The 65,915-nt window shown below is 49.9% G+C and overlaps 3 protein-coding genes and 1 long non-coding RNA gene across 4 annotated transcripts in view; 1 reads left to right on the forward strand and 3 right to left on the reverse strand.

The window, feature by feature from the left end:
* TMEM121B (transmembrane protein 121B) overlaps positions 1 to 402 on the reverse strand; it is a 1,223-nt gene extending 821 nt beyond the window's left edge. Inside the window, exon 1 of the mRNA XM_041484347.1 lies at positions 220 to 402. Coding sequence (XP_041340281.1) covers positions 220 to 402 — 183 coding nt within the window. The remainder of the gene's footprint in view (positions 1 to 219) is intronic.
* A 4,832-nt stretch (positions 403 to 5,234) lies between these two features.
* HDHD5 (haloacid dehalogenase like hydrolase domain containing 5) lies at positions 5,235 to 13,072 on the reverse strand. Its single transcript, XM_041484380.1, has 8 exons — positions 12,936 to 13,072; positions 12,653 to 12,853; positions 12,342 to 12,454; positions 11,616 to 11,709; positions 11,123 to 11,156; positions 10,581 to 10,755; positions 10,093 to 10,281; positions 5,235 to 9,483 (listed from the first exon to the last, which is right to left on the reverse strand). Exons 1-8 carry the CDS (start codon positions 13,014 to 13,016, stop codon positions 9,126 to 9,128), a joined length of 1,245 nt encoding a protein of 414 aa, XP_041340314.1. The 5' UTR covers positions 13,017 to 13,072; the 3' UTR covers positions 5,235 to 9,125.
* Positions 13,073 to 17,600: 4,528 nt separating this feature from the next.
* ADA2 (adenosine deaminase 2) lies at positions 17,601 to 39,014 on the reverse strand. Its single transcript, XM_041484401.1, has 10 exons — positions 38,843 to 39,014; positions 37,556 to 37,881; positions 34,500 to 34,725; positions 27,872 to 28,082; positions 24,981 to 25,108; positions 23,848 to 23,938; positions 23,440 to 23,548; positions 22,363 to 22,520; positions 21,340 to 21,542; positions 17,601 to 20,691 (listed from the first exon to the last, which is right to left on the reverse strand). The coding sequence occupies exons 2-10, from the start codon at positions 37,866 to 37,868 to the stop codon at positions 20,583 to 20,585; spliced, it is 1,548 nt and encodes a 515-aa protein (XP_041340335.1). The 5' UTR covers positions 37,869 to 37,881; positions 38,843 to 39,014; the 3' UTR covers positions 17,601 to 20,582.
* LOC121362694 lies at positions 26,657 to 29,943 on the forward strand. Its single transcript, XR_005956554.1, has 3 exons — positions 26,657 to 26,987; positions 27,085 to 27,158; positions 29,660 to 29,943. It is a non-coding gene; the product is annotated as an uncharacterized LOC121362694 (long non-coding RNA).
* Positions 39,015 to 65,915: the final 26,901 nt, after the last annotated feature.

Genomic DNA, 65,915 nt, shown 5'->3' on the forward strand with positions numbered 1-65,915 from the left:
CCCGTACAGCTCCGCCGCCGTCATGCTGCGGCCCGGGCTGCCGCCGCCGCCGCCGCTGCTGATGCTGCTGCTGCTGCTGGGGAGCGGCGAGGCGGCGGCGGGCAGCGGGGTGGCGGGCGGCGGCACCAGGGGCTTGCTGATGCTGCTGCTGTCCTCCTCCTCTTCTTCCTCCTCCTCCTCTTCCTCGGCGCTGCTGTGAGGGCTGCGAGGGCGGCGGGCCCGCTCTGAGCCCGAGCTCGACCCCGAGCCCCGCCGGCTGCCGCCGCTGCTGGAGCCCCTCTGGAAGAGGGGCTGCCGGTCGGCGGCGTGCGGCGGCAGCGGCGGCGGCGGCGGCGGCGGCGGCGGCTGGAAGGAGCCCGAGGAGGAGGAGACCGAGCGCTGGTTGGAGGCAGCGCGGTGCATGGTCCTCCCCGGCCCCCGAGCCGGCGTGGGGCTGGGGGAGAGGCTGCGCTGCCGGGGGAGGGGAGGAGGGGGGCGAGAACGGGAGGGTGAGGAAGGCGCCCCCGCCCTGTCCCCGGGGATGCTCCCCTTCCGCATCCCGGGGAGCGTCCTGCCTCCTGCCCCGAGGGAGCCCCGCGAGTGGGGCGAGCCGCGCCCGGGCCGGTAGCCCACGGACGTGCCACAGCACCGCGGCAGCCGCTCCGTAACATCGAAGTGCTTCAGTCTCCCCTGGCCTCTCCAGGCTGGCCAAGACAAAGAGCAGTTGGCCTGGCACGGAGCCTACAGTGAAGCGCTCATTTGTGGCTCATCTGTGCTGCTGGACATTCATCTGCCCCTACATTTGGTCTGGTGTGTTTGTTCATCAAAGAAAGTGTCTTTTATCCCACCAATTTTCTGAGTTGAGGCAATCCACGTGCTGAGGGCCCTGCCCAGTTTGCCATGATGGGACAGAGCCTTTGAATTGATATGAATAGCTCTGGAGTTCTTCTTCTGAAAGCAGCAATCGAGACTTTTATTGGCCCACTATTAATGGCCTCGAATTGAGCTTAATAGCTGTTTGCATCTGTTTATCACCAGCTCTAATGGCTTGGCATGCTCCAGAGTGCCTTGGTGCTCAGCATCACCAGTTCCTCATCTGTACCTGTGCCCACCAGTGATGAGCCAGGTGCTGTCTGACAGTGATGTGGAGCACATCAAATAAACTGTCTCCACAAATGTCTGCATTAACTACACTTTGCCATAAAGATCCAAAATAGCTTCACGTTTTCAGCATGTTGCTGAATCAACACATGGCAATGAGCAAATGCTGCTTAGTGCTGGGAAAGGACAGCCAGGACAGCAGTGACAACCATCTAATACATGTTGCAGGCTCCCTGAGGAGCCCTGCTGTCCCTGGCTGCTCTTGGCTACAAGGAGAAAGCAGTCTGGGGTATAAGGAGAATTCATGCTTAAACTTGAAGCAAAGAGATAACTGAGTAAGGGAAAGGGAGAACTTGGGGTGGATGGACACAAAGATTTCTTTGGGCACACAGCAACAATCAGGAGTACAAGCAGGGGAAGAGAAACAGTCACAGCAAAAGCATTGCTGTCAGTGGAGACTGGAGCGAGGGGGAGCAGATAAATTCATTTTCTAAAAGCATGGTCAGAACAGAGGGCAAAAGAGAAGGTAACTGGAGGCTATGCAAGCTTTAATTTGGGCAGCATGGGAGTGAAATGGTACCACATCTAGGGACTGCAGCAAGCAGCTGTTCCCATCGTCCCCATACAGGTTGCTACCCTGCTCCTAAGTCCAAGCTGCTGCATCCCTGCTGCCACACCCTACTTGGCTGGGCTGCAGCTCAGAGAGGGGACATCTCTTCTGCACAAAGACGTCACTGAAGGCTCTGTGGTCGGGGTCTGTTTGATAGGAAGCAGGAGGCTGGGGTACATGGCCAAGGAGGACGATTGCTCTGTCTGGTGCTCTTTCATGTTCCTTGGCAGGTGTTGGGAGCTGCCCAGCTCAGGACAGCTCAGAGTGGTGTGAACGACACCAGCTGTGCTTCCTCATTTGGTTTCCACAGAAAGGATGGGCTGGATGGCAGTGTAAGTCTGTGTGGCCCATGGCAGAGGGTAAAATCACATTTTATGCTCTGCATCCTGGCTTTTATCCAAGGTGGGTGGGCTCCTTCACCTGACTCTTCTCAGGTAAGCCATGATTCATGTGTGGTCAGCCCTCAGCATAAGTGAAATTGGTCTTGCTCTTGCCACATTCTGCTGCAAGGGGAGTTTTCCACTTCTACAAGAGGATGTGGAGTGAAAACCAAGCATCCATCTGGGCTGCTCAGGGCACCAGCCCTCATGCAGAGAGGGCTGCTCCTGCCCTGCCTGGGCAGCAGACAGTGACAGCTTTGCCTCGTTGGCTGTCATGCTCTGGGTTTCCTGAGCAATGCAATTCCCTGTGTGCCATAGGCTGGACATGCTCACTGAGCTGCCCTGGCAACCTGCCACAGGCACTCACACCTCTGCTTTTGATCCAGGCACTCGTTTCACAAAGAATCCTCATTCCCCAAAGCTTTGGGTGGCTGGCTGGTGTCCCACCTGCTGGGGTGAAGGGAATTGGGTGGGAATCCCTGGGCTTTGGGAGGGGGTGGGCTGTCACCACAGCTGGTGTGCAGGCCTGGGAGATGAGCTCTGACCCTGCCACCAGGTGATGTGGGGAGCTGGGAATTGAGGGAGCTGGGAGGGAACTGGGTGCTCAGGGGGCCTGCTGGGCTGAGGTTGTGTGAGCACGGCAAGAGCAGGCTCCTGGAAATGCTTCTCCAGACACCACAGGATAACTGCTGGGGCTGTGAAGGTTCCTGCATCCAAGGTAAGTAGGTGGGAACAGGGAGGACCTGTGGGAAGGGGCCACAGCAAGGGGAGCTATGAAAAGGAATGGGAGAATACCAGGTAGGAGGGTGGAAGCTCGAGGGCTTCCTTGGGCTGAGCATGGGCTCCAGCAGTGCAAACACAATAAAAAGAGGTGAGGATAAGAAAGGAGCTTATTTGTAGGAAAGGAAGCAGAAATTGTGCCTCTGCTTTAAAATGGGAATGAGGGGAAAAATGACTTCTACACGAGAAAGCACTGGAGAGCTTTTTGTAGCACACTGTAGGATGAGATATGACAAGATGATGCTTCCCATCTGATCCAGTTATTGAATACAATGTGCAGTCCTTGGATGTGTTAGTGCTTAACCATTGCTGTTAAAACATTAAAAAGCTAAACTATAAATAGATTCTACTCTTTAGTAGCTCCCAAGCTATGTTTTTGGCTTTTTTATGTATTGATGTGTATGCACAGATATGTGTGTGTATGCATATATTTAAAGACAAACAGCAGACAGAGTTTTGTGTAATAGTCATACTGAATATCTAAAATGCTACCATTTTTAGTTTACACTGCAAGTGGAAGCAAGTGTGCCCTCAAAAATACCCCTGCTGGGGGAAGGCAAAACTTTCTTGAGGGCTGAACTTGGGAGGAAACAAAATAATGACTCAATTTCTTGGGGGAAGGGGAAAAAAAAGAAAAGAAAAACAGGGCAGATATATGCCTGAAAGACCAGAAACTAGATACCTAATTATACCCTGCAGTAAGCTGTCAGAAACTGGCAGCAGTGGGAGGGAAAGAGGCAAAGCTGATCTCAGGGAGTTCGAGCATAATCTGCTCCAACCATACTTAAAATGCCTTTTGTGTGGGAAAGGAAGCTTCTGGGATTCTCTGACACACACTTTGTGCTGCACTTATCTAACCCATTCAAATGGCCAGGGCTGAAGTGACAGATAAGTGTAAAAAAGTTTCACCTGGCCAGCACCAAAATTCAACGATGCCTTGGCTTCCGAAGGCAGCCTTTGTAACTGAACTGCTGATCCCGTGTTATGGCTCAGGGAATGCAGATCCTCTTCAAAAGGATATTGAACTGTTAACAGACTATTGCTTGTAATTACATTTCGGTTCAAAGAGCTTTCAATGACAGCAGAAAGTGCCAAGACATTTCTTTTCATGCTTGTAGCAGGGTAAGAGCTTGGAGAGTGGATTTGGGTTTGCTTTTGGTATTTTCTTTGCTCAGTCTTAGCATTGAGCATCTATTGATCTGACTTGGAGGAGAAAGGGAAAGCTCTTCATAGTTTAGATGACTGAAAAGTAGGTGTGTTATAGTGAAGGAAGAGAAGTGTTTCCTTGATGGAGGTTTGGTTCCTAGAGAACACATCATTGCCCTGCTGGTGCAGGGTTTTAAACTGCTGTAGGCTGGATCTATGAAGGTCTGTAAGTGCATAGTGTTCATCAAATTAACTGCAGCAGTTAAAAAAACCCATAAAGATTTGTGCTTTTATAACTGGGGTTAGGAAGGGCTGGCAATGGAAGGGTTTGGACAGGCCCCTAAAGGTACCAGGGCAAGCAGGGACCAAGCACTTCCCAAGGGCTACCCTGGCAGGCATTTCTCACAGCATTCCCATGGGAGCAAACTCCTCCAGGACCCTCAGTCCTTTTGTTCAAGTTGGTCCCTCTCCAGTGTTTAACTCTGCACCTTAGGCTGGGTAAGGATTTCTATGGGACTCAAACTTCCAGCTCAGCCTCTCCTACAAGGGACACCTTAACCCCAGGCTGCTCTGACAGTAGCGATTAAAAGCATGCACCTGGGAGTTTCAGCTTGTGATCTCTCCCTGCTTAACTAAACCCTGATTAGCCCCATCTCGGGTGAGTGCTCCAACTACCAGAGTGCTGGATAAAAGGAGGAGGCTGATTAACACTTTTTATGATTATTTGTTAGAGGTTGGGGCTGTAGGTGACTTCTCTAGGATGTAGAATATAATTCAACTCCTCTGTCTGCTAGGATTAGGAATCCTTGTCCAGTCCCTCCAAAACTGCTTTACTGATTGTTGCTCTCAACATCAAGTTCTCAGGACTCTGCATCACACTTGTTTTGCTTCCTGTGAGCTGTGAACTTTGTAGATGGGAAACTTTCTGATAAAATATAAAAACAGTGCAAGTGGATTGGCTGTTTCTAGATCATTAAAGATGATGGTTTCACCCAGCAGGATCTTGAATTTTCCATTGAAATCAGGGGAAGCTTTTGGTTCTGGTCTGAAAGTTTGCCAGTTAATTGCTGAAGGGGTATCTTTCAGGGTGGTTCCCCCTCAAGAAAATGTGGTAATAGCTTGAAGAACATGAAAAAAGAAAGAAAAAGCAAACAGAATTTGCCCTAATAATCTTACAGGGCAAAGATGTGAAAGAGAGCAGGATAATACCAACTAAATGTACACACAGGAAGTTAAAATTAATTTCAAAGAAAACATATTTTATTATTTTACATATGTGGTTGAACAAAGCAGCAACTCTGTAACTGCATTGAAATTAATATGAAATCTAAAATAATCACAGTTTGTAATTTCTCTGAATGATATATAATCACTCTTCTACAGTGCACATGACACAATCTGAAACATTACCATTTCTTGGAGGGGGAAAGACATGGCAGGATTAGGACTGGAAGGAAGGGGTCAGCAGTGTTATCTGATGCCCTGAATGCCAGGTTAGCAGTTGCATGCATCCTGTGGAATAAAGGAATTGACTTCTCTGGCCACCATGTTATTGCATGCCATAAAAGCTCTTGGCTTCAGATCCAAAACAAGGTCTATCCCTTGGTTCCTTCCTGCTAGCTTCAGTTGCAAGCTCCCTTCTGGCTTGACAAAAACCTGTTCATCTTTGGAAGATGGAGTTGTTAGGATCAGGTCTTTGCCCTGTTTGTTGTACAGGCAGTGCACCATGTAAGTATCAAGGTATTGGATCAGCAGTGGTGATCTCTCCTGCTTGGTCCCACAATCTGCACAGAAGGATGACAGCTCCAAAGGACAGAAATACTGCTTTGGAGACACCTCTTCTGAGCAACACATGAGACAAAGGAAGTTTCCTTCCAGCCACGCTGGAAGCTAATTCCAGGAAGCTGCAGTTCCAAGGAAAAAGGATTTCACTGAATTCTGGCAACAACAGATGTCCATAAATGAACTGGACATAAGCTACAAGTACAACACTCTAGCACAACTCATGCAACAGAGGAGACCTGCCAAGCAATGTCATTAACAGAAACCTTTCAGAATCAAGCCAGTGTCCAACAGCAGCTGGAGAAGCCAGATTTCCTACTTCATCCAGTGGGTCCATGCAATTCCCAGCAGGGACTTGGACAAAGTGCACTGTTTCAAGGATCTAAGAAGGGGAAGAGGGGAAAGGTCTTTGCATTGCTCAGACCAAGGGCAGCCCATCTGGCTAACTAATTAGTGCAGAGAGCAGCAAAGCAGAGTTTTTTATGCAACCTTACTTGGTATTAATTAGGCAAAGGGTACAAGATATTTCTAGATTCCTTCTCCTCCCTTCTGTTCAATTTCAACTAGCAAGCAAAGCATTTTTTTAAAATTCCTTATCACTGAAGGTCCTCCTACACATTTTTAAGACTCACAGAACACTGTGAGTGTGGAAAAAAAAAACCTAATCCAGAGCTAAAAGCACATTTGGCATCTGAAGCAGATTCACATCAGTCAGCTCACCTCCACTGCTATTCCAAAGATGGAGATGCCTGGCTCCCTCTCTGTGCAAATGCAAACAAATGCAAACCTTGGAAGAGGTGCCACAGTTCTCAGGGCACAGTGTTCAGCAGCACCTTTTCTCTGAGTAACTGGCACCACACTCCTAACAAGCAACAAGACAGAGCTCTGCCAAAGGCTGGCTGCAGATGGACAGAGCTCAGCCTTTCTGCAGTCAGCACTCACCATGCTGAAGGTGTGGCTCGTTCTTCCTGCCAGCCACCAGCTCCCCGAGGTCTGTCCATCAGGAGCATTCCAAGGAATCCCACGACAGCTCCCACCCAAGTCAGCAAGCACTGCAAGCAAAGGGAGTGCTCCTCTTTCTGCAGTGGATGGCACCTCTGAAAAACAAGGCTGAGGGACACTGGAGCCACCCTATGAATAAATGGGGTTTGGGCTCCAGTTTCAGGCCTTGCACGCTGGGGGCACAGCACAGCTGTGACTGTGGGGAGGTGCTGCAGCCAAAGGACCTTCCCTGTGTTATTTCCCAAGTCCTTCCCTGTGCCTGCTCTTCTGGGAACTGGAGACAAGCCCTTGTTTTGTGCAACGAGATGAAATGGTAATTTCCTTCTCTCTGCAGCGAAAGGAAAAGGATTCAAATCCGTGTTCCTCCCATTACAGCTGCTTTTAGAAGCAGCCAAGCAGTTCTTGCCCTGATGAGACAAAGGAGAAGAACCCCAAGTAATGGTAAGAGAGGAAGAAACTGCTTCCAATTGTGGATTTCACTGAGGGAAACACATGCAAAGAGGTATTTTTCTGCTCCTATTCAAGAAGGGCAGGATAGAGAAACAGAGAATGAACTCTTCTACCTGGATAAGTGAAAGAGCATCTGATCTGCTTCACACACAGAGCCTGGCACAACTTAAGAACAGAGCCTAAGCTGCAGTGACCTTCCTAGGAAGATACTTCAGTATTGAGAGGATGGAGAGCTGCTGGAGCAGAATTTCAGTGCACATGGATGCTGAGATTTGAATCAAGAACTCAAACTTCCGTGCAGAACATCTAGTTTGCACCCTGTGTATGGAGCTGCCTAGAAAAGCAGGAAGGAGGAAAGAAGAGGCAGAGCAGACCTGTTTCTGATACTTCAGTGTGATGTGAGCTGACTGTAGTTAGGAAAATCAACTCAGTTGTGTTCGCTCCAAGGCTTTTCAGCATATACACAGGCTGATTTGTGCTTCTAAAATCACAGTGCTCCTCTGGAATTAAGACACTCCTCGCTAAGCCAAATCTTTCACATTAATTTCTCATGCAAACCTTGCTTATCTTCTTTGGAATGTCTATGGAGACACAAGTCTTATCTTTCTCTGGATAGAAGAGCTAGGAGAACAGAGGCAATAGAAGGTGCATGTTGTTAGGGAAAAGTTCCTGGGCAGGCAAAGCTCAGCTGCTAATTCATGTCAGGGGGACTCTACCTGCTTGCTAAAGAAAGAGGAGGGACCAGAGGTCAGACTGTATGGGGTATCCCTGAGCTGCAAACCACATGAAGGATGAGAGGAACAAAGGAACTGGAAGACACAGACATTTGTATTCTAAAAGATCAGTTCTGGGAGTCTGGGGCTCTGGTACTATCCTGGCTTGACTGATCTTCTCTTTGAATCTTTGCATGCAAGGAAGGAGCAAAGGTGGACTGTGACTCTTTTTGTTTGGCCCTTGTTCCAAAGAAGGGCCCTCTTGGAAGCTGTGCCAGCTGGAGCAGGTGGATGTTCCCGGCAACAGTTGGGATCAGAGTGGGTGCCAAAAAAGCCTCTTGCTGCAGCACTGAGTTCTGGGCAAAGACAACTCTGCCAATTCAAACTCTGTTGGTGGTTTCCTCTGCTGCTGAGCACAGGCTGCTGGCTCCCTGGTGGGATGTGAAAAGGCAGGGGTGTTCACAGAATGCTAAATAGGGGGGAGGGAACAATATAACTTTCACCTCAGCCCTGCAGCAAGTTGCTCTGGCTACTGAAGCTTCCTTTGAGGGGCTCTGCCTCTCCACAGCTGCCAGATGACTGCAAAACAGAACTTTGTTTCGGGCTGACAGTGATGCAGTGGCAAATCCCCAGGCAAAGAGAATTTGTTAAAGTCTGTAGGCACTTACTCTTCACGAGGAGAATGTTAAGACTTAAAGCCTTCTCTTGGCATGGTGCCACCGCAGCCCAGCTTCTGGTGTGCAAGAGTCACAGCCTGGACAAACAGCACATTCTGCAAATGGCTGATGCTGGCTCCTTGTGTGGGGAAGAGCTTTGCCCTCAAACACCCCACAAAGAGGAGGGTGGGCTCCCCTGATCTTTGCACACAAAGTGTGAAAAGAAGGACCTGTGAGAGCTGAACAAAACTGGGATTGCTGGGACAAGCCTACTGCCTATACCCTGTTTCCATTATGGCTCAATTATGGCTGGCAGCAATGCACAGTCACAGTTGAAAGTCTGTGGGCAGCTGTCAGGATGGCAGATGAGTATCAATAAAATTAAGGGCTTTTTAGTGCTGCAACAGGGAGTTTTCTTAAATGTTAGCTAGATTAGAAAATCACCCCAGGTCCCTCCCCATTCTTCCCCTCTTTCCAGTACATAAAATCCCTCACAGCAGATCTTTAGGCACACCTGTCTTAACCCCTAGCTCCAGTTTTCTTTTTTAAAAGCAAGTTGCACAGCATCATCCACATCCTCCACTATGTGAGATGCCTCCAGCAGGCTGGGGTCGAAGCTGAAGTCCCGATGTCCATGGAACACTGTCTCCACTGTTTTCTTGGGAACGGCACCGTTGTGGCGGTAGACCCCGGTGCAGACCAGAATCGACTCGCAGCTCTGCACTGAGTTGTTGCAGTCATTCCTCAACTCCAGGGAAACCTCAGCCTGGGGACTGGCTGCCTGTGGGCTCCTCTTCAGCCCAGCCTGGACCTGGTTCTGCTGAGCTGACTTGAGGTAGTTGTTGTAGAGGTTTGCCCCATAGACGTCAGACATAGGATTATCCCTGGATAAGGGCACAGTGTGGAACAGAAAGGAGAAATAAGCCCATGAGAATAGGCTCAGAAATGACAAAAAAGCCCTCTGGCACTGGGGGACTGAGATTAAGACAGCACTGAAGGAGGAAGGGGTGTGAGATAGTTGCTAACACCAAGAGGAGCAGCTGGAGTGGGCCAGTGAGTCCACCCACCAGTGAGTCCTGCCCAGGACATGTGCACCTTTCAAAGGGGAAACAGCACATCCCAAGCACCCAGAGCAGTTTCAGCCTTGACTGGATTATATCCCCTACATTCCCAAAGTGTTTGGCCAAACTGAGCTAACAGTACTACATCTGGGTCTCTTAACTTTGCCTTTAATTGAGTCACTTTATGTGCACTGTGCATTCTACAGCTTTGCTGTGCAGGGTACAAAAAGCCAGCAAGCCTCTGTTCCAGGATGCGAGGCTCCAGAGATACCATGGGGATTTTGGTATTAACTTTAGCAATATCCAGAGGGGGAAGAAAACCCAGCAAGTAAGCAAAAAAACCCCAAATAACAAACAAAAAAACCCCACCACCACTAAAGAGCAGTCAGTTTGCAACTCCCTAAGGAAACCAGCAGGAAAAAAATCTCTTACCCAACTGCATAGAGGCGTCGGATGGGAGCCTTCCAGCCCTGCTTCTCTGCCTGCTGTTGGATCAAGTACTGGGCATAGCGGTAGGTGACGGGGCTGGGTTTGCCAATCAAGGCCTCATACTTCAGCTCCTTGCCTGTCACCTTCTTGTAGATGCTCTCCAAGCAGAGGAGGAAAGTGCCATGGCCAAACCTGCCCCAGAAAGGAGATCATCAGCACCCCCAGTGACACTGAAGCAGCAAGCACTCCTTGGTTATTGCCTGTTTTGGATACAGCACCCACACACACCTCCACACACAGTGGTGTGGCTTTTGCTTCTCCCCAGGTTTTAGTCTTTATTTCTCATGCAGCTTTCATGTCTCTGCTGCTAATTACATCGTACAATCAAGCTCTCAAAGCATTCAAATGCTAAAAAAAACACAGCAGGAAAAGACCATCTGCACGAGAGGAGTATGAAATTGGCCAAACCAAATACCACACGTGCTTTTCACCTGGGCATCTTGGCTTCAGCCATCCACAGGAGGTCCATGTTGCAGGCAAGGATAGGCAGATGAGGGTATGGTACATCCTGCCGCTCTGCCCCAGGGTTCCCATTGCTCAGGAGTACATCAGCAATGAGTTGCAGGCTCGTCTCCCACCTCACTGGCTCACCAAACAGAACCACCCCTGCAAGATTTTGAGAGCTGTTTGGAAACTCATGGCGTCCAAAAGCCACCCGCTAACAAAACCCCTCCTGTGCTGGGCTGCCCTGGCAAGTGCAGCTACCAGTGGAACGTGGCTGGTGCCAGGGCTCCAGTCTGCACATCTCTGCACCATGTGCCCCCCCGGTTCCAGATACTGGCACACAGCACAGGGAAAAGTTGCTTTTATCCAGCTTTTTCCAGCAGCGAGGCTGCCTCCTGGCTGTACCCTCTGAATGTGCTGCCCATGGACAGCAGTGAGCTGACAGCACATCATTAGCTCCCATCCCAGCTGGCCTGCCTTGCTCTTAGCTCTGCTTGCTGCTCACATGTAAACACAGGCCACTGCTTACCTTCTATAGTGGGGAAGCCAGTGGTGGGAGGAGGCTGCCAGAAAAAAAAAGGAAGGCTGGATTAGTAATGCAAAACCTAATGCCATCTCTACAACTAAAAATGCCTCCTTTGAACCTGCCAAGGCAGTTCCATAATAAGGCAGGACAAAGCCACCTGGAATCCTGAAGGAGTATTTCTCCCCCCTCCCCCATCCCCGATGGGATTTCACAGATCTTGTGCTCCTGTCTCAGAGCTGGAGACGTCAACCAAAACATCTTACCCCTCACTGCAAGGAACAGCAATGGAAGGCAGGCATGGCATGAGAAGGGAGAGGGGAGAGTCACTGCCCTTCCTGCAGGAGCCAACACTGGGGAGAGCAGGGGGGCTGCTTGCTCAGTGTCAGTGCCAGGCTCCTGCTGAGGGACCTCACTGACAGCTGCCCTGTCCCTTTGCTGTGTGCTGTGACCACCTCTGCACCAGATCACCCCTTCTGCTGATGCTTCAGGAGATTACCAGTTCTTTCAGCCTCCGGCTCAGGTCCACCATGTCTAACAGGGGATATGCCTTCCTCAGAGCCTCTATGGTGACCACGTGCTTGAACCCCAGGCTAGTTCAGACCATCAAGGAATGTTGTGGAGACTGGTTTGTTTGGGTTGTTTTTTTTTTTAAGTGACAGTTTTGCTTTAAGTTCTTCTTTACTTGCAGAAGCACCTATAGGATTAAGGAATGCAAGTCCTAGTAACAGAGCAGTGTGGTAAAGCATAACCTCATGGCTTTCAGCCAGACAAAGACACCTTCCACTAGACCAGGCTGCTCAAAGCCCCATCATATTTCAGTTCCTTCAACTGCTGTCAGATTCTAAGGAAAACCTTATCCATGGGACAGTTGGGAGTGATCTCTAACGGGCTTTGCCACGGAAGAATGGGAAGAGCACAACTTTATCTCAAAAATGAGGCATCTAAAGCTGACGGAGTCCTCGTGGTCACATCCCACCAACAGATCAGCAATCACAGGAGAAGTCATGAACGCGAGAAGCCAAACACTGAACAGGGCAGGCAGGGAGTGACCAACACAGAGATCAACAGCACCTGAGCCTGTCCATAAGGACGCTGCCCCATAAGGTAAGCCCGGTGACCTTTGCGTCTCCTTGTGCTTCAGGAGCTGAGCAAGCGAGTGCCAGGGGCAGGGCTAGGGCAGGAGCAGCAGGACGCACAGAGCACCACGAGGCACAAAGGATACTTGTGGGCGTTCTCCTCCAGGGGCCCCTGCCCGGCCACCAGCATGCACCTCTGGTGGAACTGGCTGAAGAGCTGCAGGGGGCTGTGGGACAGGATCACCTGCTCCGGAGACACCTGCGGGACGGAGGAGAGGCCGGCTGGGACCCGCAGCTTGGATTTCGCGCCCTTCTCCCGGCGCTCGGGGGGCATGGCTGCCAGCTGCCGCTCTGCAGCCCCTCAGGCCGAGGCCAGGCCGGGCCCTCGCGGTGCCTCCCTGCCCGGGACCGCTCGGGCTCCCTCCGGCCGCTGCTCCCGCTGCCCCGTCACCATTACCTGCAGCCCCAGCGCCTGGGACAGCTCTCGGGCCTTGGCCGACCGCAGGCAGTTCCCGGCGTTGGTCAGGAACACGACGGGCACCCGCATTCGCCCGCCGCCGTCCGTCAGCCTCTGGAAGGCGCGGCGGGCGGCGGGCACGGGCTGGCTGCCCCGCACCAGCACGCCGTCCACATCGAACAGGAACCCGAAGGCCGGCGGCTGCAAGGCGAGCGGAGGGCACGGTCAGCCGGGAGCCTCCCCGCCCGCCCCGCGCCCGCCCCGCGCCCCTCCGCGCACGCACCCGGCTGCAGAGCCCGCGGGCGGGCGGCCCCGGGGCGCGCAGCAGCGCCCGGCCGGCCCGCAGCGAGCCGCGCAGCGCCATCCGCCCCGCCGACCTCGGGCACGCCGCCGCGCCCGGACTACGGCTCCCGTCCGCCCCTGCGGCCTCGGGCACGCCGCTGCTCCCGGCCTACCGCTCCCGAGAGCGGCCCGCGGCCTGCCAGCCCGCCCACAGCGCGGCTCCGGGCGGTGGAGCGGGCAGCGAGCCGTGCTGCCCCTGCCCACGGCGGGCTGTGGGGAGAGCTGGAGAGAGGAGCGGCTGTTGGAAGCGGCAGCGGGGCTGGCGGGACCCGCACGGAAAGGGCCACAAGCAGCCCTGCCACGGCAGAGGTGTGCAAGATCGCCGGCGAGGAGAGATTTGGGCAGGAGGGAGCGAAAGGCTTTGACCCCCTATCTGAATCAATCACAACGGGTTTATCTCAGCCCTTCGCAAAGTCAAAGAACGGGAGACTCTCGATCTGTGAGCGGAGCTGCTCCAGGGCTTCGTGATAAGGGGCCGGTTGTGGGCCCCTCCCTACAAGAAGTTGAGGTGTGGAGCAACTCCAGAGAAGGGTCTGGGGTGCTGTGAGGGGTACTGAGGGAGCTGGGGCTGGAACAGAGGCTCAGGAGAGACCTCGTGGCTCTCTACAACGCCCTGACAGAGGGTGCAGCCAGGCGGGGGTCGGGCTCTGCTCCCGGGGAACAGCGACAGGACGAGAGCACACAGGCTCAAGGTGTGCCAGGCTGGAGGTCAGGAAGAATTTCTTCACTGAAAGTGTGGTCAGGTATGGGAACAGACTGCCCAGGGAGGTGGTGGAATCAGCATCCCTGGAGGTGTTCAAGAAATGACTGGAAGGTGGTGGTCGGTCAGTTTGGACTTGATGGCCTTGCAGGTCTTTTCCAACCTTAAGAATTCTGTGAGTTGCTGCCTTGCCTTGCTCAGCCTTTTCTATGCAAACTTTTCCCTGCAGATAAATAAGGTTTTCTGAAACTCTGGTCGCTTTTTTTACTCTTTGACAGACTGCATCCCTCTTTCCTGCAGCCTGAAACAGAAATCTTGGTGCTGAATTCAGCTGAGGCCCTTCCAAACCTGGGGAAAGTAAAAGGTTCATTTCACATCCATGGAGATGAAACAATGTTTGTTTGCTTTCTGACTGGGCTTAGGATCGCCTGAGTCGCTCGACAGGGCAGGTTTAACATGTATGACTTTAGGCATCAATTACACAGTGTAATTGTTTGTTTTTACGCTTCCATTGCCATGAACACCAACCTTAATTTGTTTTTGACCCACTTTAACACCCAGAGCCCTATTTGCAGAGCTATTAAAGCACTGGCAATTCAGAGGTATACATTTGTACAGATGGTTATTCCTCCTTAAGTGCTTTTTGCCTTAACTGAATTACCTACTGTTTATTTTTTGTAATTTACTCAATTTGCCAGGATCACTTTAATTTCTCAGAAGTGTTTGCAGTTCATCCTGCTCTGGCAAAATTTATGCTGGCCTTGGAGACATTACTGAAAATATTTAGCTCCGTGAAGAACTGGGCTTCAAACCTTCTTCCATCAGCACACTACAGCTACTCCAAAGTGTGTCTTCTCAACTGTGTACAAACCAGAGGCTCCCAACCCTCGCCTTCCCTGTCAGTGAAAAATAGTCAGAGAGGCAAAGACTTTCTGAAATTAATGACAAACACAGGAGCCTTGTCTCGAGTGCTTCTCACCCGTCCACCAAGGCAGTCCCTCCTGGCAGAGTGAAAATGTGATTGATTTGCTGTGATTTCTGCTTAGGGTATTTGCTAACGTGGATTTATGGCCTTTTAATGATACAGCCACTTGCAAGTTGGATGGGTTGGGTTGTTTTGCTTGCTGGTTTCGGTGCCTCTAGACTGAACTGCATTCAGGGGGTCTCTCAGTCCCTTTTAAGTGTAGGGATACTTTTGCCCCTTTCTTCCTGTTCCCAAGGCATAAAAAAGAGCTGGGAGAGACATTCAGCCTGTTCCCTATCGCAGATAAGATTTCATTGTTAAAAAGCAACAACAACAAAAAAAAAATTTCAGTGTATTAAATATCCAGGAGTGAAGCGTTTTGAGTATGGGGGTTTTGGGAGAGAGGGTTTTGTGGGTGGAGGTTTTGGGGATGGGGTTTGGGGGGTGGGGTTTTTGGGTGTGGGTTTTTTTGGGGAGGATTTTATCCCCCCGATGCGGGTTGTTATCCCGGCGCATCCCCGCGGGAGGCGCTCCTGCTCCACGGCACGGGAACCCGCAGCGCTCACCTGCGCCCCGGCCCGGGGGGCTCCGGGCACGGGGATGCGGGAGGGGACGTGGGTCTGGCCGGAGGCAGGGAAGGGAACGCCTTGTTCTGCTCCCAAGGGGACTCTGGGGGTACCCGCCCTTGGAGAGGTGTCCCCAAAGTGTGCGTGTGCTTTGCCCCTGCGGGCTGCCAGCGCTGCCGTGTTTATTTTTCCAAGGAAGGCTGTCCAACAGGCTGGAGCGCTTATTTTTAAAGCGACACGGGGACTTTGCCAGCGGGCGGGGACAGGCTGATCCTGGGACCGACAGCGGCAGGGCTGAGCCCCAGCCCTCCCAGCACCCGCAGGCGGGCTTTAGCCCATCATCCCTGTGCTGAATGCTCGTTGTGTCTTTTTCCTTCCAAGCGATGGGAATATCTCTGTGTCTGCTTGGAGCTTCCCATTCCGCATGCTGTACAGGGACGGACCTCGTGATTTCCTCCGCAGGCACATCTGGTAACAGCCGTACCCCAAATACCCCTAGGGATCGTCTGTCTGCCCTTCTCACACCACCCACAGGAGACTGCCTCTTCTTCCCCTGTCCACACCGTGCTTGGATGTCTCCCACCCCCTTTCACAGCTCACTATAAAGACAAACAAAACAGGCAGTCGCCCACAGCCTTCTCCCGTGGGTCCCTGTGTAAACTTTGCAGCTCTGTTTTCCCTGGACTCACAGCGCTGTCATCACCGCCCCCCCGCCCCGCCTTTCCTGACCTTCTCACAGCCCCCTCGAATATAGCCGTACCTTCCATCTCTTTCCTTACTGCAGAGGCTCTAATGGCCTGAACCAACCCTCCCCCCACAGTTTATCTCTCCTCTTCCCATGCTGCAGCCTGCTCGTGGAATGATGGACAAGCTAAAGGTTGAGAAAATACAGTAAAATGCCTTTCTTATCCTGTAATGACCAAGGGGGAGGACACAACCTGATAAAAATGACAAACCAGGAGAATTGAGAGCCAGACCCTTCACCTGCCTGTCCCTCAGTGCACAGAAAACACTTGATAGACCTGCTGTGATTGCAACTGCTGCAAGCCTGGAAAGAAAGGAATTAACGACTGAGCCAATTAGAGCTACAGGTTTCTGACCAAAGAAATGTCCTTCTGCTACCTGTGAAGAGGCTAATTCAGAGACTTACACAGGAAGAAAACCTGAAGCAGGCTGATCATTTGGAGCTGGTAGAAATGCATCTGCAGCCCTGTGTTTTATGGCCAGAGGGCTTTGCTTAGCATCTGGCACCTGCATAGTCCCAGAGCAGTGATGGAGGCTCACAGGACAGATAGATCTAGCTGCTTGCTTGGGCCTATCTCTGTTTTCAACCACTCACTTTGCTCCTCTGTTTTTATTGGCATGACTTTTGACAGCAACCACTAGTGCTGGATCAGCCATTTCCTGGCAGTGAGTGACCAGGAGGCAAACATTTCATCCTCTAAATTGCCCCAAAGGCAGTCTAAGATGCTCTGCAGCAAACACTTGTGCTGCAAACAAAGCCCCATCCACCTCCCATTTAAACAAATTGAACCTGAAGAGGCCACAGGGAGTGACAGATGGGGGAGATAACAGGCTTTAAGTATTGCTATGGCTTCTTGAAGTAATTGTAATAGAAACTTCCATGGATTTTCTACTCTTCTTCCTTGCTCCTTAGTCTGGATGGAGACTGAAGCAGGCTCTTTTTGCTTCTTTATGTTTGCTCTACTCAGCCTCCCACCACCCTTGTGGCTGCCTCCTCCTCTTTCATCTCAGATATTGAAATTCTCTCAAGCTGGCACTTTCTTCCCATGCCCACCAGCAGTACTTTGGGCAAAGAGTCTCACGTTGTACCCTGTAGTCACCTGGTGCTCCACAAGGCAATTATTTGAAAAGAATTCACTTTCTTTGAAAAGAATGGGCCGATCATTTAGTCTTCTCCTCTATTCCCTTCCTAAAATCATGTTAAAAGGAGGTTAAATGATCTTCAGTCGTTCCTTTACTTTCCTGTGCTGTAACCACCACAGCAATGGTTCAAAACTGTAGTGGTAGGAGAAGCAGCACGAGCAAATCCTGTCTGTTAGGTGGTCTCTGTCTCAAAACACAGCCCTGAGCTGGATGCAGCTATTGTGGGGCTCGGGGTAGGAGGAAGAGGGGACCTGTGTCGTGTCTTGGCCAGATAACTCAGGCTTAACACTGTGTTAGCTCTCCAGATCAAACTGCCCTTTGCAGCATGCTGAGAAGGCATTTCAGGCTCCCTGATCCCTGCAGGGTGAGTGATGTGAGACATCCCCATCAAATTTGGGTATCCTCTTTTCTTTTCTTTTCAACAGGGAGAAAAAAAAAAAAAAAAAAAAAAAAGCACCACCAACAAAAAAGGAAAAATAACCTCCATGGTTAAGACAGGTTTGAAAATTTAATTATAGACTATGTTCTGAAAGAGACAAGCAAGAGAGCATTATATGTGATGTATTTGCCAACAAATGTGAGCAGGGAGCCAAGGTACTGGGCAAAAGGGAGTAGACTGGCAGCAAAACCCTTGGAATTTTGCTACTAAAAGCAAGTCTCAGTGAAGCCCTGCAGCCACATTTACCCAAAGCTTGAATGGAACGGAATCAATTGATCTTTTATTACTGCTGTGGTCCAGCCTAAATTCCTCCTGTTTTGCACACCTGGAGTTAGAGAGGCGAGGATGCAGCCTGGGCTTCTCAATTTGCACCTTTCTCCCAATTAAGACACGCTCTAAGGAAGAGCAGATTCCCAGCGTAAGGCAGGCTGGCCCTCCCTCTGTCACACATTTTTGAGGGCTGCATCAGACCTGTGCTATTTTAAAGCCCTGTGATTTTTGCAGAAACCTGATTCTGCTTTAATCCTGAGCAGCAGCACACACTGGTGGCTCCAGGCACTTGGCCCCATCACAGCACAGCTGTGAAGGAGGTAAATGGCCATGTGCACAGCAGGCTTTTCCTAGGAAAGCAAGAACAAAGTGGATACAACAGGTGAACTGGTTCCAGCAAGCACTTGGCAAATGGAAGATGTAGCCCTGTAACTCCTGCAGGTAATGAGGAGAAAGGAGGACTACAGGTAAGCAAAAAGTGGTTCAGGACCTCAAGAGACCACATACAGGAAGAGCTGAAAGCTTTCTGCTTTCAGGAAGGGGCATGGGTCAACCTGTGTGTGGAGGAGCCCTGCTCCTCCCACAGTGGCTCTGTAATGATTAGCTTCACCTTGGCAGCAAAGAGGCTTATTTAAGGGAGAATCAACTCATGGCAAATAAAGATCTTCGTCCATCCACATATAGCAAAGCTGAAAGATCAGGTGCTGAGAGGGACAGGGCTTTGGGTTGCTGCTCAGCTGCCATTCTGCTTGTTTGCAGTGGTTCTCCTCAGCAGCATTACAGGTAAAGCACTTCCCAAGTCAGCATTTATAACCTGGCCATGACCAAAGCCTACCCTGGGGACTTTAGTCTGAGCTCTGTATGCAACACCCACGCAGGAGGAGGGAGGGTGGCTCTGCTCTGGCTACTCCTCCAGTATAAAACTCCTTCCCAGGACCAAATCTGTATCAAGGCCCAGGAGAGGTCAGTCTGCAAAGAAAGCATCAGGATGCTTCAGAGGAAAATATTGGGGGTGTGGGCAGAGAGAGCTGGCGTAGAGGTAGCTGTGGCTGAAAAGGGTTGGGGGTGTAAGGCACTTAACCCCCCCAGCTAGTGAGGGGTGTGACTGGGTTCTCACATTTTCATTTCTGTGGTGTGTGTTGCTGCCTTCTGCAATGCACACACCTGTGGTTTGCTGGGATTTCATTTGTGTTCTGTGATGGGGTTGTGTGGTTTAGATGGTTTTTATTTTCTCTGGGATGAAGTTGTAGCCTGTGAACTGTGGGCAATTTAACACAGGGCACACAGGCTGTGCAGCTTGATCCACTTCTGTAATAAGTGTGTTTGCCTCCTGCTAAGGTGTTCCAGCCAAGGTCAGTGGAAATAAACACTATAGCCAAGCTGCTTGAGACAATTAACAGAAAGCATAAAGAGAGCCAATTGGCCCAGGCTGGTCAGATTAGGAACAGCCTTTGCAAGTCTGTAGTTCAGAGGAGGGAGATGTCTTTCAGTAGGAATCTTTGTGAATTCTCCCTTGACTGATGCAAAGCAGCATGATTGTACTGAAGTCAGGGAATGATGCTCTTTGATCCTGGTTGTATGCTTGGCACATGTGTGCTGAAGCATTTTTCTGAATTTATTTAGCAACCTGATTAAGATTTCTTTTTTCAGGTTTTTTTTTTTGTTGTTGTTTTTTTGTTTTTTTTGTTCTCCTGATGTTGCACAGATGCTAAGACAGGGAATCAGCTTGTCAAGAGACTATTTCTTGTGTAGGTTTTTTTGGATTTTTTTTTGACAAGGAGCTGGAAACCACAGAGGTCCAAACGAGCCCTGTGGATATCCACAGCAGTTCTCTACCAAGGTGAAAATCTGTCTGACAGGCTGAATAAGGCCACATTTGCACGATGAGTACAGCAACAAAGGCTGGTAGTGGAACTCCCTGAAACCAAAAGGTGTTTCCTATAAATGTCTGTGTTAACACAGCCTTGTGCAGGGAGATAGTTTTAGTCAAGCTGGGTCTGGGAAGCCAGGATGTTTTGGACTTAACCTGAAATGTGTTTTGTCTTCCTTTTGACCAGAGGACAGGAAAAGACTTTGTAGTAAAAAAACTGCTGGCAACTGAGGCACCTCTCTTCTGGCTTTATGATCACTGTGCAACCAGGCTTAAATGTTCTGGGAGCAAGTTCCACCAGCTTGTTTCCAGCCATGGTAGGTCCTGAAATAGCAGACATCAGACCTATGACTGGTTCTTCGACCTAGCAGTGCTATTTTGGCAGCAGGCCCAGGGTTAAACATAACAAGAGTCATTTTCAGTCCTTGCTCTCTTGAAGGTCAGTGGCCCAAATGGTTGGATGTTTGTCTTAGCTGTTTCCGGACAAGGTCTGCATTTTGTAATGATAAGGCAAAATTCAGAGATCCTCGTGTTGGCAATCTCCTGCTGACTCTAATTGGAAAGCATGTTTTTCCTGAATTAGGATGTCGGGATTTGGTCATTGGCAATTTTTAATTGTTTTGACTCTTTTGAGAGCAGGGTGATTTCTTTTGGTTGCTCTAAAGGCTCACTGCTGCCCTTTTACCTCCAGCCCATGAGTTTCACAGGATAGTGCAGCTCCTTCTTAGCTTTAAGCCCCTTAAGCCTGGCTTAGCAGAGTCGCCCGCTGCCAGGTGAGACTTTGACGTCCATTCATCTGCTCAGGTCACATGGAAGAAGCATTCTCCCTCTTAGCAATCAGTCTGGCTCACTCTAGCTTGCCAAATGCCTTCTGAGATGAGCCTTGTCCTCTCTACAGCTCCCTTAGAAAGCTATCAGAGAGGTCAGCCACAAATTGGTCCCATTTTTTCTGCCAGAGCTCTTTGGCCTTGGCTTTCTCATCGGGTAGCATGGCACTGTATCTGTGAGGAGGAGGAAAGTCAGTGTCAGGCAGGAGACAAGGGGGCAGCTATTTCAAGAGCAGCACTGAAATGAAAAGGCAGGAGGCAGCAAGAGATTAACCCTTGCAGGACATGCCTGCAGCACACAGAGTGACATGGTGTAAAACAAGCAGGAGCCAAGGAAAGTGCAGGAAGACCCTGGGCTTCACATCCAAACTATTTTTGGACATTCAGAACTGTCCAGTTAATAGAAAAAGGGGTTAAACACACCCAAATGCAATGCTAATTGTTTTCCCATGTTTCCCAGATGAGTCATGGCAAACACTGCAGCAAGTCAAATTTTGGCAGAAATAGACAAGTGATACAAAGACATACAATTTCTCCCAAACCCAGAACCAGGTGGTGGAGGCAAGTTCACAAAGAATGGAAAAGGAGGAATACTCTGGGGCATTGGAGTCAGAGAAAGGCACTTGAGAACACAGGCAGAGGAGTCTCTGGGCTGCCTGTGTCCTGCCTTTGGATAAGACACACAGAGGAGATTTTGGACTGACAGAAGCCGAGCTCCTGTGGCAGAGGAGACTCTGGGGCCAAAACCCAAATGCAAGCAAGGGGGGAGAGCTGGTAGTCTCCTTATGATTGCTATGACAAGGTAAGAGGTGATGAACTTACTTTATGGAGTTGAGTGCAAGCTGTTTTAGGGTCCTCAGGTCAGCATTCATCCCTCCAATGGCCATGAATACCTCATAGAAGTCGTAAGAGACTCCCTTTGCCCCAAAGATGGGGGGATCGTCGGGGCTGATCACAATGGGGTGCCCTTCAGCCATGAGGTCAGCTGCAGGGTGACTCCTCAAGTCAGCCACCAGCATCAGGACCTGGGTGGGGAAGAGTGGGAGACAGCACCTCAGCAGGTTATTGCTGCAGCTGTGTCACACTGACACCTGCCAGGGCTGCCTGTGACAGCAGGTGGGGGTCAGGTAGGGACAGGCTCCAGAGGACTGTTCAGAATGTTTTCTGCCCTGAACTGCTGCAGGAGGAAGCAGCTTGTCTCCACTGACTGTACAAGGAGATTAATTTCTTATATAAATCACCTTTAATCAAGTCCAGTGGGGTTAATAACTTGTGCTTATTTAGAACAATTTGACTGTGAGCAATTCAGGAACAGTTTTTTGGTTACACATTTGCTGTGGTGCTTAGCTTGAGGCGTCTGGAGTTCAGGGCTCTCTCCCTTAAGGCTCACACCAGTAAATCTCCACCCAAAGTATCCTTTTTGCTGCACCCAGGGAACAATGGCACCACTCTAATGTGCTGCAAAAGAGTTCCCACTGGTTACGAATTCTGCAAAACCAAGGACTTCCAGTTACAATCCCTGCTTCTCAGTCTCTGGCCCTCCTGGTTTTGAAGTATTTTCAATTATGTTTCTTAAGGCCCCTCTGTGTCTCTGGGCCTCATCTCCACTAGGGAGGACTGCCTTCCCGGGTTCCTCTGGATAGGAAGTTAAATTATTTTTTTGCTGACTGGCACTACGTGCCTTATATATATTCACAGTGTACATCTGCATAGCAAACTGCAGTGTAAGGTGCTGCAAAGGAAACTAAGCCAGCCTGTGTGCATCAAAACTTGTAGGTGCCCCCCAGCTGACCCTCACAGCCATGGTGAACCCCTTTACAGCGACCCAGCCACATAACAACATACCTGGTTGGAGATGGGACAGACTTCTACAGGAATATCCCTCTTCAGAGACAAATTTTTGGCTACTGGGTGTTTGATGAGAGCAAGTCCATGGCCAATCCTGCTGGTATTCAGTAGCAATGCATCCAGCACATTATTGTCTACAGAGGTGCCCTGCCAATCTGAGCAGAGACAGACAAGAGTCACTGCAGTGCTGTGAGGAAATAAAGCTTCTCAGACTGCAAGATGATTGTGTTAATAGATGTCCCAGTTGTGAGGTGAGAGGGTTGCTCATGCTCAGAGTTTACACTTGCGTTTTCAGTGAAACAGGGACCTAAATCTGCCCAGGATATTGCCCAGCATAGAGATACCCACTCATTTCACCTGGCTTTAGATGTTTACAGTATTGCTCTTGCAGCTGAGTTAATTATGCTGGACTCCATTACTTATCAATGGAGAGAAGCAATTACTGGGGAGTAGCCTGTGCATTAGAATGAGGTGTATTGTGGCTTAGAAGGGCTTGCTCCTGCCTGTGGCTATAAAGGGAGCCCAGGGTAACCAGACTTTTTTTGTTGATGTCAACATGCAACACACAAGGCACAAGTTAGACAGACTCTCCTGGTTAGGATAAATCCCACCAATGCAGGCTGAATAATATATTGCCAATAATAATACATTGCCCCAGCAATGCAGGGTACATCAGTTACTTTGATGAGCCTGCTCAGTTAAGACTCAAGTCTGACTCAAACATTATTTCACCTTAAATTGTAAAATGATGGTTGGAGGACCCTGCTGCAGTTGTGAGTGGGAAGTGAGTGCTGCTCCAAGGGGGAAATGGCTACCAGCAATAACTCCTACACCAGCTCAAAGATGCTGAGCAATGTGACATCTGCAGTCCAAAGCAGGGAGAGTTCATGTGGGAATGCCACAGCCCCAAGCTGATATGGGGAGAAGCACAGGGGAAACTGGTTATGTGCACGTGTGTGCACACACATCCTCTTGATACAGCCAGCAAGCAAGCCAGGCTTGCTGCTTCTGCTCTTTGCAAGATTTCAGTCTTGCCTCTGCAAGCAGTAACAAGCCTTGAGTCCTCGTGCTCACCAGTCTCCCCAGCATGGAAAAAGTACGGCAAGTTGACCCCCATGGAATATGGGATGGTCAGGGCATCCTTCAGGTCCCATAAAGAATGACCTTTGTCCTCATCACCAACCTGGGGAAAGCAGAAAGGTATTTTTGAGCATGCTTGGGAAGATGGTGGGACTTACAGCTCTGTATAAATGAGGTGCCAGCTGTGCTGAAATTACAATGCTGTGGGGTAGGGAGCTGATTCTTTCAGGGGATTTTGTCAATTACCCTGAACAAAATCCTTAGCTGGAGGATTTGCAATTCATTAATACTGATTTCAGTACAGCAGCAGAGGTTCTGGCTCTGGTATACAACATATGCCACGGTATATATGTGGTTATATCAGCAGGGGTCAATGTGAAGCCCCAGAAGAAACACAGTTACCAGGTCGAAGCCTGCCAGGGTGTCTGGGAAGCGGGCTCTGAGTGCCATGGCAGTGATGATGGCTTCTTTAATCTGGGAGACATTCAGCATCCTAGAGAGCAAGAGAGAGAAAGCGCTGCAGGAGCTGACTCCCATGGGCCTGCCTTCTCAGGGTTTGAGTTGTGAAATGGGGCCCCCAGGGGTATTTCCAAAATGCACGCTGCTCTTGAATCTGACAACCAGCTTCAGGTCTCTAGAGGAACAGCAGTAGAAGATTGATATTATGAAACGAAACCCATGAATGACCAGGAAATGCCTGGCTAGACCCTGCTGTCACTTGAGTTGAGGCATGCTTGTCTAACTCACTGGCTTACCCATTTACCAAGCAGAGAAGGGAACATAACAATGTGGAGAGAAAATGTTTACTTTTTTTTCTTTCCTCCCGGCTGTTTTGTTGGGAGGTGAGGCAGTAACTGCATTTCAAGAGAGTTTTACATTCAGGTTTCCTCCAGCCCTATCAGACTTAAACTTCTCGGTGCATTTTGCAGACTGCGTCCATACTCAAGCTGGCCAGAGAGGCAAGCCAGCTCTGAACTGGAGAGGGCATTGTGCCAAAGCAGAGCGAGTCAGTGCTGCTGAGAGGTCTGCTCTGCCTGCTGAGGATCACCTCACATGACTTCATGGCATGTGGCTGCCTTGGAGGGCAGCCTTGTGTGAACATACCGTACACAGGCTGCGGGGAGCGGCATGTGCCGGGTGCCACGGGCACCTCTGCCACACCAAGTGCCCATACTCGGGCACTGCTGTCACTGCTCCAGTGTCTGCAGGGCAGGGGAGTGCATCCAGGCTCGGGGGGAGAGCAGGCACGGCTTGGACATGCACACAGGCAGCCCTGCCCGGGTTCATTCCCACTCCCAGGGCTCACGGACGCTCTTCTGGCGCTCGCCTCGCACGTAGGCAGACTCATGTGGATGAATTCTCACCCTCAGCCTTTCACACGTGCCAGGGAATGTCTCAGGAGTCAGCACCCCAGCTCTAATGATGCACATGGACATTGCAAACCAACTTTAGCACTCCAGCCCAGCATTGCCTCTCCCAGCCCTCTGCCCACCTCCGACACGGCACAGCCGCTCTCAGCCCTGCTCAGCCTCTACCTGTGCGCTGCAAATATAACCTTGGCTCCAACAAAGTCTGGGTGCTCCTTCACAAACTGCCTGGTCACTTCCCGGTAGGCTGCCACAGACCATGATTTATTGTGCTTGGTGCCATCCAGTTCATACACCTGCAGCGTGAAAAGCACGTGACAAGCAGTAGTTAGAAGAGGTGTTTTACTGGAAGGTGGGAGAAATGTAGTGACAAAAACCTTGGGAGAAGCAGAGTGCTGTGGTCCTGAGAGCAGGGCAGGAAAACAAAAGCGGTAAAATCTGTGCAGAACATTTCCTTCTTCAAGCCTTTACCAGCTGGCAAGAACCAAGGAGTGGGTTTCCCCCCTCCTATGTGATACAAGTTTCTCCGTGTTCAGACGTGGCAAGCAAACGCCCTTGAGAACCCCGAAGAGACCGTGACCTCTTACTCCTGTGTGTATCCAGCACTGCAGTGTTTTGTCCAGCTGTCTGCAGCTCAGACATGCTCTGTGCCTTGCAGTGGCAATCTGTCAGCCGAGGCAGCCCCAAGGCACGCGATGGCTGAGCTCCATAAGCTGCCAGCTGAGCTGGGCTCCTGCTCCCCTCTGCCAGAGGTTTGCTTCATGACCTTGAGTCAGTCATTTAGTCTTGCCATGCTTTCCCAGGTCCCTGGCTGCAAACTGGGAAAAATAATCCTTTTGCTCTGTCTCATCAACTTGCTCTGGAGGTTCCTCTCTGCCAGGGCTGTTCTCAGGGCTTTTGACCTGATTTCAGCAGGGATGGAGACCCTGAATTGATACTAACCCACAAAGGCCCTGCCTGCAGTCGCTCACAGACAGCAGCTGAAACCACTCCATTAGTTCTCCTCTCGCCCTTCTCACCATCCTTTTCTCTGTCACCTTTCTCCTCCAGCCTTCAACTACTCCACTTCACCCCCTAACTTCCTCTCTGGTGCTGTCCCTTGCAGGGATGCCCCTGCAAAGCCCCACACCCCGTCACAATCCAGTGTCCCCCTTGCAGGCACCAGCAGCTGTGGGGCAGCTGCAGACGCTAAGAGGGAATTTTCCCCAGCTGCAGCCCATGGGAATGTGAGACTTTACACAGCTGAATCTGCAAACACAGCTGGGCTTAGGGGGCTTTTCCACAGTGTTTGCTGTTTCACACTAAATCCCAGTTTCATTTACTTTACCTCGGGGCCGCTTCTGGCAGGCTTTGCTGCAAGGAGAGCTTTTGCAGCCTCAGCGCTGCTGTGGAGCCTTGTGGAGGATCTCCAGCCACACGAGCATCTTGCTGTTCCAGTCACACCCTGCTCACCTTGACTTTCCCCATGAAGCATTTCCCTGCCCTCTCACCCCAGCTTCAGCCTGGCTGTCCCTTCACTGCCTGCTCTGCCCTCCATCCCGGCGTGGCCACGGCTCCTGGAATTCCCTGAAATGGTACCCGGGCTGCAGGCAGCCTGCCTGGAGCCTGCAGCATTGGAGCTCACAGCCCTGGAGCCCACAGCATTGGAGCTCACAGCCCTGGAGCCCACAGCATTGGAGCTCACAGCCCTGGAGCTCACAGCATTGGAGCTCACAGCCCTGGAGCTCACAGCACTGAGCTCACAGCATTGGAGCTCACAGCCCTGGAGCTCACAGCCCTGGAGCTCACAGCCCTGGAGCTCACAGCACTGGAGCTCACAGCTCACAGCTGCTGGCTGCGGGCAAGCCCCAGGGCTCTGCAGGCTCCCACGGCTGCTGCCAGCATCAGGAGCTGGATGGGAAGCAAACCTTCCCTGCCAAGCCTCTCTTCAAAAGGACTTAGAACCATGTCTAAGGGCTGATGGTAAAGGCAGGGTATTTTCCAGTCAGGCCCACGCACTTGTATCATGGCAGATACTCTTGGCCTGGAAACCTGTGTGGCCTGGGGGGACACCAGAGCTCGCACTGCCTCACAGCACCGGCATTTTGACATTGCTGTTATTTTCTCTTTCCAGGTTCCCCAAAGAGAGGTGGTGGCTGAATTCAGAGCAACTGGCTTATGGCAACCCTCAGCAAAGTAAGACTCATGTTAACTTTGTGAACTTCTTCACATCCTTTTTTTTGTTTTTTTGTTTTTTTTTTTTTCCCTTCGCAATACTTTCTTCTGCTCTCAGGCAGGATAGACTGACAGAACTCCCACCCCAATGGAGTCCTGCATGGAGCTGGGCTGGAGAATTGCACGGGAAAGGTGTGTCTGCAGTGACAAAATTGTCACTGGGAAAGTGGGAACACTTAGGGTGGTGTGGTCTGCTGGTGCTTGGGGAGGCATTTGGGCAGAGTGGGCTTGGAGATCAGACCAGCTCTGGGTGAAAGGCCTGAACCATTTCCAGATTTTGGTGTTAATAGCATTGAAAGGAGCAGTTAATACTTCATACACATAGCTAAAATTTTGGGTTGTCTGCAAATTGTGGGAGGCTGTGTTTTGCCAATTGATTGACTCACCTATTCAGAGTAATCATTCTGAAATAAGCTCAGGATTTAAAATAACGTAACTATTCCAGAATAAGTCTCTATCCAAGAGAGAAAATTTGTTCAGAGTAGCTGCCACAGAACAGGTGATTCTGGTGCAGACAAAACTGAGCTACATCTTCCCAATGAGCAAGATTTTGACCCAGCTCTCAGTCTGACTGTACAATGTAGTTTTGTGCCTATGTCACAGAAGGTGACATTAAGAGCAAAGAATTTCTCATTCTTAGCCATTAAGAACAAAGAATCTCTCAGTTTCAAGCCCTTGACTATGCAAATCTCCAAGACAGATGTTTGAATATGATCAAGGCTTTCCAGCATCCTTAGAAGGGCAGGTATGCAAACATCCAAAAACTAAATTCAAGATAGGGCTTGAGAAAAGCTATGGAGAAATAAGGATTTAAAAGACTACTAGAGAAGCCAAACCCCACGTACCGCAGGCAGGATAGCTCTTATCTCAACATACTGTATGTTATCTTCATAGAGCTCCAGCAGCCCCTGGTAGAAATAGGCCTTGAACACAGGTGCATAGCAGATAAGTCCAGAGGCAATGAGAAAGATTTCTTCAAATCTTTTCCAAATGAAAGTCTGAGAAGGGTAGGCCAGCTCAGGGGCATCTGTCACCAGGGTCAGGTTTCTCAGCAAGCTATAGAAAAGGGAGAAGAGAAGGAATGAGGAGAGCAAACAGAGCCTGTTGGAACTGCAGTACAACAGTGACTGGTGCAACTAGGAGGCATTCAGGTCATTTTTCTGCCACCGGTATTTACTCCTCTAATGGCTGGCACAGAATTTGCATGACACATGCTGAGCTGTAAGCAGGGTAGAAGTAGGTGCTTAAAACCTGCCCCGTCCCTTTTTCAAAGAACAGAGTTACAAAAGCAAGTATGATGCTTTTAAATCAATTATACTCTGCTACTCAGGATATCCCTAACCTGAAAATCTTTTATATCATTTATACTCTGCTACCCAGGGTAACCCTAACCTGAAAATCTTTTATATCAATCTTACTCTGCTACGCAGGGTATCCCTAATCTGAAAGCAGGCATGCACGTTACTCCTGCAGACAATATGTTTTCCCAAGAATCTTCAATGCAGATAAGATGTCACAACACTTGGTCCTTTGTTCACCTAAAAGGCAGACTGAGTTTACAGGACAGTTTACATGTACTGGGCCACCACCAGCCTGCTTGCTGAGCCTGTAAGTTGTCCTGGTACTTTTGACATGCCAAAATATGTCACCCAAAAAAATGCAAGGGGAAGACAGCTCTGAATCAGAAATCATTTTTCCCAGCCACTGAGAACAAACCTGACTCCCCACCTGCCTTGCTGATAGCTACTTCAGGGAAACAGCTGATAAGAATCTCAGTCCTGGCTTTTCCTTACTGTGATGGAAATGTATTTATTTCCTCCATCCACTCAGCTGGCATATAATCCTCTTTCAGAAATCCAGGGAGACAGTGGGTAGTTTTATCAAGCAGACTTTATGGAAGCCAGTAAATTGCAAGAATATCTAATTGTGGGTGACAGCTTGCATTTAGGACAGGGTGAACATTTGTGCCACACCACCATCCTCTGGCAAGCTGATAGCCTTCATCCCACCTGAAACCCTGCCTCTGGCAACAGCCCTCCTTCTTCCACCTGAAGAGTAGTTCATAATAAATTTCTCCTATCAGTGGGCAAAGTCTAAATGGCAGTGCAGGGGTGATTAACTTCATTCCTGGGTGGACAAATGGAAGCCATCACAGAAACCTACAGATGTTTTCTTGCTGGCCCAGTGCTTATCTCGTGTCAGGGGCTAAGCAGGTTCAGACAGAAATACCTTCAGCCATGCTTCAGCTTTCATCTGGGTATATTGTTTCCCCTCAATAACAGCTACTGATCTTTAATAATGTTTCCTGTTTGATGTCTTGGCCCCCATCCTCGTGCAGTGCTCTGCTCTGTTATATGGGAGGTGTGGCTTTGATTTGTGATCTTATTATCCTCATCCAGGACAGTTCTGTGGATGGAATTAAACCCCCACAGCCCCCCTACAGATGTAAAATGTGATCTGGTCCAGATTCATAAACTGAGACATCCTGGACAGATATGCCTTTTGAATCCCTCCATCCTGCCCATAAAACAGAGCCCATTCCCCCAGGATTTGCCTGCTGTTTCACTCTCTAAGGATTCTCTTCCAGGGCCTGCAGTTTCATTTCTTCCTCACTCTGTTAATTTCTTTGCCAGGAACAATTTTAGAAGAAAACCTGTACATAAAAGACATGCTACTACTGTTAAGGACGAGACTTTAAATGCTCAACAGTCAGGAAAATTCAGAGTTAAGGTCTCCACAGCAACTTGGGCTTGCCCTCCCACGCATTACAATAGGGGCTTTGGTGCCTTTATCGCAGGACACTGGGCAACCCCAGCTACTGCTCAGTAATCCATGCAACCAGAGAAGACCGAGCTGGACCACGGAAGCGAGGAGACACCCCGGCATCACCCTAGAAACCAGGAATGCCGGAGTCAGGAGCATCCTGAAGGCGCTGATCCAGCGGAGGGGGGCAGCCGCCGGCAGAGAGGCTGTGCCGCTGCTCATCAGGGAGCTTTCGTGTGGGAAGAGCTGGGGGAAGGAGAATTTTGCCCTTCCCTCGTGGCCGAAGGGCAGCTCCCCTCCAGCTCGGCACCTGCCCGGAGCCGGGAGCCGAGCGGGGCTGTTCCCACCGGCGCTGCGGGCGCTCAGGGAAAAACCTCCCCGTGGATCAAAAGGCTGTGCAAGCCCGTTCTCGCACTGCAGGCAGCTCCTTCCAGATAAGGATGGGTGCTTAGTGGGGCTCCCAGCACTTTCTCCCCTTGTGCTGTGAGAACTCGGCTCCTCCAGCAATGAGCGCACGCAGGGCTCCGCTCCTGCCTTTAAATCCGGCTGTACAAACTCGTGGTTGTTTACTTAGCCTGTGCTCTTGGGCTAGGAACAGCAATAAATCCCCACACCACCCTGCTCCTAAAAGCACATAAATCAAATTGGACTTCTCTTTATAATCCCCTTCCCTTTGAGACTGATTATTGATCCTTACAACTGTTGAAGATTTATTGCATAATAGTGATCCATCCTTGATAAGCAGATAATCTCCTAAGGGTTCGGGGGCTTCTGCCATCAGTAGCTCATGCAGATGAAGCAAAGCTTCGTAAATACATTCTTTTTTTGCTTCTTTTCTGGAATGGGCCTTTGCCAGTGATCAGGTGCAGACTACAAATAGCCTTCCATGTCATGTCATATATGCACTGAACAATGCTGTTGCAATGCATATGCCCAAAGGGGCACAGCAAAAATGACCAGCCAAGGATTATTTATTTTCAGCTGTGGGTTTGCCTTCTCTTTTCCTGGGTTTTTTCCCTGTTTTCCTTTCCTGTGCTATATAATACAGAAGTGAAATGTTTTGTTGCTTTGTTTTTAAAGGGATTTTTTTTCCTGCTCCTTTTTCTGTTCTTGATGGGTAATTATGCCCCTCTCCTCACCGTAGTAGCTAAATGTCTTCCAGTGGTGCATTAAATAGTGTGACTAACATCTGTCACATGTGGTTCATTCGCTTTCTCTCGCTCTCTCTCATCCCCTCTTCTTCTCCCCAAGGGGAGACTTGTAGAGGGAGTGGAGTGCTTTGTTTCTGTAGTGGATTTTTATTCTTTTTTTCCCCCCCTCTTACTGCACACACTGCCCTATTTTTCTGTGAGATAAGGCAGTCAGAAGACAGAGGGGAAGGTGATGGCAGCCAGGGCAGCAGCCAGTGCCCAGGGGAGCTGTCCCTGAAGCCTCGGCCGTGGTGTCAGCTCCCTCACAGATGACTTCATCCTGGTGATAGAGAGCTCTGCTGGGCACAGCCTCAGTCCTTGTGCTGCTGGTGGGGGGTGTGCAGTGGTATTTTACAAATATCTGGAATGTCAATGCTGCTTCCCTAAATGTCTGGGGGCACACTCTTGCTTTGGAGGTGGCAGCCATTATGATGCTTCTTGAGGGGAAGAATGACATTCTCCTGTATCGTAATTGATTGTGGAGAAAACAAGTGAGGATTGTTTTTCCTTTTAAGTATGAAAACAAAATTCCCTTCCTTTCGCTGTCCCTTGGCCTGTGGTCTCCTGGCTCTCCTCAGAGCATCCTTTTGGAAGCTCACCAGTAACACAATACTCCGGGGTCTTGGCCCATGAGATGTGTGCTTTGAATAGGAATGATTAGACCTTCTCTTGAGGGAAACAAACAAAAGGAGTCCCTTCCAAAGCACACACACACACACACACATATGTACTTGAAAATGCAAACAGCAAAAAAATCTTGCAGATTCCCCTTTCTTCTACCCCTTCCTGGTCAGAAATAATGTAAGGTGAAAGAGGTGCAGCTTCTCAGAAACATTTCCATTGTTCCTTCACATTTGCTGATCTACCCTGCCTTGCATGAGAGCCCTTCCCTGCTGCCATATTCCCTTGACACTTCCTTGAAACCACCCAACTATCCATCCGTTCTTCCCTCTGACATCTGCTTTCTCTCAGCTTGTCAGTGCTCAAGGGCAAAGAGGAGTGCAGGAGAGAGGTAGCCTGGGATGCACATGTTCAAGAGACTGGGAGAGTTTCCAGAAACTGAGAAGCAGAACAGATTGGGGCCTATTCCTGGCTAGAGACCTATTTCCAGACGGCCAAAAGCATTCCTAACCCCTAGACTAGTGCCCAGGGATTAGATGAGAATAGGAGGGGAAGTGCCTCAGCGTGGCTGTTGTTGGTGTGTTTGCACATTATGCCTAATGACTCCTCTGTGATTTTGTGGTGATGAGCACAGAAGGGCAAGAAATGAAGGACAACATACTCAAATGGATAAGTGAGCACCCAGGATGCCAGAGATCCAAGTTTGTTCTTGGCTCAGGCACATGTTTGCTGAGGATAATCACTTCACTGGCCTCTGCCTCAGTCTCCCCTCCACATTTGGGGAGACCCTTGCAGCGAGGCTCTGTCTTGTGTCCCTGTGCAGGGCCTGCCACTCTGAAGTCCTGCTCTGACTTGTGGCCACTAAACACTGTCAGGGAAATACAAAAGAAGAGGAATGTGGCAATACTACCTCTGAAAACAAGTGTTTCCACCCAGGAACAGAGGGGACCACACAATGCACAGCCCCAGTCACCCAGGTGTACAGGGTGTACAGGATGCCCTGCCCTTCAGCCTCTGCCAGAAAGTGGCATCATGCCATGGAAACACAACCAAAAACAAGTGCAGTGAAGGGTTGCTCCTGAGACACCTCTAAATGCTCAGTGCAATTGCTTTAAGGAAGTGAAGCTGTTTCAAAATCCAATCTCTTCCACATTATTTATGGGTCTCCTGGTGTGGTTGAAGAGAGCTGGTGCTGTCATCTTTCCTTCCTCATCACTCCCAGCAGAGATGGAAAGGAGCTAATGGGGAACCAGTTTTCTCTCTGGTGATTTCTCACTGGATCTTATTTCGTCCATCATGTGTCAGGGCAGTTGAGCCTCAGGATATAAAAGGTCAAGAGCCCAGGGTCTGGCATCATATTCTCCTTCCCTCCTGGACTTCCATAAGAGAGGGATGGTGGATGCCCTGGCGAGTCAGAGCCCTCTGCCCTGCCCATTGCTGGTTTTGGGGAGGGAAGGCAATACCATGCCACAAGTCTGGAAGCTCCTCAGCTTCCCAACCTGACCTCCTTCCCAGATCTGCAGGCCACAGAGCCCAGACAGCTTCCACGTGGAGGGGATGCCAGCACACCCAGAGTTAAAAGGTCTCTATTTAAGAGCACACAACCTCACTGCAGTAAAACCCACCCTCACTGCAGTAAAACCCACCAAGTTTCACTTGGGAAATGCTGGAATTAGGGTCACCTGCACTGCCTCAATCCAGCCCTCTCCTTGTGTGTAGGCATGGCAATACTGTCTGTCATTACACGACACCCCACACTTTTTTTTCTGCACACCCCAGCCCCTGGAGCGCCACGGACAGCGGTGCCCTCTGAATGGATGGCTACTCAATATTTTCCTTTGTCCTCATCGCTCAGTGTCTGACTTCATGCATTATTTAGCGTGCTCCCTCCAGCCCCCCACACACCACGGCAGAGCTGCGTGCTTCCTCTTGGCCTTTTCAGCAAGGCTTTGTCCCGGGATCAATGGCCCCTGGATGGGGAGATAGGACTCTGTGCTCCCATCACCACTGGCTAGAGGGGGAGCCAGGCTCTTCCCAGCCACCTGTAAGTGATTAAATGCCAGGTGGTTCAGACAAGCCCAGCCCTGATAAAAGGCTGCCAGCAGCAAAGGCAGGAGCTGCCTGCAGGGAGAGGAGCTCCTGCAGGAGGTGAGTGATGCTCTGGGGAGCCAGCTCAGGTGTGAGCACCTGGACAGCTGCCTGTAAGGGCAGATGCTCTGCTAGCAGGAGGGTTTTTGAGGGGAAGGAGCCCCCAAACCAGGCAGGGGTCTTGTGTGTGGGGCTCCTTGGCTCAGCCAGTGCCCAGGAGGGTGAGGCACAGCTCCTGGTGCCTGTTGGGAATGAGTGCCTCATGCTTCCAGGTGATGGGTGCCGGTGGGGTTTCAAAGGCAGGCCTCAGAAAACAAGTTTGGTGTTTGGAGGAACAGTTGGGTTAGGTTTTATTTTGGGAAGTTTGAGGGTTTTTGCTAGTGTAGTAATTAACACAAATATTTTCTGCAACTTCTTGCTCTGAATCAAAACAATGACTTTGCAAAGGGCTTTTCGGCTGTTGGGGAGAGCCTGTTCATCAGCTGCCTGGCTTCCTCATCCAGATTTTGGATACCTCACTGGATGAGGCACCATGCAGCCCTGTCCCACATGGAGAGCTGGGGCCAGGTCTCATAAATCTACTTCAGCATGTGTCCTCAGTACGTGTGCATAGAAAAAATCAGGTTTTTATGGTCCCTGACTGTGCTGTACTTAATGCAGCAGCCCTCACGCTCTTACATTGCTATTTGCTTTTTCACAGCCCTGGACGGAGTTCCTCCCTCGCAGAGCAGCGAGCAAACGGGAAAGCTGGACCAGAACGCTCCTGCTGGCTACACCATGGAGCACCAACAGGCCACCCCTGCCCACTCACCCTCTGTCAAACTCGGCCACGTCCCTCAGCTGTCCCCGGTAGGTGTCCAGCAGGAGCCACGGGGAGCACGGGGCTGGCGGCGGGCGCGGCGGGCGCGGCCGGGAGAAGCGGAAGCGCACGGAGCCCGTGGGGATGAAGCAGATGTAGCAGTCGGGCAGGTAGGAGGCATTGAACACCAGCCAGCCCACGCTCAGCAGGGCGAGGTCGTGCAGGTGGAGCACAGCACCTGGTGGGGGACAGGAATGTCCTGGTGAGCCCAGGCAGCTGGGGAGAAGGTTTAGTGGGGTAGTCTTGGGTTCCCTGCGGTCAGGATGACCCCAAGAGTCCCTTTTTCCCAGCCCAATGGTCGAAGAAAGAGTTGGAATTCTTCGGCTCTGGTTCACAAGGTTGGTTATTGTCGATTGTCTAAAATATTCTTTCTCAGACCCGCAGAGGTCTGTCAAGGGCACACTGCCTGCCCCTGGGCTGGTGTCTACATTTTATACTATGAGTTACGTGTACTTTATTTATCATTATTTTCCAATACCTATCACCTATGTTAGACTGTCGACTTCTGTTCTAAACCAATCCAAAAGTGCCAACATCACACAGAAGATGGAGGCTAGGAAGAAGAATAGGACAACACACAAATCCCTCCACCTTGCCGCCTAGACCCCCTATATTAAAATCCCCAAAACTCCACTTTTCACCCAGTGATTTATTCATTATTCTCTCTACTTAAACTTCTGTGACTTAAACTTCTGGTTCTTCATACAAGGTTGGTAATTTGCTCCATGGGTTAAGATTGAAATCCCAAGTGTCTTTGGCTTCTTGCCAGGGGCACGTGTCATCCAGGGCACCCAGAGGGGTGTGCTAGGTTCTGACATCATAGCAGTTTGTTTGCTCATCCAGGGGTGTCTGGAAATGCTTCTAGAAGGCTGTGGGTGAATTCTCCCAGCAAAGACTGCAGTGCTGCTCTGCCTCCCCCAGGCTGGAGGATGTGGCCCCCTCCACATCAGACACTGGGCAGGCAGAGCGTGACAGCTCCCTGGGAGCACAGGGAGGGGGGGAAATCAATAGGGAGCTCTGCTTCTCCACTGGGATGGAAAATGCTCCAAGTTATTAAAGGTCTTTCAGGCAGAGTTTGCTGTGAGCTGGCTCAGGCCCCGCTGTTTTAAAGAGAAACTTGCACAGGAGGCAGCAGCTCACAAGGCACGCTGGCTGAAGCACACCTGAAGCAAAGCTCTGTATCTAAGCTGTCTGGATCCCAGCTTCAATTTTTGTGTCTAGGCTGTGTCTCTTCTCTCAGCTCTCTGGAGCTCTGGCACACACCAAAATCCCAGCCCATGTTACTCTGGGGAATTGCACTTTGATGCAGAAGTACAATTTACTTCTGTGCCTTATCAAAAGCATGCTCACTTGCATTGTACATCTGCTGCTGGCCAGCACAGAGGGCCTCTGAGGTGCTCTGTTATTGTGCAGTATGTTGGCAGCTGCCAGTCTTCCTGGCACAGGAAGCATCCTCTGTATGCTCACCTTCCTCATCATTTCATTTTGCTGAAATCTCTCCTTTTCCAAAGACTCCTGGTGTTATTAGAGCTTGAACTAAGCCTCACCTTTGTAAAGGGAAGGCACTGTGAGAGCTGAAGTCTTAGATATGTATTCTATTAGTCTAGGGAAGACCTCTTAGTTGAAGTAGCTTTGATGCCCTTAAGGGTAAAGGGAGAACATGAATAGCAAGAACAAGACTGGTATGTATTTGACAATACATTAAGTTCCAGACTATAATTTACAGTGGACTAATCTAATATAAAGTCATGTTTATGATATCCCACTGCAGAGGGTCTGGCTGTAAAGAGGAGCTGTGGTTGCTGCTCTCAGCAGAGCTGGTGCACCAGACTGGGCATGCTGCAAACCTGACCCTCCTCTGGCTGGCAATGTCACCTCCTTCCCTATGAGAGCAGCAACAGACATTACCATAGTGCTTGAAACAACAGGAACTCCCAGGGGCTCTGATCAAATCCTACTCAAACAGCTACAAGGATGTGATCTTGGCCCTAAAAGCATACAGCCCTTGCAAAGATTCCAAGAGCCCATTTAAACAACGCCAGAATTGAGAAGTGTTAATTATTTGTTTTGACTCCCACTTAGTATCAATGATACTGGAGGTGAAGAGGGGAGTACTTTTAAATTTCTAACTGTTCAATTCAGCCATGAAAGGATAATGACATTTCTGACACATAATTGTTTCTGTTAATGGCTTGGGATGCTGCAAGTCTGGGATCTGCATCCCACAGCGAAAACTGGGAGGGAGAAGGTGGGAAAATTGCTCAGGGCCACATCCAATCTGGCTGTGAAAACTTCCAGGGATGGGGCAGCCACAACTCTGGGCAATCTGTTCCAGTGCCTCACCACCCTCTGAGTAGACTTACTAATATCTAATCTAAACCTCTCCTCTTTTAATTCAATTCTGATCCCCCTGGTCCTGTTGCTGCCTCTGTAAAATGTTGCTCTCTCTCCCTTTTACAAGCTCACTTTAAGTGGTGGAAGTGACAGGCTTTGACTTGTACACCACAAGCAAAGAACACAAAGACTTCAGTGTTAGAGGTAGTCCCTTCTTCCTCTAGTGCCCCCAGACTTTCCAGCACACTTCCAGGTCTGCTACCACCTGCAGAAACACTTTTTGGGAGATGCAACACTTTTGGTTGAGATATAGAATAAGTTTGGTAGCCTGTTCATGGAATGTGTTTGTGGGAAAAAGAGAGGCACTGGCTGGAACGTGCTGAGTAAATGGGGATGTCTGGTATTTCTTGTTGTCTTTGCTTCCTCTGTCCCTTCTCCACTCTTGAAAGACTTAAGGCTCCATATTGTATGTCAAACCAAAAGCCACAATTGCTGGAAATGTGTATTCACCCAATCCATCCCCCTCTTCCTCTCCGCGGGGCTTTTCCTGAAACCCAATGAGCAAAACTTACAGCTCTCAGAAGCTTGTCTCCCACATCCTGTGTTTTGTCCCAGCTCAGAAAGCAAGAGGTGAGAAAGGATGAGTAAGATGAGACTCCTTAAGCCAAGCCTACCTTTAGGCATGCGCTTTAAGATGCTGAACACCGTGCTCTGATCAATGAGGCTTTTTGCCCGGAAGAAGTGCATGCTTGGAGGAAACTGTCCTGCAGTTATGGCTGCTTCCACTTCCTTCTTCTTGAGGTTTACGAGCTTTGTACTGAGCTGCTGCTCCTGCCTACTCAGCACCAAGTTGCCACCTGTCTGATGGGCTTTCTCCTCCTGCATCAGGGAGTCCCGGTCCTTCCAGAGAGGGCTGGGAAGGCAGGGGGCAGCCAGGCTCAGGAGAAGGCATGCCAGCCTTACACCTTGCCCAGATGGAGGTTTCATCTTGGAGCTGCACCTGGACAGGGAGAAAAGACGGAGGCATTAGCAGGGGTCAGAAGGGAGCACCTTGGCAGTGGGATGTGAAGTTGTTGGCCCGTCATGCAGAGGCAGTGGGTTAATGGGATGTTCCCTGCTGGCAGGGGCACCTGCTACCAGTGTCCCCTGAATTTAGGGCTAATGGATCAGCACACTCCCTGTGGCTGCTGGCTACACACTGCAAGGCTGGGTGGGGTGAAGAGGTGTTGCTCCTTGGATCAGACTGGCAGCACATCATGCAGTAAGGCAAAGGGCCAGCCCTGGAATGGGGGATTGCTGGGGTCAGGATGCTGCTTGCAAGCTGGGATGGAGCTCTCACTGAATAAGGGGTGCTGGCTGTGCTGGTAGTGTCCAGCTAAGGGGCTTGGCTCGAGCTGATCAGATCCTCATTCTCTCCAGTTGAGAGAAACTCCTGTTGCACCCTTTTAGTATATTCCAGCTATCCCAAGGGTTAATTTACAGGCAGGATACCCCAAGGCTTTCTCTGCAGCAACAGAGCTGTGTCCTTTCCTTGCAATCCCAGAGGAAAGGGCATGGAAGTGAGACCATGGGAGCAGTAAGAGATCACAGGAGGCAGGCACATGTGAACTCTGAGAGCTCTCCCTCCCCCCAAAAAAGCACAACTGCAATATAATCCTTCAACACCAGGCTTTAGTGACTCCGTGCCAATCTCTCCAGAGCAAAACAGGCTGGAGAAGGGCTCAATATTTTGAAATAAGCCTATGTGAATTACATAGAAAGGCCCTGCTTGTGTCTTCTCCTTCCAGCCTCTCCTCCACCTGTAGGTCTGGGAAAACATCCCCAGCCCCCTTTAGGGTGTGCTGGGGAGCAAACAGAGCAGGGGGGTGGCTGCAGCCCCACACCAGGCCTGGCTGTGAGCTAGAAAAGCAAACATCCCACAGAAAGTGTCATCTTAGCCGTGCTGAGGCTGCCTCACTTACTGTTCGCTCTCCTCTCCCGGCGCCCAGAGCTCCGCAGCCGCTGCCGGGCGAGCGGCTCTGCCCGCTGCGAGCCAGCGCTGTCCCGGCACGGAGAAAGAGCGGGATTGGGATAAAGAGCAGGGTCCCTGCCGGCCGTGCCGAGCCAGGCACACCGAGTTCCTCTTCCTGTGCGGCCGCCCCGGCTCGCCCAGCTTTTATTTCACCCCAGCTGCGCTGCTTCATGAATATATAAGGAGGAGGAGGAGGCAGGCGAGGTTGTGGGAAAGTGGGACGCGGGCAGCGGCTGGGGAGCCGGGCTGCCAAAAAAGCGGGGTGGCTCAGGGGAACCCCCAGATCTTTAACCCATCGGTGCCTGACAGCGAGGGCATCTCTGGGGGCTTTCTGTGCAGCCGTGCCGCCTTCCCTGGAGCGCACAGGCAGCTTTAAAATATCCTGGGAGAAGCGCTTGGGCGCGTTCCTGTTGCAGGGAGACTCCGAAGCCCTGCTCGCTGTCCCAGGAATACACACGAGCTTGGATATCTAATCCTAATCGGCTACAGAGCCTTTAATGCCCGGGACACTGCAAACTCTGCTCGCTGATGCTTTTACATCTGAGAAAGCAGCAATTTGTACCTCGACATGGTCCTGTCCAGTCTCTGCCAGCTCTGGGAATGGGGCAGGCATCAATACAGCCGGCTGCCCTGGGACACAGGGCTAAACTCGAGCCTGGGAAGCAAGTCAGGTGGAGAGGGGATGGACTTTAAAAAAAAAAAATCACAACAAATGCAGTAATTTCAGCATTTTATTTCACACAGTTCAACGGACTGGAGTTTTAAACTGCTTAAATGTAGACATTTTAAACTACTTTAAACAGATGTTACATAAACAGCTTCCAGGGGAGAACAAAGCCATTTGCTTTAATTTAGTCCAAAAATGTAATCATTTTAAATATTGAAACAAAAATAAATGTCTTGTAAGTTGAGAACTATTGAAAACAACTCACAGCAGTCACAAAGATTGTTTTTGAGGCAGAGACAGTAGGGTCTGGTCAATAATATGTTAAATTTCATTAGCTGGCACAAGGCCCTGAAAGCAGGGTGCTCAGGCTGCCCACCGTCCCCTCCCCGACTGTCCCAGCCAGACACCTGGCGGCTTTTCCTCCTCTCCTGGTCCCTTCTCCCTCTGCTGTCACTGAGATCCGTCCCAGCATCCATGCAGGGATCAGCCAGGGATATTCCCTCAGCCCTGTCCATGGCAGCATGTCCAGAGGGTGGCTGTGCCCCTCAGCAGGATGGGCGTCCCTTGAGTCTCTAGGTGATCCTGCTCCCAAAAAGGGAGATCACTGGAGTGGAAAGATGACCCAAATACGCTCAGCAGCAGCTATTGGCTGATGAAAGCAGCTTGAGGATGGGAGGTGTGAGGAGGGAAGCACATGGAGTGAAAAGGGATGGTTCAGTAGGGACAAGAGTTCTGCCTCCAAGTCCCTTCAGGGGAACTATATCAGTGAAGGAAGGGAATTGCTTTAATTTTCTTGTAAATTTTTTTGTAATTTTCTGGTAGTAAAGCCTAGCATTCAACCAAGTTCAGCCCAGGCAGTTGGAAAACTGGCTCTGTAGTGAGAAATCCAGTGCTGGAGACAGATTCCCACTGTGGAGCACTGAGGGGGATTAAAATGCTGTGTGAGGGATCTCAAATAGCTTACAGCCAGGCAGAGGTCTTGGGAATGCTTGCCAGAGGACCTCAGAGATTTGCAGTGGGTCATTCTTTCAAATCACATTTGAAAAACAAAACCAAATCCAGTGCTCAAACACTTCTTTGATGGGACTTTTCCACATAAACAATTGCAGACATTGCCAGGAGAGTTTTGTACAGATGTTGCAGGGGCTGGACTAGGAAGTAAGCAGGTGTTTGAGAGGCTTTAGTCTCTATTAAAATGTGATGCATGCTCTGAAAATAAAAAATCCTGGTGAAATGGGACCACAGCTGCTTTTAGGTGGGATCTGTCTGGACAGGAAAGGTGGAAAGAGGGAGAAGAGGACAACCAGGAGCCCCATTTGGGGGAGGATTGGGTTTGTCTAGTGCTTGCAGGCAGCAAAACCCTGGCTTCAGACTTGCCTGGGAGCTGAGGCATGGTATAGGAAGACTTGGCCTGTCTCAAGGACTAACACGGAATGTTACAGTTGTCATTCCCACACCAACACATCTCTCAGCTTCTTTGCATTCTTCCTGAGAAGCAAGTAGCCTATTTGGAGGTTTTGCAATAGTTCTGTGTCTGTCCACAGGAGCACGACTGCAGTTCCTGTCCAGTCTTGTGTGGCCCCTGGAACAGTCTTCATCTCCCTGGCTCTGGTCCCACGTGCTGCTTAGCCAGGAATGAATGCCCTGCTCCTTCATCAAACAGCCCAGCTCTTCCTTGCTTTCTGGGGTGGTTCCTGGTCCCTGCTGACCTCTCAGCTGCTGCAGCTGTACCCAGCAGTGTTCCAAAGCCCTGTCCTGGGTGTGTCTGTGCAAGCTGCCTTTCTTTATGCCCGGCTGTACCTCAGATGCATCTGAAGTTTTAAATAGCTGGTGGCCGGCACTGAGTGCCCACAGCGAGTTCCCCCTGCCTCAGTTTCAGTTCCACGTGTGAACTGCTTTCCTTCAAACCTCCTGAGCCTCTTCAAGGTGACAGGTACTGTTCCTAGAGCATTTCCCTACCTCTCCCTCCTGCCTCTGCCCTGCTGTGGCCGCAGGCTCCCAGCACCCTGCTCCTGGCAGCAGCAGCAGCGGCCGTGCACAGGGAGCATGGGCAGCTCTGGGGCTGCAGGGAGGGGGAAGGAGCACAGAGGCAGCAGCAGCAGGCTTGCAGATGTGTGTTTCTCACTTCATCTTTCAGCTCAGGTCCTGCAGAGTCCCTCCCGCTGCTGTGGAGGGTCAGCTTGCAGTGTGCCAGCCCCAGTTAAAGCCTGGCACGTGTGTGGGAGTCAGCAAAAGCCACAGAGCTAAATCCAGCAGGGGCAGGACCTAGGGGTGATGCAGACCTGGTTGTGTTTTCTGTGGGGGACACCCATTTTTGTGTGAGCCAAATGCAGACCTGGTTGTGTTTTCTGTGGGGGACACCCATTTTTGTGTGAGCCAAATGCAAACCAAGGAGCATTTCTGAGAGCACAAAGGGTGGGGCTGCCTTTTAGCTTTCTAGCCTCTCTGAACATGTTGTAATCTAAGCTGCTTTCTGGAAATATCACTGTAAGGCCGGGAAGAGAGGACTGGAGCCGGGAAATGTGTTCCTAGCTCACCAGTTAGCTGTTCTTTCTGTGCCAGCTGCCTCATTTGTGAAATGGAACCAATTCCCTGCCTAGCTGTGATGGTTATTTGCTGTATTTGCTGGTGCAAGAGCTGTGGTCCCTGGGCCAGCAGCTGTTGTAAAGCAAGCCTGCATGAGAGACGTAGTCTAGTCTGGAGAGGGAAACCATGAGGTGGGACAAGGGGCAGGAAAACAGCCAGAGGAGGGCAGGTGCACAGGTGAGTGAGGGCAGGCTGTGGGGAGTCCCTGCCTCTGCTGGGCCTGGGTGAGACCACAGTGCCAGTCCCTGCTCTGAAGCAGTCCCAGTCTCTGGTTCATGCCTGCAAAATGCTAAGAACATGTGGCAGTGCTAAGTGCTATAAATGATTATTAAGAATAGACTGTCCTGGGATGTTTGGGATCATTAAAACCTCCCCACTGGACTGCTACATAACCCCTGCTCTGGTCTGGCTGGGCACAGGTTGGTATTTTTATTTCATTCCACCCCACTTTGTGCCAGCCAGGCAAAAACATGGACCATTTCCCAACCCAAAAGGGACATCTGTGGGAGCCCTGCAGCAGAGAGAATGCTGGTGTGCCCTGGGTCTTGCTGGCAGCACTGCTCCCCAGTCTGCAGCCAAGCTCTGCTCACCCTCAAGGTGCCCGATGCCACTTCAAAAGCCCTCCCTCCCCTTTGCTGCCCAAGCATGTCTCAGTGCATCTGTCCTTCCACTCCTCCTCAGCTATCCTCCATCCATAACTATCCAATGATTCAAAATGAATAAGACACTTGAGATGCCACAGGAGCAGGAGCTGCTGATGGAGAGAGCCAGGGAAAGGGCTAAATTCCCAGGCTAATGATGAATCACTCTGGGAGTGGAGTCATTGATTTGTAATCATTGCCTGGCTCCCAAATATAATAGCCATGAATTCCTCTGACCAGCAACCGAGAAAAGGTGCTTTGGGCTATTCCCAGCACACCTGCAGAAGTTCAAATCTTGCTCACAATAGCAGGGCTCAGAGCTCCAGGAGCCAAGCAGCTCCATCAGCATTTGCCCTCTAAGGAGAGGGGCTCAGCAGTCAGCACACACACCCAGCTGTCCTTGCTGCTGCTGGAGCTTAGCATGCAAATAAATAAGTGAAACTGCATCATTTCCTTCCAGCCCTCCACAGCTGCCCACCCCAATTCCCTGCTGCTGTCACCCTACGCTGGAGGTCTGGGAAGGGGAAGCACAAAACCCAGTGAGCTGGTGTGTATTAACACCCCATGGCTTTGGGGGCAAACAGCAGCCTGCCAAGGGCTCCCAGGGCACGAGCTGAGAGCATTGGCTATTTGGGAAAGGGGCTCAGTGCCCTCCAAGGCAGGTCCCAAGCTGTCACCAAGCCTTCTGTGTAAAGATTCCCAGAGCCTCAAGTTTATTTTTTGTATTCTTGTGTTCTCTTCCTCTCCTGCCCACAGGGATAAAAATGAGAGCAAACTAGGCGACCAAAACACCCTGGATTAGCAAGTGTGCTTGACTCCCTCTCTGGGGGATGACTTTAGGGAGGGTAGAAGCCCAGTGCTACCATGGGAAGTGTTTTCTTGCTTTTTGTGTTAGTCACGTCAGGTTTCCTGCCTGACCTATGGTGTCTGTCTGTCTATCTGTGCTGGGAGATTTATACACAGGGGTTAGTGTGGTTTTGGGGTGATTTGCCCTAGCATAAAAGCAGGCAAAATTCCTGTTCCTAGGAGCTATATTCCATATAAACATCCTCCCCACTCCCAGCCTCCTACTCCACCCACCTGACTTCCCCAGACAGACCCAAAAGCCAACCATGTCTCTGTGCTAATCCCTCCACCTCTGTCCCTGGGCTCCATCACACCTTGACACAGAGGATCTGAGCTCATCTGTGGTCACTCTGCAGCTGTGAGCTCCCCGTGACCTCTGCCAGGACATCCTGTGTCTGCATGTCAACCATCCTCTCATCTCTCTGCCTCTCCATTTCTCTGTGTCTGCTTCAGCCACACGGCTCCACCATCACACACACTTCAAGCACAATCAGTAAAAAGTGCAAGGCCTTGCAGTGACACTGCATCATGTTTCTCTCTCTCTGACCCCAGCCTCTCATAGAAGTCTCACCAGAAGAGACATTCTACTCTGCATCCCAGAGCTGTGGCTCTATCTTTCTAAGGCTCCAGAAATATTTTGGAATAGAGGATAGCAAGGGCTGGGGAGCACATCAGCAGATCCACACCACCTTCAGATGCTCAGGAGTCACCCCATTTTCTATGGTTTCTTTTCCTCCTGTGCATGAGACAAGCAAGTCAGGATTTAGAATGGGTTTACACTAAAAAATTAACAGTAGTAAGGAGCATTTGGGTTAAAACACGACTGGCCAAAAGTGCCTGTGTTGTAGCCAAGCTTCATCCTGCCTAGGCAAACCTCCAAACTTTATTAAAGCCTTGAGATGTCAAAACAAGGCTTCTGCACAGTTCCCTTTGGAGGTACCTCCATATACCATGCTGCAAATGCAGACACTGGCTTCAAGCCAGTCAGCACTAGCAGCCCTGCCAGCAAAACCTCATTCCCCCAAGCTCCTTAGGCAGGGCTGTGCTCTGCAGGGATTTGTATTGCTCTCAGCTGTGGCAACACCTGAGCAACAGAGTTTAAAGCAAGGTGAAGGGTGCTCATCCCAGCAGCAGTCACCTGCCCAGGGTGCACCCTGAACAGCAGAGCCCAGCCACTTGTGATGGTTACAGACAAAGCTCAGGGCATTTCTGGCATGCCTAGGCTTGTTCATCCTGTTCTTCAGAGGCATTTCAGCCCAGCCCAACACACTCCTGTCCCCTGGCACCTCCCAGCCTTACCCTGCAGGTAGTGATAGGTACTATCTCACCTTTGGCTAAATCCCTGCATCTCCTGAGAGATGCTCTTCCCCTAAAGCACTGCAGCACTGCCTGCCTTGCCACAGCAAGCAGCCAAGTCCCCAGGCACTCACCCCAACAGGGTGACAAAGGCATGGAGCACACAGCCAGGGCCACTTTTACAAGACCTTGAGCAACAAGCTGCAATGAGATGACTGAACTCACAAAGTTCAGGCACAGAGACTTTAAGGAGGCTTGTGGGGTCTTTGACCAAAACAGCCCATGTCTTCTGGTAGCCATGAGAATGCAGCTACTTTTCAGCCCACCCTAGGAACAAAGAGCTCAAGTCCACCTTGTTTTAGTGTTGGTGAGCAAGCCTTGTCTCTTGAACCTCACTGCCAGCCCTGAGAGTGGCTCTGTGCTGCTGCGAGGTTCTCGTGGAACCCCCAGCTGTGGGAGCCAGCTCATCTGCAGGGCCCAGCCCACCCTGGCATCCCAATCCACACCTAGCACAGCCCCCTCCAGAGTGGCATGTTGGGGAGCCATTATTCACAGAATCACAGAATGACTGAGTTGGAAGAGGCCTTAAAGAGAATTGAGTCCAACCCAGCCCCAGCACCTCAACTAAACCCTGGCACCCAGTGCCACATCCAGGCTTTGTTAAACACACCCAGGGATGGTGACTCCACCACCTCCCTGGGCAGTTGCAGAATGTTATCTCTCTTTCTGTGAAAAACATTTCCTAATATCCAACCTCTATTTCCCTTGGTGCAGCTTGAGGCTGTGTGCTCTGGTTCTGTCAGTGCTGCCTGGAGAAAGAGCCCAGCCCCAGCTGAGCTCAGCCACCTTTCAGGAGGTGTGCAGGGTGATGAGGGCACCTCTGAGTCTCCTTTTCTCCAGGCTCACCATCTACCTGAAATTCCTCTTTCCCATGGCCTCCTTCAATTTGTGGAACATCCCTCCCTGCTGTAGCACACATTAAGATTTTGGTATGTGGCACATGGGTGCAGGAATGCTGCTGCCCGTTGCTGCTTCGAATTGTAATATGGGAGAGCTTCTTCCCTTCTATTCTGCCTGACCAATAGGTCCTCTGCAGACACAGGGTGACTATTTCCTGCTGTGGTTTCACTCTGCTGGTGACAACCCAGGCAAAATTATAGCATCATCAGGATGTAGGCATCAATCAGGGTGTCACCTGTGAGGGCTGGCCCCATGGAGGAAGGTGAGCCTGGAGCTGGGGCAGTGTCCTGACTGGCAGAGGTGCAGCCACACAGTACCCAAGCAAGGAGAGCAGAGCAGATCTGGGGCTGGCAACCAGGCTCAGCCACAGCCCAGTGACTGCCAGGCCAGTCCTCGGTGACGAGACAGATCCAAGGTCAGCTCAGGGAATGAAGTCCACAGACCAAGGTCCACACAAACAGGGTACATGGCACAGCTGTAGGTGCAAGGCAGCCCAGCTGGGGAGCAAGGGCAAGAGCCTGAGGCAGTGAGCAGCCTGACAGGCCCGCACAGGGCTCTTTAGCAGAGCTTCTTGCAGAGCTCTCTTCCACATCAGGCACTTGTGTGATTATCTAAGCCAGCCCTGAACCCAGGCAGTCCAACCCCCAGGGGATGATCTCAGACACCAGCTACCATGCTGTGTGAGCCTTCTGAAGGCAGGTGGAGATGCAGGGGATGAATATAATCTGCTGTCAATCCCCAGGCTGCAGCTCCTCAGATGCTGATGGTAAGAGCAGTGGGCATTTTAAAGTGAAAGGTCTTTACCAGACAACCCTCTGCCTTCTGCAGCAGTGAATTTCTCCACTTTTGTAATGATTACGTGGAAAGAATGTGGAAATTTGCTGTTAAGAAAGGGAGCAAATAGTGAAATTGTAAACTGCTTAAAAAGAACTGTTTTAACAAGGTTTTGAAACTGAGCTGGGGACAGAAATCAGTGCAGTGCACAGGAGGGAGCACTGTCTCAGGGATAATACGTGTGTACACAGACCTTCCTAAGCTAAAACAGCATTCATGTTTTCACTCTGGAGAGGGAGAACTATCAGCCAGACCGAGCTTCTAACCAACCAGTGATCCTGGAATCTTCTGTTTGTTCATCCTGCTGTGAGTTGACCTGAACCAGATCCTGTCTGCATCTCTTTCAGGTGTTGAAAACCCACTTCTGGGAGACAACAGGAAAGAAGAAATGCTCAGCATCCTCACCGGTTCCTGAGGAGGAGAGATGGCTAGCAGCCACCAGCACCTTTTCTGGACCAAGGCAATGATGTATCAAGGTACAAAAGTGTGCTAGGGTCACATTTTAGCCTAAATAGCTGTAATTGCCAGCATGGGATGGGGGCCAAAGGGAATTCACTGAGGCAGCCAGGCTCTCCAGCAGCCTGGCAGCTCCTTGGTCCACAATGGAAATTAATCACTGAACTCAAGGAAGAACACCTTAAATGAAAAAAAACAAACACCACCAACTTTGCTGAGGCATCACCTTAAAGGGAAAAACCAAACACCACAACCATGCACGTCCAGCCTGTTGAAATGACACCGTAATTAAAACTTAATGAAAAGTGCCATTTATCAATGAGTTTTATTAACCTTGTCTAAAACCATTTGGACAAATTAAAACTCCTCTTGGTCTTTTCCTGCCACGCTAAAAGCGGCGAGTCACGAAACAAATCAATAATGCTGGCCACATCGGTTCTTTGTTCGGGGCAGAAGAAAGCTTTGCTGCTGGAAAGCTTCAGCTGGCATGGCTTCAGCCACTGGGATGCTGCTCCTGGCCTCTGCCAGGGCCCCTGCTGGCGAGCCCCAAAAGAGATTGCCAGGGTACTTACATGGGCACATAAAGAATGCTCCCAAAAGCGCTAGCGGAGACCAGCTGTCCCACTCCGGGGGACACTTCCAGGTTATTTGCATGAGCAGATATCAATCTATGCCCCGGAGAGCACTGCCAAGGCCCCTGCTGGCACACAGCAGGGGCTGCTGCCAGGGTACTCACCCCAGCACAAGGGCTGTCACAGACCCTGTGTGTGCCCCTCGCTGGGTGCTTCGTGACAGTGCCCCTCCCGGGATCAAAACCACACAGGGCCCTGCATCCCAGCCAGATCCCTTTCTGCTGCTCCTTTGCTGGCCACAGCCCTGTAAAGCAGAAGGACTGCCAGGGCCTGAGCTCTTCCCTTCCCTCCCCTCACCCAGCTGCGTCCGTCCCTCTGCAGCCGCACGACAGCTGAGCAGCTCAGCACTGTGCCACCTGCTCCCCACCTCCTGCAGATCCCCCTGCGAATCCCAGGCACAGCCACCCCAGGGATGCTCAGCCCTAGCTCTTCGCCCTCCTCCTGCAAGGCTCCAGCCCCACAGCAGCCACAGGGCCACTCAAGCTGCGTGCAGTGGCCAGGAAAGAAGTGGAAACCTTCCACTAAATACACCTGGCTGAGGCAGGCTCACAGGTGTTGTTTGGCTTGCTCAGGCTGCAACCCTCGTGCTTGCCCTGAGGTCCTGCTGTGGCTGGGTCTGCTCTTCTCCCCCTTCCCCTCCTCTGCTGTACTTGGCAGCACTTGCCAGAGGACATCACTTGTGTGGAAACCACTGAGAGTGTGGATGTGGTGGGGTGACTCCAGTGGTTCTCTCACAATCCAGCAGACACCAGGCTGGGCCCTTTTTGGGTGCTGACAAACCCTTAGTCTCCGTTCCAGCCCAGGGGAATTGTGTCACTGGGCCAGCAGCCCTTCAGCAACTGCAGCTGGCACACTGCAGGGGTGTTCAGATGGGTGAAGCACTTTTAGACAGAAAACATTCAGGAGCTTTCTCTTTGGAAGCGCCACTGCTGCAGCAGAGCCAGTGAAATCAACCTCTGGGAGAAATCAGTAAGAAGAAATTTTGCCTCTCTGTTTCCCACCTTAGTTAAGCTGTGGAACTCGCTGCCCCAAGACATTTGTTTAAGGCAAAGGATTTCTTTGCACCTTTTCAAAAGTGCCCAACACGAGCCATTATGGAGGTCAGGACTCGGTGGACACCTCCCCTCCAACCTTGCATTGCCCTTAGGACTGGTCAGGATTACAGTGAGCATATTTGATGCTCAGCAGTTTAAATAAAATAGAAAAACTGATTTGTGTTAGATAAGACTAACTCTTGCTCTCCTCTAGATCTTTTTTTTTGCCAGGGATCAGCATCATGGGCAGGGACATGCAGGAGAACTGCTGAAACACTTCCCAAACTCCACTGGGAAAGGTTGAATTCAGCTTTGGCAAGCAGGGCTTACATCACTAGCAGCCTTTGTTACTTTAATTATAGCTTTTAATATTGCCTATAAAGATGTTTGAGACCTGCTGAACTCTTTTCTGAATCCTGCTGAGACCCCTGGGCTCTATCACACATGGCAGAAGCACATTTCATAGGTAAATGTGCACAGTGTGAAAAGGGATTGCCTCCAATTGCCCTCATATGATTTCTAATGTAATTGAATATCTCTGGCTTTCACACAATGAAACACAGAGATGAGTTCCCAGTGAATCTTTTTGAGCTGCTCATTCTTTCATGGAGTTTTATCAAGCTGCAACCACAATGACTTTTACCCAACTCTGTCTGGGGACTCTGCTTTTGTTTTTACTGTGGGATTCTGCTTCCTATTTGCATCCAGAATTAGAAGTAAGTACTCTGTCTAGTGTCAAAAATAAGTTCTTGATGCTCTTACCTTTCCTGCACTTTGGGTTTGTCAGTTTTCTTGCAATAGCAACACAAATGTAGGAGATTGATCTGAAGGGTTAGCGAGCCGAATTTGCCATGTTGATAAGTGCATATGAGGAGGAAAGCCCCACTAAAGCCTCAGGGCTCCTGTTTAGTTTGCAGGGTTGCAGAACATAAAAATCCCTCCCTGTTTAATAAATTGAGCCAATGTAGTCCAGAGCAACTAAGAGACAGATGTGGAACCCTATGATGCCAGCGCTGCAGACTTGCTTTTCAGGCTAGAACAATACTTTAAAATGAACAATTCATTACTCAGATCTGTGAAAAGCAAATGAAGCTCAGCCTTTCCTAACCTTGACATTTTCCAGACTACTGGCCAAATCCATGGGTAGAACATTTCATGCTGGTAAAATAGAGGAAATAAGGCAAGAACTGTTTTTCTGCTGTCAGTCATGGTTTAAAATATAATAGGATAAAAGCTTTATTTTAAGTGCTGGAGACACCAAAGGAAGCAAATGTACATCTTAATTTTATACAGAATTTGCTTTGTAGGATGGCATTGTCATTAAAGGTAGTTGAGGAGTTTTCTGCTTTCTCCCTCTATTTGAGCTGGTTTTTTTTTAAACAGTAGTTTCAAGGAATTTGTTTGTACTCATTCACTCTTCACAAACATTAAAGCCTTTCATTTATCTCTGAGATCCTTTGACAAAGTTGTCTGGCTGTGAAGAGCATCAGAATTTGCTTCTAACAGGAAGAAAAGGTGTGCAGTTGTCTCTGCAGGAAATGAGCCCAAGAACTGAACTGTGGCCTGGGTCAGTGTTGTGTGTTCTCTTGAGTGCAAGGCTTCTCCATTAAAGATTTTTCTCTTTCTTCTAACATGGCTTGTTAACTTTCTAAAAGGAGACCTAAGGATGTGACTTAACCTTGCAGAAGGAAGGAAACCTCAAGTTCAGGCTGCTCTCCCATGCTGAACTTACAGCAAATCCTTGCAGAGGGTTCAGTATTCTTGCTAAATCAATACAGAACCACTGTACAGCGCATGGAAAATAGAGAGAGCCTGGCTGTGTGTGATTGTCCCTTGCTTTATGGAAAAGATATTTCCTTAATGACATCTTGCATGTAAGTAAAACACAACAGCAACCTACATGATTTCCATCATTTCAGTCCAAAGGAGTATAAAATCCCCTTCTTCTTATCAAAATCCTTGTTGATACATGATGGAGGATTGGTTCTTATGGCAAGAGGCTGCTAAGGATTCTGGGGGTGCTGGCTCTAACCCTCTGATTGGGGTCCCCTGGGATGGAATGTAAGGCTCCCCCTGTCCCAGTCTGGCCCCAAAACCCTCCCTGACCCCTGATGGGATGGAAAAAGATTTGGGGGGCTGGGGGTGGCAATGCCCTGGGCTGGAAGTTTTGGCCAGTTCCCAGAGAGGAGCTATGGATGGCAGGGAGACTTGATGGGATGAGGGCTGTGCAAGGTGATCAGCAGGACAGAATTCCTCTAAGGAACAACTGAATTGGGATTATTCAGTCTGGAGAACACTCTAGGGAGAAGTTATTGTGGCCTGTTTGTACTGAAATAGGTTTTTATTAGAAAGATAAAGATAGGACACATTTTTTTTTAGTGGGGTATGTTGTGATAGGACAAGCAATACTGGTTTTAAACTAAGAGAGACTAGATTTAGACTAGATAATAATGAACAAATTTTTTATGGTGAGGATAGTGAAACACTGGAACATGTTGCACATAGTTGTTGATTCCCCATCCCTGGAAATGTTCAGGGTCAGGCTGGATTGGGCTCTGAGCAATATGATGTAGCTGAGGGTCTCCCTTCTCATTGCAGGGCAGCTGGAGCTAAATAACCTCTAAAGGCCCCTCCCAACACAAACCTTTCTGTGGCTCCGTGACACATGCACAGTCCCCCTTCAGAGGGCTAGCTGGCCTGGTAGAGAATGCCTTTCTGATGTGACTTATCTTTGCTGAACGACACCACAGAGTCCCAGAGAACGAGGCATCTCTATTTCTAATGACTAAAACTGGCCAAGGTAAAGGCTTTATGGCTCTGAGTATTCCCTGTTCTGATGCAGTCCCCAGAGACACAAACCAGAGGAAGACTGAGTGGAAGCAAAGTGCAACAATTAGTAAGTTCATTCACCAGAAGGCCATTTGCATGTCCTGTTGCAATTGCTGCTCCACTTATCCACTGCAGGCTGCCAGGGCCTGCTCACTGGCATAGCTTAATGTCCTCTCTGCTGTGTGTTTTGTCCCTGTCCTCCCCAGTCCTGCCTGCTACGTGACAGTTTCTGCCAAACAGCGTTAGTGCATTAGCCACTTTCCAAATGATTGCTTCCCCATTGGGCAGGGTCTCTTCAGAGCAGGAGGATGGAGACCACGAGCCTCTCAGCTCCAAAGAGATTTTTCCCCTCTCCAGTTAGTGGTATTCCCTGAGCCCTGCTGATGAAAGACACAGATGTGTCTGCAGAGGAGGAGCTCTCAGTGCCTGCCTCATTCCCCAGAGTCCTCTTCAGCCAGTTTGATGTCTAAGTGGAAGGGAAGAAAATAAGCTGACAGTGGGGTTACCACCCAGATGATTTTCTGAATTGATTAGCTGCTTTTTCACAGGTCTCACAGCCACACAAACAGCCACCTCCTTGGATCTCCCCAGCTAAGTAATGACCTCGGCTAGGAGAGCCCTAGAGAAAGACCAGCCATAATGATGTGCTGCTTCCTGTGAAGGAAACAAAGAAAAAGCCAGGGGAAAACAACATGAAGGGAACTAAATAACAGCTAGGAAGAGGCAAGGGAAACGAAGCTTGCAAGAATGAGGTGAAAAAGAAACCTTTCAGCAGCAGCTGAAATTTGTAGGTGAGGGGCTGGGCAGGCAAGGAAAAGAGAGCTCAGACCACAACTTTTTGAGGTCAAGCCTGTGAGCACAGGGCAGGCTCCTCAGCAGCTGGAGGCCTTCTTTGGGTGTGTTGTGATAGAGGTGATGCTGTAATAAAACCCAGATCCCTTCGAGCTGTCACATTCTGACCAGCCCACTGCCACACGTGGGACAGCCAGGAGCAGCCCTAGCAGCTCTGGCCATTACCTCCCTGGCAAGCAGCACCCCCTGACAGGGGCTCCTGCACCCCAAACCTTCTTTGACAAGCATCACCCCCTTCCCTGGGCTCCTGCACCCCAAACCTTCCCAGGCAGGCGGTTTCAGCCCCGCTGGGCACGGTCCATGCTGCAGAACCTCCCACCAGTGCTGTCCCCCATTCCCAGTCCCTGCCCTGCTGCTGCCGGGTGGGATCTGCTGGCATGGCATCGCTGGCTATCGGTTGTCATTCCCTCTGCCTGTCTGTCTGTCTGTCCGGGGTCTTGCGCCCCAATGGCAAAAACCTCTGGGATGTGCAAACGGGAGGGAGTGCCCAGCCCAGCAACGGTAATTGCTCCGTTTCTCCCAACATTTCTGCTGGGGAAGGCTCTCCTTCAGCATCCTCGGGCAGCACCACTGAGAGGAAGATGCATCGCGGGTGGGGAGGGAGGCGAAGCCCCTGCAGGGCTCTTTGGGGTCCATCAGTGTCCCACAGAATGCCCCAGGGCAGAGGCCAGGCTGTGCTGCACTCTACTGAGATCGGTGAGTTGTAGAAGTGGGGAGGCTTAGGCTGGCCTTTGAAAGGATTTAGATCACACATTGAAAATCTGTCTTTGAATGGGAACAAATGGTCCAGCCTTCCTTATCTTTTACTCCTGCCTCCTTCTCATACCACAGAATAATGCAGATTAGAAGAGCGCTGTGGAGCCTCCTCCCTGTGCTCTTTCCCATCTGTGCTGTACTATCCTGCCAGAGGTTTTTAACTTGACCACAAGGAAGAAAAAAAAAAAACAAAAAAAAAAAACCAAACAAAAAAAAAAAAAAAAAAAAAAAAAAAAAAAAAAAAACAAACAAAGCTAGAAATAAACCCCGCAGCCTCTATATTTCCTCTGCAAGTGCCCCAGCCCAGAACTGCAGCCTGCTGCTCTCAGTGCCTCTAATTAGCTAAGCAAGGCAAGCACTCATTAGCCCCACCTGGGTCACTCTGTGACTGGGAAAAGGAGCCTCAACCCCCACACGGCTCCAGAATAAAGAGGTGAGAGGTGGATTTGTGCCCTGTGCCAGCCCCTCCTGGCAGCCTGGCCCCGGCTGCCTTTGGGTGGTGGCAGTGGTGCTGCTGGCAGGGATGTCCTGCAGGGAGGGTGGATGTGCTGACACTGCTCCTCCGCAGAGCCCGATCTCCCGCGGAGCTGCTATCAGCTCAGATTTGGAGAGGCACTCTGGGAGGGGCAAATATTTGTCAGAGCACTGCAATTTTAGCTGTTCTCGGGCTCTGAGTGCCTTGCCGGTAGTGGCTTTGGGGGCAGATCTCTGTGGGGAGAGAGGGAGGCTCTGGCACCGTGGGTATGACTGCAGTGACAGAGTTTGGCTTGACACTGACCTGCTGTTTCTTAATAGCCATAACTTCAGAAACAGCTAAGCAAATCCATCTGCCAGCTTAATTTTAAAAATGAGATGTGGGTTTTTTTGCTAAAGCTACAGCATAAAGCATAAGTGAACACCAGAACTATCCCCTGTGCTATAACACAACTATTTCTGTCCTTCTAGATCAAGGTTTTTCTCAGATCAGCTGTTTCATTCAGCTGTGACTGTGCATCAGTGTAGAGCCCAAGGTGATGGGTAAAACACATACATGTGGGACAAATCAGCCTATTGATTGTAGACTTTAAGTAAAGGCACTTACAGGATGGATTCACCCGAGATGGGCAGGTGGAATAAGTTTTAGAATAGAAATAAGTGTTTGGTTCCTTGTTAAGTTCATTATTATTTTCAGGAAATTGATGCTAAACCATAAAAGGCACCTCTCTAGGGATGGGCAAGAGAAGGATGGGAGTATCTGCTCTGCCTGGAGACAGGAGTGGGTGAAGAACACTGAGCACTGGTAAATCCTCAAAAGAAAATCTGCCTCTGTCCTTCCCTCTCTGTTAGAAAGAAACAGCACAGGGCACAGCAGCTGCAGCAGACAACAGCAGGAAAAGGATGGGGAGTACCTAAAATACTTCTTGACTCTGCCCAGATCTTGGGACTGCAGAGCTTTGCCTTCCTCTGTGTCCCCCATCCCACAGGTGGGAGGAAATTTGGAGCTGAGAAGGCCAATGGTGGAGGCTGGCACGAAGGACACCCCTGTGAGAACTGGGATTTTGAGGCAGAATGATCACTGATACTAACATATCTAAAAAAACCCCAAAAGGATACTATTTTTGCTAGCCCTTTCCCTCCTGTATTTTTTTTCTCAGCTGGATCAAAGGAATTTGTTTGGCTGGTTTCTCTTTTATTTCAAGTCGTCTTTGCTTTTCTTTCTGTTTGTTAATCTTCCCCAGAATGGTCTTCAAAGTTGGGGTTGGAAAGGCTGCAGGGGAATTTTGGTTGTCTGGTTGGTTTATAATTAATATCACTGTTGTAATGGTATCTGAATGTTTTGCTAAATGAATTTTTGCTTGGTTTTGCTTTCAACTGGATTTCTATGATGCTGCTTCAGACAAATGGTAGCCCTCTCTCATGGGAAAGAAAAAATCAGTTGAACAAAGTACTTGTTTTGGAAAGATGAGGGTGGAGTTGTGATGGCTGTTCAGAGATTCTGAATTAGAAAGAGGACGGATAAATCCTGCACCATAAATCTCCCACCAAGGTGGGTGATAGAGCACTTCTCTACCACATCTCTCACTGCGCCCCAACACTGCCAAAGAGACTTTTAACCACCAGGACTGGCTCAAATCTATGTACAACATTGCCTCTTAGAAGATAGGATCTCTGGAAACTCCATCCCCTTCCCTCCCCAAATACACATTTTCCCTGTGGAAACTGAGCTCTGCCCCCATGGAGTCTAGGTAAGGTTGCACATTTTGTGTCACTGCTAGGAACACAAACACTAGCTGGGTGTTTGTGGTGACAAGAGGTGGTGGGAGGATTTGCTGTTTGCCTGATATGCTGGTTCTCTGATTTAAGTTTCTTAGCCCCCTCAGGCTCAGCTGTGGCTCACTGCCAGGATTTGATCATATTTTCAGGACAGGATGAATTATGTTTTATTGTTCATGTAATGGACAATCAGTATCATTTAGGATGGAAAAGACCTTTATGATCCTCAAGCCCAAGCACTACCCAGCACTGCCAAGCCATGTCCCTAGTGCCACATCCACATGTCTTAAATATCTCCAGTGCTGGTGACACAGCCACTTCCCTGGGCAGCCTGTTCTAGTGTTTGACAACCCTTTTGGTAAGGAAATTTTTCCTAATATCCAATCTAAACCTCTTGAGGCATGACTTGAGGCCATTTCCTCTTGTTACATCATTTGTTACCTGGAAAAAAAGACCAATACTCACCTTGCTACAACTTCCTTTCTGGTAGTTGTGGAGGGTGATAAAGTCCCCACCGAGTCTCCTTTTCTCCAGGCTGAATACCCTCAGCTACTCCTGATAAGGCCATTCTTTGGAGGAGGAGGAAGATGTGCCCTGTAATTTAGTGAACATTCATTCTAAATGAGAAGGTTAATAGCTTGGCCACTTCATATTTTAACCCTAAGCTTTTCCCCCTCTCTAATTGTAAAGCATAATAGGTTTTATTTCCATATGGCTGTTCCCTGTGGGGCTCTGTCTGGATGTATAAATCAAAGCCTTCCTGCCACATTTTGGGGCTTGGGGGCAGATTCTGCCCTCATGAGAGCATAATGTAGGGTGACCCAGCTGCCAGCAAAGTCACCCCATTTTGCCTGCTCTGCTGGGAGTGGCCCTGGGAGCAGGCAAGGCAGAAAACTGCAGGATGGCTGGGTGCTGAGGACTTTGCAAAGCGGATTGTTGATCTGGGTGATTAACTTGGAGTGGCTGGGTTTTGCCGGTGCCACGGTCTAGCAGGGCAGACGGGATCTTGGGGGCTGGGGCACGCAGACAGAGCTGCTGGCACACAACCCTCTCCTCCCAGCAGGAAAATGAGGCTTAGACATGAAGGTGAACCAGGAAGGCTGGGTGTGGGAAACCCAAACCTCGAAAGCTATTAAGTGCAGAAGAAGGAATAAATCAGCTGGCCCTTCTCTTGCCAATTTCTTCTTTCTCCCTTCTCCTTTGCCTATTTACTTGTATTTTCATCGGGTCACAGGTTTAAAACAAGTCAGTGCTTCCACAGGCGCAGCCGTTCCACCACAGGCAGGTGGTTTGCAGCAGGATCCTCATCTTGAACTCAGGGAAAAGCAGAAGTGCACTGGCAGAGCTGTTTGGGGAGCTGGGAACAGGAACCTAGAGGTTCTTCTGGCCCAAGACTGTGATCTGTTTATCAGATCTCTGTTCAGGAGCCTACAGCATCCTTCCTGCCTAACTGTAAGGAGCACCACAGCTTGTATTGATATCCTGCTAGCATGGGAACCTCTGGAGCTGAGCCTCAGGTGTTTGGTGAGAGCTCCTGACAGTGAGCCAGATGGAGGAGTCAATGGATGACAGTGTCACTGACAGTGCAAGCAGCTCTCTTCTTTCCACTTCTACACTGCTGGTTTAAACTGGGCTGGTGACAGAGAGAGCTGAGCAGCCACTGTCACTGTGTGGCTGCATCCAGCCCTGGGGAGGCACTGAGCTGATTTTCTGAGCTGAGTACCAGGCTGAGGTACAGGGGTGTGCTTCTGGTGCCTTGGAGGATGAACGTGATACCTGCAAAGTGTAAAGGCATTTCCCAGCCCCTGTGGAAATGCAGTGGGAGGAGCAGCCTGCCTCTTCCAGGCTGCTGTCAGCCCTTGGCTATCCAGGCCCCCCACCCCAGCTGACACTGCTGCTGGAGAGCCTGGGGTGAGAAGGGGTGCAGGCAGCCCTCTGTCCCACTTTCAGCATCTCAGGTCTTTTCTAGCAGCCCCTAGCTTCAAGACTGTGCTCCTGTGGGCATCCAGGCTCTCTTAACCCATGACAGAAAAAGCTGAGTATCTCCAAACTCCCCAGTTACAAGCAGGACTGCTCTGGGAAAGGTCTGGAGATGGCTCACTGGATTAGTCACTAGCTCTTTTATTTTTTGAGGCTGGGCACCTAAAATCCCTTCAGTCCATGAATCTGCCAGCCATCCCCCATTTTGAGCTGCCCACAGTCACTTTCCTCCAAGTGACTTGACAGGTTTTGAAAGTCTTTCATGGACCTTGTTCTGTTTCCCTGACACTGGAACCAATATTTTATCTAAACCAGTTTAAATTATGTTTATCCCTGGTGAATTTATTTACACATACCAAATTAAGTAAACCAGTAATAGTGCAGCTTAACTGTTTCAAGAGCAACTACATTAGGAATCTGGAAATAAATAATTTCTGTTATACATCAGGGAGATTTTTCTACAAGTAAGGCAGACCTCACACTAAAGCCAATACTGGGAATGTCAACTCCCTGCCCTTGGTATTTACAGAGAAACTGGATTAAGTTGCTGCACCTCATGTAGAATAATAATGTTTAGCATGTAAGTAGCATTTTACAATTTCAGAGCAATGAACACAGATACAATGGTAATGAGAACTGGCAAGGCACTAGCATTAACTAATTAAGTCTTGCAACTTCCCTGAGGTGTCTAAATATGACCATTCCCATTTTATAGATGAGGAAAATATACCTAAATTGATTTACTCACATCACAGAGCAATTCAGTGAAAGAGCTGGAGCCCTGACTCAGTCCTGCTAATGTTTGGATGGCTGCTCAGCCCTCTGTGAGGCTCTGCTTTATTTCTAGACCCATGCATCAGCACAGCCTGGTATCCCATCCTTAGCAAGATTTAGAGATCAATCACTTTCAATTTCTGCTGACTGCTGTGGAAGGAATGGGATTTGAATATCTCTCTAGCCAAATGCAGCAGTGAAGTGTGGAGGTATTGGTGATGTTGGAAATGGAGGCTGGTGAAGTCACAACAAGTTAGCACTGGAGAGCTGCACTCCCCACAGAAGCAGCATAGCAGGAAAAGCAACTGGCAGGTGGGTGTCAAATGAAGCTTTGGAAAGGCTGTGTTGGCTGAAACCACCCCGGGCTTTGCCTTTCCAACCCCACCACAGCTGCAGGAATTGGTGAGCACACAGCCAGACCATTTCTAATCTGTATGGGCTTAGTGGTTCACACCAGCACTGCATCTGGCCCCGAAACCTCGGTGGAGAGCACAGCACTGGCACCAGCGCTGAACAGGAAACACTCTCCTCTGTGCAGTAGGTGCTCAGCCCTTCTCACAGCATGTGAGATCAGCAGCTTTACACAAGAGGTACAGCTTTCCCTCACATCACCTCTTCAGGTCCAGGCTACAAAATGCTGCTTACCACAAAGAGACTTTCAGCCACTCTGCCAACTCTGCTCACACACCACTAATCCCCATCTAAGAAGGTGTTGAACAAAGACCTGAGTTGTCATGGCTTGTAAGCAAAATGGTACTTTAACTCCCCTCTAGGAACATAGTCTATCTCTGCTGGAGTGACTGATGAGGATGCTGCCATGCATGGAGCACTGCCCTGCTGTGCAGCATCCTCTGCATTTGTCTGGGGCTGTTCCCTCTGCCTGTGAGTGCTTTACTCCTCAGCACAGCGTGCTGCACCTGAGCTGGATGAGCTTGGGCTGTGGTGGTGAGTCCCAAAGAGCCTCTCACTGCTGCTGGGACAGGCTGCAGGAGCCAGTCCTGGAGCACACAGCACACATATCAGCACCACTAACTGCTGCTCTGGAAACAATTAAACATCTCCTTGTTTATGCCCAAATACTGCTGCCTGCCTGTGGAATAGCTGTGGACAGCAGGAGCAGAGACAGCAGACCTGGGGAGGCACAGAAGCGTAGGGGTTTGTGTGTCTCCACTCTGCTTCCCAGTGAGGTTTCCAGGGCAGATCACTGGCTCCCCATCTTCTTTCTGTTCAAGCCAGCCCGTGTCTGACTCATCTCTCTGCCAGATGTACCCAGCAGCAGCTGTGAGCATGGATGACCACAAACAAACCCCCACGCAGCAGCGGGCCCCTCTCTGCTGCTGCTCTTTGGGGAAAGATCCACGTTCCCTGGCTTCAAATCCATGGCCACAAATTATCATTTGCCTGTTGATTGCTCTCTAGGGGACAAAACATCAAGTTACAACCCGTGGTTTTCAGCCCCAATGGGTTAGGAACAGAAAATCTGTTGAGACCTAAGGCTTAGATCTGTTGGTTTGATATGTAGTTCAGTAAAGCACACAGGAGAGGAGCCTTGATGGAGGGTGCTTTGCCACATCAGTGCTAGCCAAATTCCCAGTAGGGAGATGCTTTTCAAGGAAGAGAGTCCATGCAAGCTAAAGAGGCCCAATGTTGCTAGTTTTCTGCCTAAACCAATGGTGATGTGTGCAACTGCTGCTTTGCTTCATGGAAAGTGCGGCTACACTTCAGTAATGTGAAATTACTTCTCCTTTCCAGTGGTTTGTTCAGCTGAAAATAGTGTTGTGGAGTAAACATCTGGGATGCTGCAAAGAGAATCTGTCAGAGTCTCAGGTGCTAGGTCAGGTTCTCAGAGTGGCTGCAAAAGAAACAGATCTTTCACAACTGCAGCGTGCATGACACAACAGCTGGGTCTGTGCCTGAGGAGTTGGAGAGTGCGTTCCAGCCAAGCAACAGGTTCTTCAGCAGATGAACCTCAAACCCACACTGCTGAGGATGCAGGCTGCAGGAATCATGGAAAACCTGGTGACTCAAAGCTGGAGAGGAGTGTTTGTGTCCCAGCTAAACCTGCAGCCCCGCTGGTGGCAGCTGAAGTTTAAGTGTATTGATACCACACATCCAACTTCAGCACCAGACCTGTGCAAGCTGGTTCACTGCACCACAATGCCAAAAACAGTGGTAATGCCACTTTCCTCTTGTTCTACTTCTGTTTCCAGTTCCTGTCTCCCACGCTTTCCAGCACTGTCCCTGTTCTCTCTCGTGCCTCCATTTCGCAGCTGTTGTCTGCACCCACCCATCTCTTTTCTATTCTCTGCCTTAACAACTGGCTCTCCTTTTTATTGACTCCCTCATCTTTTCTCTTGATAACTTAAAACTTCACATTCTTAGGCTGTTGAGACTGCACATTTTCTACTTTCCTTGTCTCACCTTCTTAATCAGCCCTGCAGCATCCCATTCACCAGCAGACCTTTTCTTCACTGTGCATTTCTTGGTTTATTCAGCTTATCCCTCCCTTACTGCCATCTCTCAGACACTCTCTTTCCCCACTCTCTTTCTCTCTCTCTCTTTCACAGTATTCCAGCTTCTTCCACTCCACCAGTGTTTGTGACTACAGACTTTTCCTTACTCCCTGCTAATTAGTATTAGTATTTACTTCCCCCTCTCAGAGTATTTACCAGTTTTTCTCATCCCCTGCTTCCCTTGTGTCTCTCTCATCCTACACAGTCTCTTGACTGCAACGCTGTTCTCTATTTCAAATCTGTTTTGCTCTCTTTCAAGCACTGCTCTTGGCTTTCATGCCTCTTATGTCAGCCCCTTGTGTGCCACTGCTTTCCCTACTTATGGCATCATAACTAGTGGTTCAAAAGAAGTAATTATCAAAATGCAATATGGTTTGTTTTTTTTTTTTTCTCTTTTCTCTCCTTGATTAGTTAAAAGAAGCAAAATTTCTCATCTTCTTCCACACCTCTTCTGTGATCCCTCTGGCTGCCTCCATGACTCCAGCTCTACCACTATCCAGAAAAATCTGTGCCTTCCTTTTCACTGTGTGTGCCTCAGTTTCCTTGATTTGTTGCTTGAGAAGGAAAAGCAGATCCAGGGGTGAAAGCCAGTGCTAAATACTGCAGCCTCTGCTCTATTCAGGATCGCTTTTCCACTGTGCTATGTAAACCAAAAAACCTCTTTGCTCAGGAGGCATTGAAAAGGGAACAAGGCACTTGAAGATGGGTCAAAATATGAATCCTAGAAGGTAGAAGTAGCTTGGGGTGAAAGTAGGTGGCTAAATCACATCTGTCTTCTACATCACAACTTAGCAAAAAGAAGGGAAGGCAGTGAGAGTTGCTGGTGTTAGATTGTTGAGGGAGGTCAACACAAAGAAGGAAGCAGTAAAATTCAGACAGGTTAGAAAAGGGAGATGAAGCTTTTCACAGCCAGAAATGCAAAAGTTCTGTTTTGAAGGAACAGAGATGTTAGGCTTTATCTATTGTTAAATAATTTCCCCTGATTTAAGAAAACTTGAACTTCCCAGAGCCAAGTCCTTCTGAGGATGTGCTGCCAGTAAGAACAGAATCTGAGGTTTGGTTGGTCCTTCTGCAAGTTTTTCTTCCTTTTGATTCCTTACAAGGGAAGCCTGCAGCTCCTGCAGAACCTAGTTTATAGGAACATAGTCCACTGGGCTTTAGCTGAAAGCCAGCTGGTGGAAATGCAAGGAAGTTAAGAGTTCTTTTAAAAGAGATCTTTATTAATGATAATATCCCTTCAGCTGGTGAGGAACTGCCCTGTGCCTGTCAGTAATCTATAATCTTTCAGAGGCAGGCTACAAGAGATCTACCTGTCATCAACCTAGCATTGCATTTAAACTTTAGATCAGGCACAGGTGACAGGTGTTTCTGGAGAAAGTGGAAAACACTCCTCCCTTCTTTTTTGTTTCTAGATTAAATGATTTGTCATACAGGAATGGGGATATGCAGTCCCTGCAACTCTACAATTTTTTTTTTAAATTTGCTTTTGGCACTTTGAATTTGGTTTGTTTGGGGTTTTTTTTGTGTTGGTTTTTTTTTGGTTTTTTTTTGGGTTTTTTGTGTGTGTGTTTTTTTTTTTTGTTTGTTTTTGTTTTTTTTTTGTTTTGTTTTGTTTTGTTTTTCTCCAGAAAGTGAGCTCACAAATCCACAGAGGACCTGGAACAATGCAAACAAGAGGCTTTGATTGGGTCCATCAACCTCAGTGTGGCTCTACATGGTACAAGGACTCAACCTTCAGCCAGTTTGGGAAGAAAGGATGAGAAAAAGCACAGAGGCAGGGGAGGAGGGTAAGTATGGAAGGTAGAGAGCAGCCAGGACTGGATATTGAGCTAAAAAATCAGTGATAGGGGAAGTCTTACCAGCAGCCTAGGGGAAAAAAAAAAATGATCAGAGGAAGAATACAGCATACTTGGAAAGGACACTGGCCAGAGTAGGCTTTGGTTTTGTTAGTTATGGACAGGAAACTCATAGCCAAAGGTGGCTTGGAAGAGAAGGAGCACAGGGATCAAAGAAGAGGAAATGCCATCGTGTATTCACCAAGTCTCTGCCTACTGTTGAATAGCAGTGGGAGAGCAGAGCTTTTTGTGCTTGAATAAGAAGTTTAAAGAAGTCTTTTAAGAGCAGTGTAAGAATCTAGAAAAAGGAAACAACCTTAAGTGATTGTGGACAGCCCCTAGCATCCTGGAATAAAAAGAACAATATAAGAGAAAACACAGTCCAACAGAAATAATGGGGACGATAGAGGGAGCCAAATTAATTCAAAAAAACATTAGGAAAAATTCGTACCGTAGCTCTTCTGACGAAAAGAGGGATTAGGGTCTTAATTTAAAGTTCACAAAGTTCTTAGCAGGGTAGAGAGTGGGGATACTACAAAGCTGTTTGACCCAGTGTCAAGAACAAGCAAAGATGCAGCAGGAAGATAAGCCACAGCTGGACATTGCAGGAATTCAGGGAGGAATGTCAGCAGAGAGCAAGACAGAAATGCAACATAAACTACTCTTACATGGCCAGGGGACCAAAAGTTAGCTCTGTGGAAGAACTGGGCATTAGGTACTATTGTAGAATTCTGTAAGTAGCCCAAAGGAAAGTGTGCCTGAGGATTTGTCATCTCTAGATCTTCCACAGAGAACTGTTGGTATTTTCTAGTGATCCTGCATGTTGACAAAGTGCCCTGAGCTGGCCTGCCCTCTCCTCTCCCAGTTACTGCAGGGAGCTGGAGCTGGCTCAATCCAGTGCAGGCAGACACAATACACAAGAGATCAGATCCTGTCTTGCTCAAGACCAAGTCTTGCAGTCATTGTGCCTTGAAACACAGGCAGGGTTTCAGTATAGCATGTTGGTCTCCTTCAAACAATAAATGAACCAAGTCAAAAGCTTTTAGGGAAAACAGATGCAAAGGCTGAACTTAGAAAGATAACTAACAAACCACTTAAAAAGTAGAGTACATTTTGGCAAAAACCTTGGTGAGGAAGGCATAGGAAATCTATTTTCTGTGTGAAATTTACAGCGAAGGAAAGCGAGGTGTCTGAAGAAAAATCAGGTGTCTGATGACACCTCCTGTGCCATCCTCTTAGCCATGCCATTTCTCAAGTGACCCTCACAGACCCCCAAAGAGCACAGCAGTTGCCACACCAGATGAGCCTGGTAGCCTTCCTAATCCAGGCTTCTCACTCCAACAGTTGCTACCCTCTGATACTTCAAAGAAAGGTGTAAGAAACCCCATAGTGGACAATTATAGAATAACCCACCCACAAGGGAAGTTTTTCCCTAATCCCTTGCCATCGGTTAGTGGTTATATTGTGCCTTGAAGCCTGACAGTTTATATCCCTTCTAAAATTTATTTATATCCTGTCTAATGTGACCATGAATGTTCTTGGTATCCATATAAATGTCTAATCCTTTTCTGAATCCTGCTAATCTCCTGGCCTCAATGAAACCTAGTGGTAACAAATGCCATGTGTTAATTACACATGGTACAAATATTTCCTTGCACCATTTTAAACTCGCTTCCTTCCAATTTCGCTGGTATCCCTTGATCCTGCAATAGGAAAAAGGGCAATGTAATTAGAGCTTGTTCCTTCTTGCTGAGCCACGCTGCTGCTCCTTGATTTGTTTCTTCTCTAAACTAGCTTGTTCTCATCCTCAGCCAGTTTTCCCTGGTCGGGCTGTTAGGCAGTGGCCTGAGACACAGCACAGAGCTTATACCTTCACCTTATTCTCTGCTGATATGTTCATTTTGAAGGGAAAAAGGGAGAGGAAGAGGTCTCAGAAGTGCTGGTCGGGGACACTGAAATCTGACTGCTTTGTGTTAGCAGCAATAGGATGGCACTGACTGATGCCACCAGCCTTTCCCTCCAAGTCAGAGACAGAGCAGGGTACCTGCAATGCGTTTTCCCCCTCAGGCTGCTCCTGAAAGGGGATATTCCCCCTCCCACTCCAACCCAGGCATTTCACTGCTTCCCTGCATCCACGCTAGTTAAGACCAGGCTGTGGGATTAGTCCAGTTCTGAAGGAATTGCCCTCAGCCACAGCCTAACCCTGCTCGGCCGTGACTGTGGCCGTGCTCCAGTTTCACACTGGTGTCACTGGAGGTAGCCTAAGCTGGGCACAGGGATCCTCTGCAGCTGTTTCGAAGCTGGATCGTGGTGGCCACAGAGAGTTGTCAGGTGCTGCCGGGACAGCACACGCGGTCACCGCTGCTCGGTCTTTCACTGGAACTCTGTCCCGTCGAGGCAGCTCCACAAGCAGGTAGTTAATTCCTGCTGGTCGCGGAACGTTTTCCCGCAATACAATTCAAAACGGGGCAGCGTTGCTCTTCATTCCCGAACCAGGAGGAACCGGGAGCGTGGGTGACACGCAGAGGTGGCACAGGAGGAGTGGGGGGACAGGGAGCGTGGGAGACACACAGAGGTGTCCCACGGCACAGGAGGAATGGGGGGACAGGGAGCGTGGGTGACACACAGAGGTGTCCCACGGCACAGGAGCGCATCCGGCTCCTCATGGCAGCCGCACGCGGAGAACAAGAAGCGCCGCTTGGGCTCCCTCACTCACAGGCGCTAAGTGGGAGCAGAAACCCTGGGGTATTCCCAGGGGTTCGCTGCGCCAGGAGCCATCCCCGGCAGCAGCCGCTGCCAGCCCGGGAACCGGCACCGGGAGCGAGACCAGCGGAGCCGCCGCCTGAGGGACCGCCCGCAGACCCCGCCCCCCGCGCTAGCCCCGCCCCGATGGGCGTGGCCGGGCGGGCGCCGGGGGCCTGTTGTTGTGATGAGTGCCGGCCCCGCCCCCTCCTCGTGCACGGCCGCGCGCGGCCCCGCCCTCACGCCTTTTGTCCCCTCCCCGCGCCCCGCCCCGCCGGGACGGCTCCGCCCCGCCCCCCTCCCGATTGCGCCTTCCCATTGGTGCTCGCTCACCGGGACACGCCCCCCCGCGCGCGGAGCCCCGCCCCGCCCGCGCGGCCCCCCCTGCTCCCATCTGTTCCCGGCGGCGCGGCCGCAACTGCGCGGGGCGCGGGAGGCGGAGGGCGGCGAGGGCGATGAGGATGGGCCCGCGCAGCGGCGGCCGCCCGCGGTAGGGGGGGCAGCGGCAGCAGCAGCGCCCCCGCCGGCCCTGAGCCG

This window comes from Pyrgilauda ruficollis, unplaced genomic scaffold (assembly GCF_017590135.1).
Source record: "Pyrgilauda ruficollis isolate IOZ18807 unplaced genomic scaffold, ASM1759013v1 scaffold66, whole genome shotgun sequence".
Classification (NCBI taxonomy): Eukaryota; Metazoa; Chordata; class Aves; order Passeriformes; family Passeridae; genus Pyrgilauda; species Pyrgilauda ruficollis.

Bases quoted from the DNA above. Each gene is read 5' to 3' on its own strand.
- HDHD5 (XM_041484380.1), bottom strand. From the start codon at position 13,016: ATGGCGCTGCGCGGCTCGCTGCGGGCCGGCCGGGCGCTGCTGCGCGCC. The intron at 12,854-12,935 runs GTGCGTGCGCGG...CTCGCCTTGCAG, and splicing joins CCCGCGGGCTCTGCAGCCGG to CCGCCGGCCTTCGGGTTCCT. The intron at 11,157-11,615 runs GTAATCTCCTGA...TTTTTCTGGCAG, and splicing joins GCCGGAGGCTGAAAGAACTG to CCTCCTCCCACCACTGGCTT.
- ADA2 (XM_041484401.1), bottom strand. From the start codon at position 37,868: ATGAAACCTCCATCTGGGCAAGGTGTAAGGCTGGCATGCCTTCTCCTG. The intron at 28,083-34,499 runs GTGAGTGGGCAG...CCTTTTCTATAG, and splicing joins GTGGCCGAGTTTGACAGAGG to CTTGCTGAGAAACCTGACCC. The intron at 23,549-23,847 runs GTAACTGTGTTT...TGCTTTCCCCAG, and splicing joins CCCTGGCAGGCTTCGACCTG to GTTGGTGATGAGGACAAAGG.